Consider the following 68990-nt stretch of genomic DNA (forward strand, 5'->3'; position numbering starts at 1 on the left):
ATGAAAGGGACAGAAATCTCCCTCTGCACCCAAGAGGACCTCAGCACCGCAAGTAGTGCAGATGCAGCATGGAACCCGTGCCATACCCTACCCATCATGCCAGTAAACCGGCAATCCGGGATAGCAACCTCACATCTGCCGAGCTACCTCGGTGGACAAAAGAGAGGGCAGCCAGAAATCTGCCACAAAGCATACCTCCTTCGGCCACCACCCCCGGAATCCGAAAGGTGGCTTCCAGAGATACACCCGTCGCCCGAGACACACCCAAAGCCACCCTCCGGGATACCGGAGAGGGATGAGGACATCCCCAGGCAATCCAGATTCCATGGCAAACTACGCCACCGCCAAGAACCTCAATGGAATGGGATGGACCCCGGTACCCTTTCCCCTACCTAGGAACTAGCGTGCCTGTGGAAAAAAAAAAAAAAAAAAAGGAAGGGCAAAAGGGAGGGGTGGGGAGGAGGAGGAGGAGGAGGAGGAGGAGGAGGAAAGGAAAAAGGGGAGGATGGGGAGGATTGGATAGGGAACGGGGGATTGGGGGGTAATTAGGTTTGGTCTGAGGAAGTAGACAGACAGGTCTAATTCCTCAGACCAAGAGCCTCTTCACCACACCAAGGAGCCCCCCTGGAAGAAGATTTTATTTTATTATTTATTTGTTTTGATTAATTTTTAAAAATCAATTTTACTCTCCAAACACTTGAACTTTTTAGGTAGCTACCCCTTTGCACTTGCACCATGTACGCAGTCTTGGACGAGCCCCTGAACCCCTTGGACCGCGGGGCCCTAGGCAAATGCCTAGTTTGCCTATGTGGTAATCCAGCCCTGCCTCTACCCCCGTACTATCCCCTGCCCCGCTGTTTTCTGTAACCTACTGATCCCTCCTCCCTTCTGCCGCCCAGTACCCTCACTTCCTTCCCTACCCTGCAGCGCTGTATAGCCCTTGTGGCTTAGTGATTCTTTTTGATGATAATAATAATAATAGGGTTTTTAAACTAATCTTTAAAGTTTTTTTTTTTTTTTTTAACATTTTGCTGTTATGCTAGTGAGGTTCCTTGATCAGAGGAACTGGACTTTCCCTTTCCTAGCTGTGTGTGTGTGTGTGTGTGTGTGAGAGAGAGAGAGAGAGAGAGAGAGAGAGAGAGAGAGAGAGAGAGAGAGAGAGAGAGAGAGAGAGAGAGAGAGAGAGAGAGAGAGAGAGAGAGAGAGAGAGAGAGAGAGAGCGAGAGAGAGCGAGAGAGAGCGAGAGAGAGAGAGAGAGAGCGAGAGAGAGAGAGAGAGAGAGCGAGAGAGAGAGCGAGAGAGAGAGAGAGAGAGAGAGAGAGAGAGCGAGAGAGAGAGCGAGAGCGAGAGCGAGAGAGAGAGAGAGCGAGAGCGAGAGCGAGAGAGAGCGAGAGAGCGAGAGAGAGAGAGAGAGAGAGAGAGAGAGAGAGAGAGCGAGAGAGAATCCCATGCATATGCAGACGACTGTACACTGACATTCACTTGTCCAAGAGAAGAAATGCCAACTGCACTAAGCTACATCAATCACCAGCTAAGAGCTATATCAGCTTGGGGAAATAGATGGCAAGTAACATTTGCACCTGAGAAAATGCAAATGATGGTCTCTAGGCACCATGATGGTAATGCTGGTAATGATGGTAAGGATGAATGGGAGGGTGTTGGCACCTGGAGAAGTTGATATCCTTGGGGTGAAATTTGACTCCAAACTTACCATGAAGAACCATGTAAATCTTGCAAACAAGGCAGCCAGGAAGCTTACAACACTTCGCCGTATCTTGCATCTGCTTGACAGCAGGGCTTGCAAGATTCTGTACAAGGCACAAGTACGCTCACACCTTGAGTATGCTTCACTTTCTTGGTTTGCCTGCCCCCCCCCTTCCCTCTCATCTGCGACTGCTTGACAGTAGAGAACAGAGCAAGACATCTCATCTCTCGCCTGGACCCATCCTGGATAGACCTGTCATTTCAGCAGAGCCTTCAACACAGGAGGGATGTGGGTGGTCTTACAGTTATGTACAATGTCAATATTGTCAAAGTACCACACTTGGATCCACTTCGAGGACAGTGTGAAACAAGCTTTTATGCCACAAGACGGACAGAAAGCAGCAACTTCACAAGGGCTATACAGCATTGTGGGGTAGGGAAGGAAGCGAGGGTATTGGGCAGCAGAAGGGAGGAGGGATGATCAGTAGGTTAGAGAGAACAGCGGGGCAGGGGATAGTGTGGGGGTAGAGGGCAGCAAGAGATTGAGGTAGAAAGGGCTGAAGGTATCGGTTTGTGAAGTCAGTCAGTTGCTGTTGTTGTTAAAAAGTCAATGAGAGTCCAGATGAAAGGTGGGTCCATCAGCAAGAAGGGAAGGTAAAGAGAGCAGCGGAGCGAAGACTACGACGGAGGTAAATTCTGCGTGCTCGTTGATAAAGTTGGCAGTAACAGAATGTGGCTGACTGATAATGGAACCTGACAATTCTCACAGAGGAACAGGGCGACTCTCCACGAGATATCCATGAGTAAGAGGAGTATGGCCAATGCGAAGATGGGAGAGAGTAGTCTCCCAACCTCAACACTGGTGACAAGAAGACGGCCAGTAACCTATACTCGGTTTAATAGATTGAAGTTTGTTGCCGAGCAGAGTAGACCAACGTTGTTGCCAATGGATGTGAAGGTGGGTAGCTATTGCAGCAAAATAGTCCATAAATGAAACTGGTAGGTCATGTACTGCTGACCGCACAGCAGTGTCTACCTGTTCATTGCCCTGTACGTCAACATGACCAGGGACCCAACAAAAAACAATATCTTTATGCTTGGTAAAGATGCGGCGTAACCCAAGTTGGATATGGAGGACTAAGGGGTGAGGTGCATCAAATTTCTGTATAGCTTGTAAAGCACTAAGGGAGTCTGAGACAACCATAAATGATGACACAGGCATAGATGCAATACAGGTAAGTGCTGCAAGAATGGCATACAATTCAGCAGTAAAAATACTAGCCGCAGATAGTAAATGCCCTCGTACGACGCTGTCCGGAAACACTGCCGCGAATCCTACGCCGTCAGAGGACTTAGAGCCATCTGTGTACATTGCAATGGCATGAGAATGAGAGTGGAAGTGGTCAAGAAAAAGAGCAGGAAGCGACCGTAGACAGTTGGGCTTTCGAGCAAGGGAGAGAGAAAGAACAGACTCCAACAGCTGGAACTTCCCAGGGGGGTAGGGAAAAGTGAGATGCTACATGAACATAGAAAGGTGGTAATTGAAGAGAAGACAAGAGCGAATGTAGGCGAAGGGACGGAGCAAACAGGGGCGGCGAACAAAAAGAATGTCTACTAATATCAGTGACCATTCTATAAATGGAAGGATTTCGGAGATCATGAGAGCGTACATAGTAGCGCAGGCAATGGGCATCACGGCGATCGGATAAGGATGGAACGTTCGCTTCTGCATAGAGGCTCTCCACAGGGGAAGAGCAAAAAGCACCAAGGCATAAACGTAATCCTTGGTGATGAATGGGGTTAAGGCTAGAGTAGCAGGAGAGGCCGCTGAATAGATCTGGTCACCATAATCAAGTTTCGATAAAATGAGGGCGGAATGTAGGCGAAGGAGAGTTTGACGATCAGCTCCCCATGAAAGATGAGCAAGGGTTTTAAGAAGGTTCAGCCGGCTGCGACAAGTTGCCTTCAGAGAAGTAATGTGAGGTTTCCAGGATAACCTACGGCCAAAGAGGCCTAGAAACCTGACTATCACGTTCAGGGATACGGGAGCCATAGAGGTACAAAGGATGATCGGAGATAACAGTCTAGTGAAAGTAATTTGGCGAGTTTCAGTACTGGAAAATTTAAACCCATGCATGGGGGCCCAATTGGAAACACGGTCTACTGCATGCTGGAGAGAAACTAACAAGGTGACAGTCTGCACCTGCACAAGCAATAGCGAAGTCATCAACAGTGATCTGCCATCCAATATTTGGTCATAAGAGGCCAAATCATTTATAGCAAGGAGTGTGTTGTGCTCACAACACATCCCTGGGGGACACCTTCAGCTTGGACAAAGTCCAGGGAGAGCATATTAACCCAAACATAGAAATGTCTGTCAGTTAAGAAGTTCTTAAGGAAGGATGGTAGATTGCCTCTGAGGCCTAAGGAGTGGGCTTGGGCCAAAATATTATACCTCCAAGTTGTGTCATATGCCTTCTCAAGATCAAAAAATATGGCAGTAACCGAGTGGTTATTTGCAAAGGCATTACGAACATACGTATCCAAGCGTAGTAAGGGGTCTATGGTAGAACGGCCCTTACGAAAGCCATATTGACTAGTGGTGTGTGTCTCTAGATAACACATTAAACGTCGGTTTACCAGACGTTCTATCACTTTGCAAACTGCACTACTAGGAGCAATGGGACGATAGTGGGAGGCATCATGTCCTGTAGTACCCAATTTGTGGAAAGGGAGAACAATGGCGGATTTCCACAGCTTGGGAAGAACTCCTTGTGACCAAATAAGATTGAAGAGTTGTAAGAGGACTGTAAGGGCTGACTGATGTAAATGTTGTAACATCTGAACACGAATGCCATCAGGCCCAGCTGCTGATGATCGGCAAGCCAAGAGTGTCGCCTCCAGTTCCAGAAGTGTAAAAGGCACACAAGATTCTTTGAAAGAAAAGTAAGGGTGCTAACTCTGGCAGACTGAGGAAAGAAACGAGGGGCATAGATGGAGCCCCTGAGAAATATAGACCAGATGATTGTCAATGTCAATGGCAACATCAAGAGGGTTTGCTATATCAACACCGCCAACTTGCAGAACAGGAGTCGTCAGGAGAGTATTTACCACTGCTTCTGTACTTTTTTCCAGACTGCACTCAGAGGAAGCCGAGGTGATGGTAGAAAATCTCGGCAGCAAGTGCGTTTAGCGTAACGGATAACACAGCGAGCAACCGCTCACTTCTGCTTAAAATCAAGAAGTCTCTCTGTAGTTCTACTGTACTGGTACCTGCCCCACGCAGCGCGTTTCAAACGTACTGCCTGAGCACAAGCAGGAATCCATGTCGCGCACTTCTGAGAATGCCTTCCCAAGGTTTGGGGTATAGAATGAGAAGTTGCGGTTAAAATTGACATCCAGATGTAAAAGCTCATCAATGGAGGATGAAGGAACCTCACTAAAAGCAGCGAGTTGCGAGTAAAGGTCCCAATTTGCTCGATCAAATTGCCAGTGAGGGCTACGGAGAGGTGGTGAATATGAAGCGAGAATGATTGGAAAATGATTGCTTTCATGCAAGTCCAGTAGAACAGACCAGGCGAAGTCTAGTGCAGCGGAGGAAGAGTAGACCGAAAGATCGATGCAAGAGTATGAAAATGAGGATCAAATGAGTGGGAGTACCCATATTTAAAACAGGGGGGTGAGAAGCGAGAAAAGCCTCCAATTGAATGCCACACGAGTCACAATGAGACCCCCCCCTAGGAAATGGTGGGCATTAAAATCGCAAAGTAACAAATGGTGGTGGTAAGGATGAAACAAAAAGGCAAAATCTGGGATAGATAATGCCCGAGAAGAGAGATACAAAGAGCATATTGTAAACCACTTATTCAAGTGGATACGGACTGCAGTGTAATGCAGCGAGGTATGAACGAATAGTTGACGGTATGGAATATCATTGCATAGAAGTGCACTTTCATTAAAGGTCCCATCAGAAAAAGGATTCGAAGAATTCAATAAATTATTCCACTGTAAATAGGCCATGATTGGCAACGAGGAAAATATCAGGAATCCACAGGTAAGGGCACCTAGGAACTAGAGGGGTTAGAAAAATTATTCTTGGTGGCATCGGAAAACGTTCAAGCATCAAAGGAATGGCGTGTTGTGAAGAAAGGAGTTGTGGAGATGGAAAGGGAAGAGAAGGAACAGGAGGTGGATCAGTGTCCATTGAAGGTTTAGTCTGCAATATATTCTGAAATAGCTTCAAGTGTTTCTGAATTCAAAGACGTTGCATGGGAGACAATATTGGAGATAGGAGGGTGAGTAAAGATTGGGACAGTAATGGACTGTACCAAAGTAGAGGGGGGGGACAAAAGTGTAGGGAACTGGAGAAGTATGGGAGGGGACAGAAGAGGCAGAAACCTGGGAGGTGGCAGAAGAGGGAGAAACTTGGGAGGGGACAGGGGAGGAAGGCACAGTACAAGGAGGATGAACCTCCACACTTGTAAGAGCCAGCGAGAGGGAAAGAACCAGGCACAGACTGGAAAGGTAAAATGTGGAGGTGGAAGAAAGGGGCAAAGAGTTGAGCAATTTTTTTTTTTTTTTTTTTTTTTTTTTTTTTTTTTTTTTTTTTTGGACTTGAGAAGTAGAGGGGCGATTGGTAGAAGGTGTCGTACGAGGTCTTGTCGATACTGGGGCTTGCGAGGGAGAATGTGAAGATGTGAGAACAGACTGAGGTGTTTAAGTATGGACGTCTGAGCCCAGGACAGCAAAATTAGATACAGGAGTGACTAAGGGAGGGGCAACCACAAAAGAGGCTACAGAAGATGGGACCCCCAGAAGTGGGGGGGGAAGTTTTGAAACACGAGAATAAGAAACACTGGGTAGTCTCCCTTGGAGGTGGAGACGATAAACTGCCATAGCACAAGGGAGACCTGCAAGATGTATTAGAATGATCATCAGATTATTATTATAATCAAGGGGGAAGCGCTAAACCCGGAGGATTACACAGCCCATGGGGGGGATGAGGAAGGCATTCAGGCTTAATTCGGGGAACTGGAGCACAGATCCAATTCTCTAAATCAAGAGCCCCTCACCAACATCAAGGAACCTTCCTTGAGGGGAATGGTCATCAGAACCACAGACTGGGCATTCAGCTATAGATCTGCAATATTTCGCTGGGTGACCAAATCGCCAGCAATTCCTACACTGTTGTGGTGTAGGGACCACCTTTCAGACTTAACCGATGTCCTGCTACAAATAGGATGGGAGTTCACGGCTGTCCAAAGTTAATCGAGCCACATTGCAAGGGTATTGTCTCTGCCCGCGAGCAGGGAAAAAGTGTCTACCTTGATTATTATTATAATCAAAAAGAAGCGCTAAGCCACAAGGGCTATACAGTGCTGCAGGGTAGGGAAGGAAGCGAGGGTATTGGATGGCAGAAGGGAGGAGGGATGATCAGCAGGTTACAGAAAACAGCAGGGCAGGGGATAGTACGGGGGTAGAGGGTAGCAAGAGATTGAAGTAGAAAGGGCTGAAGGTATCAGAATTTGTGAAGTCAGACAGTTGTCAAAAAGTCAATGAGAGTGTCTGGATGAAAGGTGGGTCCATCAGCGAGAAGGGAAGGTAAAGAGAGAGTAGCAGAGCGAAGACGACGACAGAGGTAAATTCTGCGTGCTCGTTGATAAAGTGGGCAGTCCTACAGAATGTGGCTGACTGATAATGGAGCTTGGCAATTCTCACAGAGAGGAACAGGACGCCTCTCCATGAGATATCCATGAGTAAGACGAGTATGGCCAATGTGAAGATGGGAGAGAGTAGTCTCCCAACCTCGACACTGGTGATAAGAAGACGGCCAGTAACCTATACTCGGTTTAATAGATTGAAGTTTGTTGCCGAGCATAGTAGACCAACGTTGTTGCCAATGGGTGTGAAGGTGGGAAGATATTGCAGCAAAATAGTCGGTAAATGGAATACCTCTATAAGAAACTGGTAGGTCATGTACTGCTGACCGCGCAGCAGTGTCTGCCTGTTCATTGCCCTGTACGTCAACATGACCAGGGACCCAACAAAAAACAATATCTTTATGCTTGGTAAAGCTGCGGCGTAGCCAAAGTTGGATACGGAGGACTAAGGGGTGAGGTGTATCAAATTTTTGTATAGCCTGTAAAGCACTAAGGGAGTCTGAGGCAACCACAAATGATGACACAGGCATAGATACAATACGGATAAGTGCTGTAAGGATGGCATACAATTCAGCAGTAAAAATACTAGCCAAAGATAGTAAATGCCCTTGTACAATGCTGTCCGGAAACACTGCTGCGAATCCTACGCCGTCAGAAGACTTAGAGCCATCTGTGTACACGGCAATGGCATGAGAATGAGAGTGAAAGTGGTCAAGAAAAAGAGAGCGGGAAGCGACCGTAGACAGTTGGGCTTTCGAGCAAGGGAGGGAGAAAGAACAGACTCGAACAGCTGGAACTTCCCAGGGGGGTAGGGAAAAGTGAGATGCTACATGTACATAGAAAGGTGGTAGTTGAAAAGAAGACAAGAGCGAATGAAGGCGAAGAGAGAAGGGACGGAGTAAACAGGGGCAGCGAACAAATAAAGAATGTGTACTAATATCAGTGACCATTCTATAAATGGAAGGATTTCGGAGATCATGAGAGCGTACATAGTAGCGCAGGCAATGGGCATCACGGCGATCGGATAAGGATGGAACGTTCGCTTCTGCATAGAGGCTCTCGACAGGGAAAGAGCGAAAAGCACAAAGACAAACGTAATCCTTGGTGATGAATGGGGTTAAGGCTAGAGAGAGTAGCAGGAGATGCCGCTGAATAGATCTGGTCACCATAATCAAGTTTCGATAAAATAAGGGTGGAATGTAGGCAGAGGAGGGTTCGACGATCAGCTCCCCATGAAAGATGAGCAAGGATTTTAAGAAGGTTCAGCCGGCTGTGACAAGTTGCCTTCAGAGAGGTAATGTGAGGTTTCCAGGATAACCTACGATCAAAGAGGAGGCCCAGAAACTTGACTATCACGTTCAGGGATACGGGAGCCATACAGGTACAAAGGATGATCGGAGATGACAGAGCGTCTAGTGAAAGTAATTTGGTGGGTTTTAGTGCTGGAAAATTTAAACCCACGTGTGGTGACCCAATTGGAAACACGGTCGACTGCATGTTGGAGAGAAACTGTAATGAGGTGACAGTCAGCGCCTGCACAGGCAATAGCGAAGTCATCAACATAGAGTGATGACCAAATATTTGATGGAAGACTAGAGGCCAAATCATTAATAGCAAGGAGAAAAAGTGTTGTGCTCAGAACACATCCCTGGGGGACACCTTCAGTTTGGATAAAGTCCGGGGAGAGCACATTATTAACCCAAACACGGAAATGCCTGTCAGTTAAAAAGTTCTTAAGGAAGGATGGTAGATTGCCTCGAAGGCCTAAGGAGTGGGCTTGGGCTAAAATATTATACCTCCAAGTTGTGTCATATGCCTTCTCAAGGTCAAAAAATATGGCAATAACTGAGTGGTTATTCGCAAAGGCATTACGAACATACGTATCCAAGCGTAGTAAGGGGTCTATGGTAGAACGTCCCTTACGAAAGCCATATTGACGAGTGGAGAGACTGTTGTGTCTCTCTAAATACCACACTAAACGTCTATTTACTAGGCGTTCCATTACTTTGCAAACTGCACTGGTAAGAGCAATGGGACGATAATGGGAGGTTTCATGTCCCGTAGTGCCTGGTTTACGGAAAGGGAGAACAATGGCGGATTTCCACAGCTGTGGAAGAACTCCTTGTGACCAAATAAGATTGTAAAGGCGTAATAGGACTGCAAGGGCTGACTGATGTAAATGTTGTAGCATACGAATATGAATGTCGTCAGGCCCAGCTGCCGATGATCGGCAAGCTGAGAGTGTTGCCTCCAGTTCTTGAAGTGTAAAAGGCACATTATACTGTTCTTCTCTGAGAGAAGAAAAGTCCAAGGGTGCTAACTCTCTGGCAGACTTTGAGGAAAGAAATGAGGGGCATAGATGGAGTCCCTGAGAAATACAGACCAGATGATTGCCAATTTCATTGGCAACATCTAGTGGGTTTGCTATATCAACACCAGCAACCCGCAGAACAGGAGCCGGGTCAGGAGAATATTTACCACTCAGTTTTCCTACTTTTTTCCATACTGCACTCAGAGGAAGCAGAGGTGATGGTGGAGACAATCTCGCCAGCAAGTGCGTTTAGCGTCACGGATGACATGGCAAGCGATCGCATGCTTCTGTTTAAAATCAAGGAGTCTCTCTGTGGTTCAATTGTACCGGTACCTGCCCCATGCAGCGCGTTTCAAACGTACTGCACGAGCACAAGCAGGAGACCACCAAGGCACGCATTTCTGAGAATGCCTGCCCGAAGTTTGGGGTATAGAATGAGAAGCTGCAGTTAAAACGGAGGACGAGAAGAGGTGTAAAAGCTCATCGATGGAGGACGAAGAAGGAACCTCTCTAAAAACAGTTAGGTGTGAGTAAAGGTTCCAATTTGCCAGATCAAGTTGCCAGCGTGGGATGCGAAGAGGTGGTGAATATGAAGGGAAAGTAAGAATGATTGGGAAATGATCGCTGTCATGTAAGTCCGGGAGAACAGACCAAGTGAAGTCTAATGCGGTGGAGGAAGAGCAGACTGAGAGATCGATGCAAGAGAGAGTATGAGTCCGAGGATCAAAATGGGTGAGAGTACCCGTATTTAAAACATGGAGGGGGTGGGTGGCAAGAAAAGCCTCTAACTGAATTCCACGGGAATGACAGTGAGACCCCACCCCCCAGAGGAAATGGTGGGCATTAAAATCACCAAGTAACAGAATCGGTGGCGGTAATGACGAAACAAGAAAGGCAATATCCGGAATAGATAATGCCCGAGAAGGAGAGAGATAAAGAACAGAGCGTATACCACCTATGCAAGTGGATACGGGCTGCTGTGTAATGCAGCGAAGTATGAACAAATAGCTGATGGTACGGAATATCAGTGCGTAGAAGAAGGGCACTTTCATTAAAGGTCCCATCAGGAAAAGGATCTGAAGAATACAATAAATTATAGCCTGAGATGGGAGAGATAACAGCAGAGTGTAATTTTGGTTCCTGTAAGCAAACACCAACAGGGGCAAACTGGGAGAGTAACATCTGAAGCTCACCCAGATTACCCCTGAGGCCGCGTACATTCCACTGTAAATAGGCCATGATTGGCAATGATAAAGATACTTGAAATCCGCAGGTAAGGGTTCCTACGGACTAGAAGGGTTAGAAAAGTCCACATGCGGAGGCAGTGGAAAATGTTCAAGCAGCGAAGGAACGGTGCGCTATGAAGAAAGGAGTTGCGCAGATGGAGCAGAGGAGAGAGAAAGAGCGGAAGGTGGATCAGTGTCCATTGATGGTTTGGTCTCTGCAATATATTCAGAGATTGCTTCAAGTGTTTCAGAATTCAGAGATGTCATATGGGAGACAATATTGGGAATGGTAGGGGGAGGATGAGTAAAGATTGGAACTGTATTGGACTGTACCAAGGTAGGGGGGGGTGAAAGGGTGGAGGGAACTGGAGAAGCATGGCAGGGGACAGAAGACGCAGGAACCTGGGAGGTGGCAGAAGAGGAAGAAACTTGGGAGGGAACAGGGGAGGAAGGTACATTACGAGGAGGAGGGTGAACCTCTGCACTTGTAACTGAGCCAGTGAGAGGGGAAGAACTAGGGACAGACAGGGAGGGTAAAATGAGGAGGTGGAAGATGGGTAGGAGGTGTTACCGGACTTTTTTTTGACTTTTGAGAAGTAGAGGGACGATTGGGAGGTGTCGTACGAGGTCTCGTCGATACTGAGGCTTGTGAGAGAGAACTCGAAGAAGCGAGATTAGACCGAGGCATTGAAGTAGGGACGTCTGAGCCGAGGACAGCAAAAGGATTAGATACAGGAGTGATTATGGGAGAGGTAACCACAGAGGTGGGTGTAGAAGATGGGATACTAGAAGTGGGGGGACGTTTTGAAACACGGGAATAAGAAACACGTGGGAGTCTCCCTTGGAGGCGGAGATGAGAAACTGCCATGGCATAAGGGAGACCTTCTGTCTCTTTGAGGTAACGGATTTCCCGCTCGTTTAAATAGACCTGACAACGGCGAGAGTACGAAGGGTGAGCCTCATGACAGTTAAGGCAAGAGGGAGATCGATTGAAAGATGTATTAGAATGGTCATCGGCACCACAGACTGGGCATTCGGCGATAGATCTGCAATATTTCGCTGGATGGCCAAATCGCCAGCAATTTCTACACTGTTGTGGTGTAGGGATCACCTTTCGAACTTGTAACCGATGTCCTGCTATATAAACTGAGGATGGGAGTTCTCGGCTGTCAAAAGTTAAACAAGCCACATTGCTAGGGTATCGTCTCCGCCCACGGGCAGGAAGAACGTAAGTGTCTACCTTGAGGATTGCGAGATCTTGGAGTTCCAGCTGTTCTAGAATGTCGGTGCCACATGTCTGGAAATTTTGTTGAACTATGGTATGGGGCAGAATGACGGTACCACTACAAGAATTGAGGGAATGTTTTTCAAGAGTGACAGGAACAGTATCGATATGGGAAAGACGAGAGAGCTCATGAGCCTGGGTAGCATTCTGTACGGTAATGATGCGCGTACCGCTCTTAAGAGCATGAAAAGAAATATCTTTACCAACATGGCATAGGAGTGCCTTGCCAATACTATGGTCAGAAAGATAGGCAGTAGAGGAAGTTGGTCGTAAAGTGAAGAATTTAGTCCACTGTTCAGTCTGAAACTGAGCGTGGAAAGGTAGTGAAGGACGTGTCGATCGTTTCTGAGAAGAACGAGAAGGTGGAGAAGTATCATCAGCAGGTAATTGTCATTGACGTTTAGGCGTGGGACCAGAGTTGGTCCGACGTGGAACGGGTCGGCGATTTGAAAATTGCTGCACCGTAGAGGGAGAGGCCGGAAGCATAGTCAGAGGAGAGTGAAGGTCCGATAAATCGAAGGAGTCAGTCGAGGCCTCAGTACCTGAAGCGGGTGAGGAAACAGCACCGGCAATAGGTACAGAGGCATGAGGAATGTCTGAAGAGTGGTCCAAAGACGAGGCGGGGTCAGAACGGGGTGCGGTATCAAGAAGGGGCCCGGGGGTACCAGGTTCATGGACTAGGGCTGCCATGGTTAGGTTACTTTTTATTGTTTTTAAGAAAAAAAGAAAGAAAAAAAAAAAGAAAAAAAAGAAAAAAAAGGGGGGGACCGGGGAGGGATAGGTCCTAGGAGGAATGAAAGGACCAGAAATCTCCCTCCGCGCCCAAGAGGACCTCAGCACCGCAAGTAGCGCAGATGCAGCATGGAACCCATGCCATACCCTACCCATCATGCTAGTAAACTAACAATCCGGGATAGCAACCTCACATCTGCCGAGCTACCTCGGTGGACAAAAGAGAGGGCGGCCGGATATCCGCCACAAAGCATACCTCCTTCGGCCACCACCCCCGGAATCCGAAAGGTGGCTTCCAGAGATACACTCGTCGCCCGAAAGACACCCAAAGCTACTCCGGGATACCGGAGAGGGATCGGGACATCCCCAGGCGATCCAGATTCCACGGCAAACTACGCCACCGCTAAGAACCTCAACGGAATGGGATGGACCCCGGTATCCTTTCTCCTACCTAGGAACTAGCGTGCCTGTGGGAGAAATCCCAAAGGACAAAAAGAGGAAGGGCAAAAGGGAGGAGTGGGGAGGAGGAGGAGGAAAGGAAAAAGGGGAGGATGGGGAGGATGGGATAGGGGAGGGGAGATTGGGGGTAATTAGGTTCGGTCTGAGGAAGAAGACCGATAGGTCTAATTCCTCAGACCAAGAGCCTCTTCACCACGCCAAGGAGCCCCCCTTGAAGAGGTTACCATATCTGAGTAATTGAAATTTCTCATCGTTGAACTTAATATTGTTTTCTGCAGCCCACTGAAAGATTCGGTTGATGTCCGCCTGGAGCCTTGCAGTGTCTGCAATGGAAGACACTCGTGCAGATTCGGGTGTCATCTGCAAAGGAAGACACGGTGCTGTGGCTGACATCCTTGTGTATGTCAGATATGAGGATGAGGAACAAGATGGGAGCGAGTACTGTGCCTTGTGGAACAGCTTTTCACTGTAGCTGCCTCGGACTTTACTCTGTTGACTACTCTGTTCTGTTAGTGATGAAATTATAGATCCATCGACAGACTTTTCCTGTTATTCCTTTAGCACGCATTTTGAGCGCTATTACGCCATGGTCACTTATCGAAGGCTTTTGCAAAGTCTGTATATATTACATCTACATTCTTTTTGTCTTCTAGTGCATTTAGGACCTTGTAGTGATCCAATAGTCGAGACAGACAGGAGCGACCTGTTCTAAACCCATGTTGCCCTGGGTTATGTAACCGATGGGTTTCTAGATGGGTGGTGATCTTGCTTCTTAGGACCCTTTCAAAGATTATTATATGGGATAATAGTGCTATCGGTCTAGTTCTTTGCTGTTGCTTTACTGCCCCCCTTTGTGGAGTGGGGCTGTGTTGTTTTTAGTAACTGTGGGACGACCCCCGTGTCCATGCTCCCTCTCCATAGGATGGAAAAGGCTCGTGATAGGGGCTTCTTGCAGTTCTTGATGAACACGGAGTTCCACGAGTCTGGCCCTGGGGCAGAGTGCATGGGCATGTCATTTATCGCCAGTTCGAAGTCATTTGGCGTCAGGATAACATCGGATAGGCTTGTGTTAACCAAATTCTGTGGCTCTCAAAATAATTCATTTTGATCTTCGACTCAGTCTGGTTAGTGGTTTGCTAAAAACAGTGATATTGGGACTTTAGTAGCTCAGTCATTTCCTTGCTGTCACCTGTGTAGGACCCATCTTGTTTAAGTAGGGGCCCAATACTGGACGTTGTTCTCGACTGATTTGGCATAGAAGAAATACTTTGGGTTTCTTTCGATTTCATTTATGGCTTTTAGTTCTTCCTGCGATTCCTGACTCCTATAAGATTCCTTTAGCTTAAGTTCGATGCTTGCTATTTCTCTGACCAGTGTCTCCCTACGCATTTCAGATATATTTACCTCTTTCAGCCACTCTTATTCTTTTCCGTCGCCTGTAAAGGGAGCGCCTGTATTTTACATTACTACTTTTTCTTAGAGGAATAAGCCTTGTGCATACATCGAGTGCCACCAAGTTAATCTGTTCTAGGCATAAGTTGGGGTCTGTGTTGCTTAGTATATCTTCCCAGCTTATATCAGTTAGGACTTGGTTTACTTGGTCCCACTGTTTTTGTTATTGAAGTTGAATTTGGTCAATGCTCCCTTGTGACTAGTCTCATTATGTCGGTCTGGGGCTCCACACATACACGTCTGAACCTCAATTATGTTGTGATCTGAGTATATTGTTTTTGATATGGCGACATTTCTTATCAGATCATTGTTAGTGAAGATGAGGTGTAGTGTATTCTCCAGTCTTGTAGGCTCTATTTGCTGGTTTAAATTGAATTTTGTGCAGATTCAAAAGCTCGTGCGAGTGAGTTTTCATCAGAGCTGCCTCCTGGTGTTATTACTGCAACAATATTATTTGCTATATTCCTCCATTTTAGGTGCCTTAAGTTGAAATCCCCCAGGAGCAAGATGTTGGGTGCAGGAGCTGGAAGATTTTCCAGACAATGGTCAATTTTTAACAGCTGTTCCTGGAATTGCTGGGATGTTCCATCAGGAGGCTTGTAGACTACCACAATGACTAGGTTTTGGTTCTCGACCTTTACTGCTAAAACTTCCACTACATCATTTGAGGCATTTAGCAGTTCTGTGCAAACAAGTGACTCTGCAATGTACAGGCCAACCCCCCCTTTTGCCTGTTCACTCTGTCACATCTGTATAGGTTGTAACCTGGGATCCATATTTCGTTGTCCATGTGATCCTTTATGTGGGTCTCAGTGAAAGCCACGAACATTGCCTTTGCCTCTGCAAGCAGTCCACGGATGAAAGGTATTTTGTCGTTTGTTGCTGGCTTTAGACCCTATATATTTGCAGAGAATGTCATCGTACTGCTGGTATTGTTGGTACTGGGGGGGGGGATTTTTTTTCCGGCATTAGTATCTGTTGGTTTGGAGTGGAGGCCATCGACTGTGGTTCCACTCCAGGAATGACTGGATTTGGTGTACGATTTCTGCCAGTTTTTTTCCTTCCTGGCACTAAAAAACCTCTCCCTCTTGAGTGGCTGTGGCTACCCAGGTTTTCCCATGGCCTGGATGTTTTGTACCCTTTAGATGGTGTGCCTGGCAATTTAAGTTATAGCACAGTCTTTCCTGTACTGAAGAGGTACACATTTCAGGGTGAAAAAGCTTACAGGAAAGGAGTTTGCATTTTCCTGTTGTCATATGGGCATGGCATTTTCTAGGGTGGTCATAGTTGCACGTCCCATCTGTTTTTCCAGATTTCCCACGTCTGCAGATGCCAAGTGCATAGTATGTGCACAGGCTTGGTTTCCGTTTGCCTTGGGTTTTTGTGACTATTCCCTGTTGGTGCACGTTTCCCTGTCTTATTCCTATCCTCTCTAGCACCAACAATGGAGCTCCCACCAGTTTGTTTTGGCAATATATCCTCACTATTGCTAGTGGAGTCCTCTCATTTGCTATTTCCTGTGGTATTTCTAGTTTGCAATATTGGTTTTATCTTTGACTACACTTGTTTCCCCACTACGGCTCCTGTCCCCTATGAGGTCATTTATATGTATTCCTTCCTGCGTATAATTCCCGACTACCTGGACAAAATCTCCAGCTTCACCATTACTGTCTCCCAGGACAGCACTATCAGCCCCACATTTACTGAGTACCAGGACATCACCTCCAGCCTTACAGTTTCTGACTACATTGCCAGTATCAAGGGCAATACCATTCAGCCCAGACTTTTTGTTCCCATCTGTTGTAGAAAGCTTCCAGGTTGTCTATGAAAGCAGCTTTGATGTTATCCTCTTTTAATACCCTTGTAATTTTAGTCCACAGATTTTCCTCATTTGGGCATACCCAAAAACACTTCCCTGTTTTAATACTGCTTGTAGCTAGTTCTTGGATATCTGCACAAGGGGCGTGACACCAATTTCCACAAAAATGACAATTTATCCATGTGGAAGCCCGTTTGTTTGATTTATTGCAGACTACACAGCTTCATAATGATTTGAATGGTTGATTTACTGTAATTCTACTAGCAACCTCTTGAATACTCTTAATAACCTCCTTAAATGAAGCTCGAGCTATTTGCATTTCTATTTCTAACTGTACTTGTATATTGGACAGCTTACCGTGTACGTTCCCGATTTATATTTATCGTTTTGTTTGATAAGGGCGCCTACAACCCCATCTGTTTACAGTCTGCTTTATTGTCCAACGAATCCGTTTGAAACCAGTCAAAGGTTCGGACCATCAAGGGTTCGGACCAGTCGATCTGATCAGTGGGTCACTTATTTAAAACATACTGGTCGGTGATTTGGGCTAACACATTAAGGATCTACTTTAAATTATATACCCGAGTAATATGTGATTTGATTGATACAAAAGTTTAACTTGCGTGTTTAAGAACCGGTGATTTCTGGCAGCTCCTACAATGACGAACGGTCGAACCTCAACCTTTGTTACAGTTACAGTGTTCCTTTAAGTTCTTATGAGGCGAACATTCTATTAGTGGGATGGATTTGTGAAAGACCTGCCTAGTATGGGCCAACAGGCCTCCGGCAGTGTTCCTCTATTCTTATTTCCTTAAGAAGGAAACTTCTGCTTTATTTTGGGTTAGGTTTGTTGTGAAAAACTTTGACAAATTTACTTCATTGAGTCGTCCTGGGTTAAGTCTACATAACGTTCGTGTGCATGCTCAAGACCATTAAAATTTTACATTATATACCCAAAGTTAATAAAATGGCATGTTTACGTAAACCTTAATAGCAGGTACAGCTTAGGAACTTGGTTATGTTGGCCCGCTGTTATCCCAATTTGCCTTTATAGAAAATGCTAGTTAAAATTGTGCTATAATTCACGTGCCTCTTCCAATTGCCTTCACTCTTCAGCGCAGATAATTTTGAATTTAATCTAAAAGCCCTAAACTTGCTAGGGCTACACAGCCGATTTTCATAAGCCTCTCAAAATTTGCAGTAGAAACCAATTTTATAATATTGGTCCCTCTGATAATTCCTTTCCAGTTTTATTTCAAAGATTTTTCTTAATGGACGAACTAGTTTTGTGCATGTCCTAATTTGCCTTTATTGGAATTGTGGAAACTGATTAGTTACCACGTGAGAATTCAGAATTTCTAATTTACTTTCACCCCTCAAGGAAGGTTCCTTGATGTTGGGGAGGGGCTCTTGATTTAGGGAATTGGATCTGTGCTCCAGTTCCCCGAATTTAGCCTGAATGCCTTCCACATTTCCCCCCCCCCCAGGCGCTGTATAATCCTCCGGGTTTAGCGCTTCCCCCTTTATTATAATTTACTTTCAGAGATGTTCTTCCTGCGTTAGAAACCAACATTTTGCACTAGCATTTTCGCTTTTATTGACTAACGACAGTCATTTAGCAACGACTGAAACTTTCGTAACCCTCCTGAAAATACTGGCACAGTTTTAACTATATGAAGTTATATTTTTATATATTTTCCGGGAGATGGCACCAGGAGTTTGCAGTAGCAAATTGCTGCATGAAGCACTTCAGGGATGAATTTATGCCATCGAGGGGAGGGGGGATGGGAAAGTATCTACGCAATTTGTAACCCTTCCCCTTCAAGCATTTATCCCCTAAATGTTTAGTGCTCCCGTTTATTATACTTTAGTTTATAAAGACAAGACCTTTAAAAGACAATAGAAACAGAAGTTACAACGAAGTTTATTAACAGTAAAATTAATTTTTACACTAGCAGTTTGAGACTAGGTCCTTGAAGTTCACCACGGGCTAATCGACCTGCACTCGTTAGCAGGTGGGAGAGTAGCTCTGTGGGTACAGTATCAAGTTAACTACTGACATACATTAATGCAAGTATGCACATTTCATATTTATGTACAGTTATTTTTCCTCTAGAAAAAAAAAGTCTCACCTTGCTGACAGAGAACTCTGGCTGGTAGTAGTCGTACACCACCACTGTTCCCGTTTTTATGTTCTCTACTTCAACTTCACGTATTACACGGAAGTCTACGCAAGTTCTGGTTGCAGTCAACTCGTTCATGTAGACAGATACCAAGCTTCCAGCTTCCTCGTATCTTTTAACAGTTGGGTTCATCTTAAGCGCTTCGAGATCATTTTTCTCTGGTATGTAGCCCGACATCATCCTTATTTCCATGACTGCCATGTTTGAGGCGCCATCAGCAAGTATATAGGCTACACAGGCAATAATTCGCTTTGTAATGCATGCCACATCAGGCTCTGTCTTAGTCTCTACTGTCAAGCTAAAAGCTTGACCGGAGTCTGGAATAGGAATGTTGTATCTAAGGACAGCCTGTTAAGGAAAAAAAATACTTGGTAAAAAATGAGGTTTGCAATTACCTTAAGAAATACTTTACCACTTAAAAAAAATTCTTACCTGCACAACAACACAACCTTGACCTTTGATGTCTATGGAGACGTTGGTAGGGAGGTTCGTAAGCTTCACCAATTGCTGTAAGAGTTTATTCGACTCCATTACTCTGAAATTATGATTAAACCCAACAGCGGTCACAGTCAAATCTACATTTAAAGGTCCCTGGTACTGGAGTGTCTGGTACACCGACAAAGCTTGTAGAGCTACCACTGTATCCTGAGGTAAACAAGCAAAAGAAACAAGTTAGATGTAAATTACAACAAATCAGCTTTACACTATTTTATATTAATCCTCATAGTTAGTTATATGTATATTTAGTACATCTCCGTATTAACTTACTTGCGTTGAATAAAATCCGCCTTGGCCATTCCTTTCAGCGGTGACCCACTTCACAACTTTTCTTGCTAGAAGATCAGATCTGCTTGCATTACGCATCATCGCGAGAATTGCGTAACCGGCAGTTTCTACTGCTAAACCCAGGCTACTACCTGAAGTACCAATTCATTAAAGTAAATTGTCAAGATCATATTTCTAGTTCATGAAGTTTTATCTAGGTCCACAGTTTATAGTTTAGAGCTAAAAAAAATATCAAGCCAAGTATGCTCAAGTTACGCAGCAATTTCTAAAATATGAACAAAGGGGGGTGGGAATCATTCACAAACAAGTATTGCCACTGGTGGCAAAGATTTAAGGAAGTCCACCAGGGCGAAAAATCCCCAAATGCATCATGTAAGTTTACAGTGTACATGGTCATTAAACTTAACGTTGGTTCACTAAAAAGAAAATGGCTAATAGTGAAGCTTAGTTTATTTTACCCAATGTGGCAAAGTAACTAAAATTTATTGCAAATAAGCACATTCACTATGTACATACCGGATTTGGCTGGAAATTTCCAAAAAAGTGTATCAGTCTTCATTACAGCTTGGTTCAGCAACTGTTGCAGTACCTTTGGAGTGTCCTGGTGTCTGGCGAGAGCCAAGGCATAGGCCTCGAGTGCCAGGACGTAAGGGTCAAGGGTATAAGAGCTACTCAAGATACACTCTAGTGCTCCAGAAACTTCTGGTTCCGAGGGACTGGTGCCAGCCTCCAGCAGAGATATAATTACGTACGCCGTCAACGGCACAGAAGTGTCATTACCGCTAATTCCACCCTGTGAAAAATTGCATTCAACAAACAAAGGCAAGCCTCTTAAGAATTTAAAGAATGTGCTAGTGGAGATTTTACATTTAATACACGTTCACATTGCAACATGGCAGAGTTTAGTGATTGGTAAAGGTATTCTTACCGCCATGTCCTTGTGGATGACTTTCCCAACAGACCTGTAACAACCATCATGATTTTGTTGCATCTTCAGCCATGCACTAGTCTCATTCAGACGAACGTCGTCAACCTGACAATTTCATGGCAATATTAACCTTACTGTCAACCAACTAATTTCCATAATTAGTCTCCGCTTTACTAGTCTAAAAATATTTATTAATTCAATATCTCAATGCGTATGCAAGAGTCCATATTCGACCCGTCATTTTCTTCCACTACAAATTCAGTTCACATTACACAACCTTCTGGAAACATTAAATTATGTAATGCAGCTAGGTCGTTTACAACTCTTACTAGTATGTATTTGCGAGCCTGCGCAAAGGACTTTAGAACGAAAGCAGTCAGCCATGTTGAGCCAGAAGGATCAGCATTACCGAAGGCACTGTAAGATCCATCAGCACGTCGGTACAGAAGCTCGTGTTGGTAGCCTATGAAATAGACTAAATTTACTATCCAGGTTTCAATTTTAAATTTTAGTGTATACTTGCCACTACTACACTTGTCCTGATACACAGCGTAATCTGGAACTGACCTAAGTTTTGAACAAGGGTGACCGAGTGAATGCACTCTTCAAGGATAATTTCATGCTGGACACCTGTCCAGGTCATTGGCGTTCCTGGGCATGTCCCAATGTAGGATTTCATTCATTCCATTTTTATCTAACATTTCCATACCAATACATATATGTACATTTCAAGGAAAAAAAAAACCATTTCGCGAATGTAAAATTTTATCACACAGTATGAAGATTGTATTATGCATTTTATCGATTAAAAAAATACAAGTCCAAACTTAGGAAGCGTGTACATTGTGGGCAACTGCTCAAACTAAATCCTCGAGGTTGAAAGTGCTTTTTTATATTTTTGACAATCCCTATTTGGTAGTCTCATTCTTTGTGACCATAGCTTCCTCTTTCAACTCTGATATGCAGATGACCGGGACAATCATACAGGAGGAAAACGCCCTTCAAACTGTCAAACTATTTACTACAGTTTAATAGTGATTCCTGAACATTATTTCTTCAGAAGATCAGCAAAGTAAAATTCCTTGGATAAAAACCCCCGTGACGGTTTATACCCTGGTAGGGTGAAAACTTTGACGAAGTCAAACTTAAGCCAAAAAAATCCAATTAAGACTGGCACGCGTGCTTAGATTGTCAGCTACTACGTTCGCCACAATCATGTCAGGTATATACATTCCTTCACCTTCCTCCCCTTCCATTTAGTGGAGCTATTGCTAGAAAAAATGCAAGCTATGCAACAAATTTAGTTTTATGCCCTTCAGCTAACTTCACTGAAGCGTTAGCTGAAAGGCAGTTTGTAATCTGCCGATACATAAGGCTATCATTTCCAGCCTTTCATTTTCTTTTTACTATATGAAAGTTGGTTGTCAAGGCTTTGGAGGAAGAAGACTGTCTGCACTTCTGATAACCATGCTAAATGAAGAGGAACAGTAGTATTAATCTAACTCCCCACCCCCTTCGTAAATTTCCCATTTTGCATGTAGAAATGAAGCGAAGTTTCGATACAAAGGATAGTTTCGACAAGCAGTTAATTTAATGTTTATTATGCACCCACATGCCCATCCTGTGGGTGGTAGTCACCAGATTACAGAGGTACATAATGGGTCCAGGGACTGGAACCATGCAAATTCTATTTTTACAGTGAATGGTCTTTTGGCGCCAATTTTAATCTTCACTAGATATGGTTTCCGCTAACCATCCAGGTCAAGCTAAGTTTGCGAAATTGTGTATTAAAGTTTAATTACACTACAGACGAGTAGCACTTTCACTACAGACTAGTTCCGAAGGAATATTAAGCCAAGGATATCTTTACCTTAAGCTGTAGCTCAAGTCCAGCTTTCACAGGATTGTACCAACTGACCTATTCAGTTACACGACCAGGGGTAGCTAAAATGATCACAATTACCAGTTTGGCGGAATATTTACTTCACCAGTTAAAGCGAAATTAAAGGTAGTTGCGTTCATGCAGAAAAACTATTTAACTTGAATCACTATGGGTCACGTTTTAAGTGGCTAGTTTATGTTTAGCTTTAATTTTATACACCCAATACCTGAAACTGCTTGTTAAGCTTTAAAAGTTATTAATAAAAGGCTAATCTAAAGAGGTTCACATACCAGTATCCATAAACTGCAAAAGCTTCTGGCGTAGTTCAGGAGTAGTCTGTCTAGATGCGTCCAAGTATTCCAGGATGAAGATATTGGGGGCCAGGTTGATCATGTTCTGTTCTCCGCATCCATACGGCATGCGGATCAGCGAGCCAAGATTCTCCAGAAAAAAGTGTCAATCAGGAGCTTCACGGGCAGTCTTATTGTCACTAGTTTTAGACTTAAGCTATGGTATACTAAGCGGGGGTCAACTTTAGAGTCATCAGTTAGCCGAATTAGCTAAATTAGGAGAAAGTACGTAGTCAATTCAAAATATTAAATTGAGGGAAATTTAAATTAAATTAGATTAGAGTTGAACAGTACATTTATCACTCATTACTTTGAATAATCAAAAGGTTCAGCAAGCTTCAAACATTCAGTAGTTAAATTTACACTAACAATACAAACTTGACTAACGACAGTTACGATTTTAACATCACAACGCAAGAAAGATGCAAACACTTTACAATCTGTAATCCATATCTAAATCTTTCTACATCAGGAGCGTGAGTAAATTTACCAAGATTTCCAACCAATAATATATATAAAAAAAAAAGGGGGGGGGGGTCAAAGGCTAAGCTAAACCGCTCAAACTTCCACGGCATGACGACCACAGTATATGCTGTTTAGCTATTAAAGGATTCTGCCTTTTTGTTTTTCCATTTAACTAATGCCCCTCTGCACTAAATTTACTACGAGTAATGGGAAAGTAAAATATGAGAGGCCTGTATCTTTCCAAACTACAGGAAATTAAATGCATTTGCAGTTGCCAAGTGACTAGGTCGCCATTAACTGCCATAAGCAATAATCAGAAGGTCCGAGTTTAATTTTAAAATACCAAACTTATGGGCGTGTCTTCCCCTCCTGGCCTCTACTCAACCTATTAAAAATAGCCTTTTTAATTAATTAGAAAAATTCCTGCTAGAATGCCAACAGCTTAAGTATCTGGCAAAAAAGGCATCTTGCAAAGCCCTGTATGTAATTCAGAACACACAGCATGCATAGCTAGACTAGCAGCAGTCACTAGAATTCCATTATGCGTCTTTGCCAGACCACGAAGGAGCCAAGAAATTTCAACTTCAAACTACCACTAATGATTTTTAAGCCTTTTCCTTCAGATGGAAATCCTGGATGCACCATTGGCCAAGACATTTAAAGTGAAATCACACTAGCGCGACTCAGTCTCGTTACCCACCTAGTAACCATTAAAGGATCTATGGATAGTTTACCCCCCCTCCCCCGGAACAGTTTGTCGATCCCTGGAGACTAAAAAGGAAATCGAATTCTTACCCCCCCTCCCTCTTACATCCACACGTATACCTGAAGGTTTCGGGGGCGAGCGCCCCCGTTGTTACTGCTGGCTGCACGTAAACTGACATATTATAATCAAAAAGAAGCACTAAGCCACAAGGGCTATACAGCGCTGCAGGGTAGGGAAGGAAGCGAGGGTATTGGATGGCAGAAGGGAGGGGGGATGATCAGCAGGTTACAGAAAACAGCAGGACGGGGGTAGAGGGTAGCAAGAGATTGAAGTAGAAAGGGCTGAAGGTATCAAAATTTGTGAAGTCAGTTGTCAAAAAGTCAATGAGAGAGTCCAGATGAAAGGTGGGTCCATCAGCGAGAAGGGAAGGTAAAGAGTAGCGGAGCGACGACGACAGGTAAATTCTGCGTGCTCGTTGATAAAGCGGGTAGTCCAACAGAATGTGGCCGACTGATAATGGAGCTTGGCAATTCTCAGAGGAGCAGGGCGCCTCTCCATGAGATATCCACGAGCAAGACTAGTATGGCCAATGCGAAGACGGGAGAGAGTAGTCTCCCAACCTCGACACTGGTGATAAGAAGACTGCCAGTAACCTACACTCTGTTTAATAGATTGAAGTTTGTTGCCGAGCATAGTAGACCAACGTTGTTGCCAACGGGTGTAAAGGTGGGAAGATATTGTAGTAAAATAGTCCGTAAATGGAATACCTCTAAGAAACTGGTAGGTCATGTACTGCTGACCGCGCAGCAGTGTCTGCCTGTTCATTGCCCTGTACGTCAACATGACCAGGGACCCAACAAAAAACAATATCTATGCTTGGTAAAGATGCGGCGTAGCCAAAGTTGGATACGGAAGACTAAGGAGTGAGGTATCAAATTTTTGTATAGCCTGTAAAGCACTAAGGGAGTCTGAGACAACCACAAATGATGACAGGCATAGATGCAATACAGGTAAGTGCTGTAAGGATGGCATACAATTCATCAGTAAAAAATACTAGCCGAAGATAGTAAATGCCCTTGTATGATGCTGTCCGGAAACACTGCTGCGAATCCTACGCCATCAGAAGACAGAGCCATCTGTGTACACGGCAATGGCATGAGAGAGTGAAAGTGGTCAAGAGAAAGAGCGGGAAGTGACCATAGACAGTTGGGCTTTCGAGCAAGGGAGGGAGAAAGAACAGACTAACAGCTGGAACTTCCCAGGGGGGTAGGGAAAAGCGAAATGCTACATGTACATAGAAAGGTGGTAGTTGGAGAAGATGAGCGAATGAAGGCGAAGAGAGAAGGGACGGAGTAAACAAGGGCGGCGAACAAATAAACAATGTCTACTAATATAAATGGAAGGATTGCGGAGATCACAAGAGCGTACATAGTAGCGCAGGCAATGGGCATCACGGCGATCAGATAAGGATGGAACGTTCGCTTTTGTATAGAGGCTCTCGACAGGGGAAGAGCGAAAAGCACCAAGGCAAACGTAATCCTTGGTGATGAATGGGGTTAAGGCTAGAGAGTAGCAGATGCCGCTGAATAGATCTGGTCACCATAATCAAGTTTCAATAAAATAAGGGTGGAATGTAGGCGGAGGAGGGTTCGACGATCAGCTCCCCATGAAAGACGAGCAAGGGTTTTAAGAAGGTTCAGCCGGCTGCGACAAGTTGCCTTCAGAGAGGTAATGCGAGGTTTCCAGGATAACCTACGATCAAAGAGGAGGCCCAGAAACTTTACTGTATCACGTTCAGGGATACGGAAGCCATAGAGGTACAAAGGATGATCGGAGATGACAGAGCGTCTAGTGAAAGTAACTTGGTGGGTTTTAGTGCTGGAAAATTTAAACCCACGTGTGGTGGCCCCAATTGGAAACGCTGTCGACTGCATGTGGGAGAGAAACTGTAATGAGGTGACAGTCAGCGCCTGCACAAGCAATAGCGAAGTCATCAACAGAGTGATGACCAAATATTTGATGGAAGACTAGAGGCCAAATCATTAATAGCAAGAGAAAAAGCGTGCTCAGAACACATCCCTGGGGGACACCTTCAGCTTGGATAAAGTCCGGGGAGAGCACATTATTAACCCGAACACGGAAATGCCTGTCAGTTAAAAAGTTCTTAAGGAAGGATGGTAGATTGCCTCGAAGGCCTAAGGAGTGGGCTTGGGCTAAAATATTTTACCTCCAAGTTGTGTCATATGCCTTCTCAAGGTCAAAAAATATGGCAATAACCGAGTGGTTATTCGCAAAGGCATTACGAACATACGTATCCAAGCGTAGTAAGGGGTCTATGGTAGAACGTCCCTTACGAAAGCCATATTGACGAGTGGAGGGACTTAAGAGTCTAAATATCACACTAAACGTCTGTTTACTAGGCATTCCATTACTTTGCAAACTACACTGGTAAGAGCAATGGGACGATAGTGGGAGGTTTCATGTCCCGTAGTGCCTGGTTTGCGGATAGGGAGAACAATGGCGGATTTCCACAGCTGTGGAAGAACTCCTTGTGACCAAATAAGATTGTAAAGGCATAATAGGACTGCAAGGGCTGACTGATGTAAATGTTGTAGCATACGAATATGAATGTCGTCGGGCCCAGCTGCCGATGATCAGCAAGCTGAGAGTGTTGCCTCCAGTTCAAGTGTAAAAGGCACATTATACTGTTCTTCTCTGAGAGAAGAAAAGTCCAAGGGTGCTAACTCTGGCAGACTTTGAGGAAAGAAATCAGGGGCATAGATGGAGTCCCTGAGAAATACGGACCAGATGATTGCCAATTTCATTGGCAACATCTAGTGGGTTTGCTATATCAACACCAGCAACCCGACTGCACTCAGAGGAAGCAGAGGTGATGGTGGAGACAATCTCGCCAGCAAGTGCGTTTAGCGTCACGGATGACATGGCAAGCGATCGCACGCTTCTGTTTAAAATCAAGGAGTCTGGTTCTATTGTACCGGTACCTGCCCCATGCAGCGCGTTTCAAACGTACTGCACAAGCAGGAGACCACCAAGGCACGCATTTCTGAGAATGCCTGCTCGAAGTTTGGGGTACAGAATGAGAAGCTGCGGTTAAAACCGAGGACGAGGAGAGGTGTAAAAGCTCATCGATGGAGGACGAAGAAGGAACCTCTAAAAACAGTTAGGTGCGAGTAAAGGTTCCAATATGCCTGATCAAATTGCCAGCGTGGGATGCAAAGAGGTGGTGAAGTAAGAATGATTGGGAAATGATCGCTGTCATGCAAGTCCGGGAGAACAGACCAAGTGAAGTCTAATGCGGTGGAGGAAGAGCAGACAGATCGATGCAAGAGTACGAGTCCGAGGATCAAAATGGGTATGCGTACCTGTATTTAAAACATGGAGGGGGTGGGTGGCAAGAAAAGCCTTTAACTGAATTCCATGGGAATCACAATGAGACCCCCCCCCCCCAGAGGAAATGGTGGGCATTAAAATCACCAAGCAAGAGAATCGGTGGCGGTAATGACAAAACAAGAAAGTCAATATCCGGAATAGAAAATGCCCGAGAAGGAGAGAGATATAAAGAACAGAGCGTATACCACCTATGGAAGTGGATACTGGCTGCTGTGTAATGCAGCGAATTATGAATAAATAGCTGATGGTACGGAATATCAGTGCGTAGAAGAAGGGCACTTTCATTAAAGGTCCCATCAGGAAAAGGATCTGAAGAATACAATTATAGCCTGAGATGGGAGAGTTAACAGCAGAGTGTAATTTTGGTTCCTGTAAGCAAACACCAACAGGGGCAAACTGGGAGAGTAACATCTGAAGCTCACTCCGATTACCCGAGGCCGCGTATATTCCACTGCAAATAGGCCACGATTTGCAATGATAAAGATACTTGAAATCCGCAGGTAAGGGTTCCTACAGACTAGAGGGGTTAGAAAAGTCCACATGCGGAGGTAGTGGAAAACGTTCAAGCAGCGAAGGAACGGTGCGCTGTGAAGAAAGGAGTTGCGCAGATGGAGGAGAGGAGAGAGAAGGAACAGAGGGTGGATCAGTGTCCATTGATGGTTTGGTCTCTGCAATACATTCAGAGATTGCTTCAAGTGTTTCGGAATTCAGAGACGTTGTATGGGAGACAATATTGGAAATGGTAGGGGGAGGATGAGTAAAGATTGGAACTGTATTTGACTGTACCAAGGTAGGGGGGGGGGGACGAAAGGGTGGAGCGAACTGGAGAAGCATGGAAGGGGGACAGAAGAGGCAGAAACCTGGGAGGTGGCAGAAGAGGCAGAAACCTGGGAGGTGGCAGAAGAGGAAGAAACCTGGGAGCGAACAGGGGAGGAAGGTACAGTACGAGGAGGGTGAACCTCTACACTTGTAACAGAGCCAGTGAGGGGGGGAGAACCAGGGACAGATAGGGAGGGTAAAATGAGGAGGTGGAAGATGGGTAGGTGTTACAGACTTTTTTTGACTGAGAAGTCGAGGGACGATTGGGAGGTGGTGTCATACGAGATCTCGTCGTTACTGAGGCTTGCGAGAGAGAACACAAAGAAGTGAGATTAGACCGAGGCGTTGAAGTAGGGATGTCTGAGCCGAGGACAGCAAAAGGATTGGATACAGGAGTGACTATGGGAGAGGTATTATTATTATAATCAAAAAGAAGCGCTAAGCCACAAGGGCTATACAGCGCTGCAGGGTAGGGAAGGAAGCAAGGGAATTGGATGGCAGAAGGGAGGGGGGATGATCAGCAGGTTACAGAAAACAGCGGGGCAGGGGATAGTACGGGGGTAGAGGGTAGCAAGAGATACAAGTAGAAAGGGCTGAACGTATCAAAATTTGTGGAGTAAGTCAGTCGTTGTCAAAAAGTCAATGAGAGAGTCCGGATGAAAGGTGGGTCCATCAGCGAGAAGGGAAGGTAAAGAGAGAGCAGCGGGGCGAAGACGACGACAGAGGTAAATTCTGCGTGCTCGTTGATAAAGTGGGCAGTCCAACAGAATGTGGCTGACTGATAATGGAGCTTGGCAATTCTCACAGAGAGGAGCAAGACGCCTCTCCATGAGATATCCATGAGTAAGACGAGTATGGCCAATGCGAAGACGGGAGAGAGCAGTCTCCCAACCTCGACACTGGTGATAAGAAGACGGCCAGTAACCTATACTCGGTTTAATAGACTGAAGTTTGTTGCCGAGCATAGTAGACCAACGTTGTTGCCAACGGGTGTGAAGGTGGGAAGATATTACAGCAAAATAGTCCGTACATGGAATACCTCTATAAGAAACTGGTAGGTCATGTACTGCTGACCGCGCAGCAGTGTCTGCCTGTTCATTGCCCTGTACGTCAACATGACCAGGGACCCAACAAAAAACAATATCTTTATGCTTAGTAAAGATGCGGCGTAGCCAAAGTTGGATACGGAGGACTAAGGGGTGAGGTGTATCAAATTTTTGTATAGCCTGTAAAGCACTAAGGGAGTCTGAGACAACCACAAATGATGACACAGGCATAGATGCAATACGGATAAGTGCTGTAAGGATGGCATATAATTCAGCAGTAAAAATACTAGCTGAAGATAGTAAATGCCCTTGTACGACGCTGTCCGGAAACACTGCTGCGAATCCTACGCCGTCAGAAGACTTAGAGCCATCTGTGTACACAGCAATGGCATGAGAATGAGAGTGAAAGTGGTCAAGAAAAAGAGAGCGGGAAGCGACCGTAGACAGTTGGGCTTTCGAGCAAGGGAGGGAGAAAGAACAGACTCGAACAGCTGGAACTTCCCAGGGGGGTAGGGAAAAGTGAGATGCTACATGTACATAGAAAGGTGGTAGTTGAAGAGAAGACAAGAGCGAATGAAGGCGAAGAGAGAAGGGACGGAGTAAGCAGGGGCGGCGAACAAATAAAGAATGTCTACTAATATCAGTGACCATTCTATAAATGGAAGGATTGCGGAGATCATGAGAGCGTACATAGTAGCGCAAGCAATGGGCATCACGGCGATCGGATAAGGATGGAACGTTCGCTTCTGCATAGAGGCTTTCGACAGGGGAAGAGCGAAAAGCACCAAGACATAAACGTAATCCTTGGTGATGAATGGGGTTAAGGCTAGAGAGAGTAGCAGGAGATGCCGCTGAATAGATCTGGTCACCATAATCAAGTTTCGATAAAATAAGGGTGGAATGTAGGTGAAGGAGGGTTCGACGATCAGCTCCCCACGAAAGATGAGCAAGGGTTTTAAGAAGGTTCAGCCGGCTGTGACAAGTTGCCTTCAGAGAGGTAATGTGAGGTTTCCAGGATAACCTACGATCAAAGAGGAGGCCCAGAAACTTGACTGTATCACGTTCAGGGATACGTGAGCCATAGAGGTACAAAGGATGATCAGAGATGACAGAGCGTCTAGTGAAAGTGATTTGGTGGGTTTTAGTGCTGGAAAATTTAAACCCATGTGTGGTGGCCCAATTGGAAACACGGTCGACTGCATGCTGGAGAGAAACTGTAAGGAGGTGACAGTCAGCGCCTGCACAGGCAATAGCGAAGTCATCAACATAGAGTGATGACCAAATATTTGATGGAAGACTAGAGGCCAAATCATTAATAGCAAGGAGAAAAAGTGTTGTGCTCAGAACACATCCCTGGGGGACACCTTCAGCTTGGATAAAGTCCGGGGAGAGCACATTATTAACCCGAACACGGAAATGCCTGTCAGTTAAAAAGTTCTTAAGGAAGGATGGTAGATTGCCTCGAAGGCCTAAGGAGTGGGCTTGGGCTAAAATATTATACCTCCAAGTTGTGTCATATGCCTTCTCAAGATCAAAAAATATGGCAATAACTGAGTGGTTATTCGCAAAGGCATTACGAACATACGTATCCAAGCGCAGTAAGGGGTCTATGGTAGAACGTCCCTTACGAAAGCCATATTGACGAGTGGAGAGACTGTTGTGTGTCTCTAAATACCACACTAAACGTCTATTTACTAGACGTTCCATTACTTTGCAAACTGCACTGGTAAGAGCAATGGGACGATAGTGGGAGGTTTCATGTCCCGTAGTGCCTGGTTTGCGGAAAGGGAGAACAATGGCGGATTTCCACAGCTGTGGAAGAACTCCTTGTGACCAAATAAGATTGTAAAGGCGTAATAGGACTGCAAGGGCTGACTGATGTAAATGTTGTAGCATACGAATATGAATGTCGTCGGGCCCAGCTGCCGATGATCGACAAGCTGAGAGTGTTGCCTCCAGTTCTTGAAGTGTAAAAGGCACATTATACTGTTCTTCTCTGAGAGAAGAAAAGTCCAAAGGTGCTAACTCTCTGGCAGACTTTGAGGAAAGAAATGAGGGGCATAGATGGAGTCCCTGAGAAATACGGACCAGATGATTGCCAATTTCATTGGCAACATCTAGTGGGTTTGCTATATCAACACCGGCAACCCGCAGAACAGGAGCCGGGTCAGGAGAATATTTACCACTCAGTTTTCGTACTTTTTTCCAGACTGCACTCATAGAGGAAGCAGAGGTGATGGTGGAGACATAATCTCGCCAGCAAGTGCGTTTAGCGTCACGGATGACACGGCGAGCGATCGCACGCTTCTGTTTAAAATCAAGGAGTCGCTCTGTGGTTCTATTGTACCGGTACCTGCCCCATGCAGCGCGTTTCAAACGTACTGCACGAGCACAAGCAGGAGACCACCAAGGCACGCATTTCTGAGAATGCCTGCCCGAAGTTTGGGGTATAGAATGAGAAGCTGCGGTGAAAACGGAGGACGAGAAGAGGTGTAAAAGCTCATCGATGGAGGACGAAGAAGGAACCTCTTTAAAAACAGTCAGGTGTGAGTAAAGGTTCCAATTTGCCCGATTAAATTGCCAGCGTGGGGTGCGAAGAGGTGGCGAATATGAAGGGGAAGTAAGAATGATTGGGAAATGATCACTGTCATGTAAGTCCGGGAGAACAGACCAAGTAAAGTCTAATGCGGCGGAGGAAGAGCAAACTGAGAGATCTATGCAAGAGAGAGTATGAGTCCGAGGATCAAAATGGGTGTGAGTACCTGTATTTAAAACATGGAGGGGGTGGGTGGCAAGAAAAGCCTCTAACTGAATTCCACGGGAATCACAGTGAGACCCTCCCCAGAGGAAATGGTGGGCATTAAAATCACCAAGTAACAGAATCGGTGGCGGTAATGACGAAACAAGGAAGGCAAAATCCGGAATAGATAATGCCCGAGAAGGAGAGAGATATAAAGAACAGAGCGTATACCACCTATGTAAGTGGATACGGGCTGCTGTGTAATGCAGCGAAGTATGAATAAATAGCTGATGGTACGGAATATCAGTGCGGAGAAGAAGGGCACTTTCATTAAAGGTCCCATCAGGAAAAGGATCTGAAGAATACAATAAATTATAGCCTGAGATGTGAGAAATAACAGCAGAGTGTAATTTTGGTTCCTGTAAGCAAACACCAACAGGGGCAAACTGGGAGAGTAACATCTGAAGCTCACCCCGATTACCCCTGAGGCCGCGTATATTCCACTGTAAAAAGGCCATGATTGGCAATGATAAAGATACTTGAAATCCGCAGGTAAGGGTTCCTACGGACTAGAAGGGTTAGAAAAGTCCACATGCGGAGGCAGTGGAAAATGTTCAAGCAGCGAAGGAACGGTGCGCTGTGAAGAAAGGAGTTGCGCAGATGGAGCAGAGGAGAGAGAAAGAGCGGAAGGTGGATCAGTGTCCATTGATGGTTTGGTCTCTGCAATATATTCAGAGATTGCTTCAAGTGTTTCGGAATTCAAAGATGTCGTATGGGAGACAATATTGGGAATGGTAGGGGGAGGATGAGTAAAGATTGGAACTGTATTGGACTGTACCAAGGTAGGGGGGGGCGAAAGGGTGGAGGGAACTGGAGAAGCGTGGCAGGGGACAGAAGAGACAGGAACCTGGGAGGTGGCACAAGAGGAAGAAACTTGGGAGGGAACAGGGGAGGAAGGTACATTACGAGGAGGAGGGTGAACCTCTGCACTTGTAACTGAGCCAGTGAGAGGGGAAGAACTAGGGACAGAGACAGGGAGGGTAAAATGAGGAGGTGGAAGATGGGTAGGAGGTGTTACCGGACCTTTTTTTGACTTTTGAGAAGTAGAGGGACGATTGGGAAGAGGTGTCGTACGAGGTCTCGTCGATACTGAGGCTTGTAAGAGAGAACTCGAAGAAGCGAGATTAGACTGAGGCGTTGAAGTAGGGACGTCTGAGCCGAGGACAGCAAAAGGATTAGATACAGGAGTGATTATGGGAGAGGTAACCACAGAGGTGGGTGTAGAAGATGGGATACCAGAAGTGGGGGGACGTTTTGAAACACGGGAATAAGAAACACGTGGGAGTCTCCCTTGGAGGCGGAGATGAGAAACTGCCATGGCATAAGGGAGACCTTCTGTCTCTTTGAGGTAACGGATTTCCCGCTCGTTTAAATAGACCTGACAACGGCGAGAGTACGAAGGGTGAGCCTCATGACAGTTAAGGCAAGAGGGAGATCGATTGCAAGACGTATTAGAATGGTCATCGGCACCACAGACTGGGCATTCGGCGATAGATCTGCAATATTTCGCTGGATGGCCAAATCGCCAGCAATTTCTACACTGTTGTGGTGTAGGGATCACCTTTCGAACTTGTAACCGATGTCCTGCTATATAAACGGAGGATGGGAGTTCTCGGCTGTCAAAAGTTAAACGAGCCACATTGCTAGGGTATCGTCTCCGCCCACGGGCAGGAAGAACGTAAGTGTCTACCTTGAGGATTGGGAGATCTTGGAGTTCCAGCTGTTCTAGAATGTCGGTGCCACATGTCTGGAAATTTTGTTGAACTATGGTATGGGGCAGAATAACGGTACCACTACAAGAATTGAGGGAATGATGTTTTTCAAGGGTGACAGGAACAGTATCTATATGGGAAAGACGAGAGAGCTCACGAGCCTGGGTAGCATTCTGTACGGTAATGATGCGCGTACCGCTCTTAAGAGCATGAAAAGAAATATCTTTACCAACATGGCGTAGGAGTGCCTTGCCAATACTATGGTCAGAAAGATAGGCAGTAGAGGAAGTTGGTCGTAAAGTGAAGAATTTAGTCCACTGTTCAGTCTGAAACTGAGCGTGGAAAGGTAGTGAAGGACGTGTCGATCGTTTCTGAGAAGAACGAGAAGGTGAAGGTGGAGAAGTATCATCAGCAGGTAATTGTCGTTGACGTTTAGGCGTGGGACCAGAGTTGGTCCGACGTGGAACGGGTCGGCGATTTGAAAATTGCCGCACCGTAGAGGGAGAGGCCGGAAGCATAGTCAGAGGAGAGCGAAGGTCTGATAAATCGAAGGAGTCAGTCGAGGCCTCAGTACCTGAAGCGGGTGAGGAAACAGCACCGGCAATAGGTACAGAGGCATGAGGAATGTCTGAAGAGTGGTCCAAAGACGAGGCGGGGTCAGAACGGGGTGCGGTATCAAGAAGGGGCCCGGGGGTACCAGGTTCATGGACTAGGGCTGCCATGGTTAGGTTACTTCTTTCTTTTTGTTTTTAAGAAAAAAAAAGAAAGAAGAAAAGAAAATAAAAATAAAAAGAAAAAAAAAAGGGGGGACCGGGGAGGGATAGTTCCTAGGAGGAATGAAAGGGCCAGAAATCTCCCTCCGCGCCCAAGAGGACTCGACACCGCTAGTAGCGCAGATGCAGCATGGAACCCGTGCCATACCCTACCCTTCATGCCAGTAAACCAGCAATCTGGGATAGCAACCTCACATCTGCCGAGCGACCTCGGTGGACAAAAGAGAGGGCGGCCGGATATCCGCCACAAAGCATACCTCCTTCAGCCACCACCCCCGGAATCCGAAAGGTGGCTTCCAGAGATACACCCGTCGCCCAAAAGACACCCAAAGCTACTCCGGGATACCGGAGAGGGATCGGGACATCCCTAGGCAATCCAGATTCCACGGCAAACTACGCCACCGCCAAGAAACCTCAACGGAATGGGATCGACCCCGGTGTCCTTTCCTCTACCTAGGAACTAGCGTGCCTGTGGGAGAAATCCCAAAGGACAAAAAGAGGAAGGGCAAAAGGGAGGAGTGGGGAGGAGGAGGAGGAAAGGAAAAAGGGGAGGATGGGGAGGATGGGATAGGGGAGGGGAGATTGGGGGGTAATTAGGTTCGGTCTGAGGAAGAAGACCGATAGGTCTAATTCCTCAGACCAAGAGCCTCTTCACCACGCCAAGGAGCCCCCCTTGAAGAGGTATGGGAGAGGTAACCACAGAGGTGGGTGTAGAAGATGGGATACCAGAAGTGGGGGGGGGGGGACGTTTTGAAACATGGGAATAAGAAACACGTGGGAGTCTCCCTCGGAGGTGGAGATGAGAAACTGCCATGGCATAAGGGAGACCTTCTGTCTGAGGTAACGGATTTCCCGCTCGTTTAAATAGACTTGACAATGGCGAGAGTACGAAGGGTGAGCCTCATGACAGTTAAGGCAAGAGGGAGATCGATTGCAAGACGTATGAGAATGGTCATCGGCACCACAGACTGGGCATTCGGCGATATATCTGCAATATTTCGCTGGATGGCCAAATCGCCAGCAATTTCTACACTGTTGCAGTGTAGGGATCACCTTTCGGACTTGTAACCGATGTCCTGCTATATAAACTGATGGGAGTTCTCGGCTGTCAAAAGTTAAACGAGCCACATTGCTAGGGTATCGTCTCTGCCCACGGGCAGGAAGAACATAAGTGTCTACCTTGAGGATTGGAGATCTTGGAGTTCCAGCTGTTCAAGAATGTCAGTGCCACACGTCTGGAAATTTTGTTGAACTATGGTATGGGGCAGAATGACTACCACTACAAGAATTGAGGGAATGATGTTTTTCAAGAGTGACAGGAACAGTATCGATATGGGAAAGACTAGAGAGCTCATGAGCCTGGGTAGCATTCTGTACGGTGATGCGCGTACCGCTCTTAAGAGCATGAAAAGAAATATCTTTACCAACATGGCGTTACTGTGGTCAGAAAGATAGGCAGTAGAGGAAGTCTGTCGTAAAGTGAAGAATTTAGTCCATTGTTCAGTCTGAAACCGAGCGTGGAAAGGTAGTGAAGGACGTGTCGATCGTTTGAGAAGAACGAGAAGGTGGAGAAGTATCATCAGCAGGTAACTGTCGTTGGCATTTAGGCGTGGGACCAGAGTTGGTCCTACGTGGAATGGGTCGGCGATTTGAAAATTGCCGCACCGTAGAGGGAGAGGCCGGAAGCATAGTCAGAGGAGAGTGAAGGTCCAATAAATCGAAGGAGTCAGTCGAGGCCTCAGTACCTGAAGCAGGTGTGGAAACGGCACCGGCAAGAGGTACAGAGGCATGAGGAGTGTCTGAAGAGTGGTCCAAAGATGAGGCGGGGTCAGAACGGGGTGCGGTATCAAGAAGGGGCCCGGGGGTAGGAGGTTCATGGACTAGGGCTGCCATGGTTAGGTTACTTTCTTTTTTTTCTTAAAAACAAAAAGAAAATAAAGAAAAAAGGGGGGACCGGGGAGGGATAGTTCCTAGGAGGAATGAAAGGGCCAGAAATCTCCCTCCGCACCCAAGAGGACCTCAGTACCGCAAGTAGCGCAGATGCAGCATGGAACCCGTGCCATACCCTACCCATCATGCTAGTAAACTAACAATCCGGGATAGCAACCTCACATCTGCCGAGCTACCTCGGTGGACAAAAGAGGGCGGCCGGATATCCGCCACAAAGCATACCTCCTTCGGCCACCACCCCCGGAATCCGAAAGGTGGCTTCCAGAGATACACCAGTCGCCCGAAAGACACCCAAAGCTACTCCGGGATACCGGAGAGGGATCGGGACATCCCCAGGCGATCCAGATTCACGGCAAACTACGCCACCGCCAAGAACCTCGACGGAATGGGATGGACCCCGGTATCCTTTCCCCTACCTAGGAACTAGCGTGCCTGTGGGAGAAATCCCAAAGGCCGAAAAGAGGAAGGGCAAAAGGGAGGGGTGGGGGAGGAGGAGGAGGAAAGGGGAGGATGGGATAGGGGAGGCGAGATTGGGGGGTAATTAGGTTCGCTCTGAGGAAGAAGACCGACAGGTCTAATTCCTCAGACCAAGAGACTTCACCACGCCAAGGAGCCCCCCCTCGAAGAGGTAAACTGACCTATAAACCACAGCCAGGCTGATCAGGCATTTACTGTAGGTGCCTGGCCAGTGCCTTCTTGAAGACAGCCAAGAGTATGGTAATCCCCCTCGCGTATGCTGGGAGGCAGTTAGTCTTGGGGCCCCCGACACTTTTATGATCAGTGTACACGTGGCGCCCCCCCCCCCTCCCTCAGTTTTCCGTTAGGGAAATCTTGCATTTCCTGGCATCTTGCTTTAGTAAGAAGTGATTTCCGTGTACAAGTTTAGTACTCCTCCCTCTAGGATTTTCAAATATATTATGCATCTTTCTCGCTTGCGTTCCAGGGAATAAATCGACGGACTTCAACTTATCAGTAATTTAAGTTCTCTATCGTACTTGTGTACCGTGAAAATCCTCCAACTAGGAAACTAGCTCAAGAGATTGGCGGCACAATTTTTTTTTTTACCAGTAAGACTAACTATTTAAACTTTCGCCTTTGGTAAGGAGGGAAGAGTTAAACCCTTTGCGAGAAGTATTTATGAGCTTAACTCTCAAATACTTCATTTAAGTTACTATGAAAAATCTTTATACAGAAATAGTCACCTCTAGTGTTTGACCTAAGAGGTCTCCTACTACAGATACCCAGGCTCTTTCCGAACCTGGGACAGTAACTGATGGTGGAGCTATTTCCCACTGTTCTAGTGAATCTTCAGCGGCCAACTCTGGGGGAGGAAAAAAAAAAATAGGAATCACACTGAAGCAATGTTACTAGATATTTGGGAGAATAATTGAAGGAATTTGAAAATATCAGGGGGGGGAGGGGGAGAGAAATGAACCAACTACTATTGCCTGCCAAGTCACCCTTCGCCAGACACTAAGTTCTTCGGGTGACTTACCCCCGCCACCTCCCCACTAACAAGCTAAACCTATGAAGAATTTCTTTAACCACATTAACTATTAAAGCTGGTTAAAATACCACCAATAATCACCACCGCTGATCACCATTAATAAAAAAAAAGGGGGGGTGGAGGGGTAAACTTGCCCTAGTTCCACTATCTTGGCTCATGAGTCACAATTTGCACTTTCTACCCAGTTTAAGATCAAATTGAAGATTAAGATTTACTTTTTAGAAGATTTAAAAAAATTAAAGAGCCAGTAGTCTCACCAACCTTTTGGACAGGCGTATTTATTCCAAGTCTTTTCTTTTGGAAAGCCCTCTGCTTCTACTTTCATGGCCTTAATTAAAGCATCACTGGAAAAAAAAAAAATATATAGTTATCACGAGTTCAGCAAGTGTCAAATTTGCTTAAGTAGTATTATTCTCTCATTACCTTCTACTGGTGTTAAGTTGTCCTCCACAAGGCAGAACACTGGCGTGGTCTACAGAAGCAAACACGGTGATGTTTACATCACCTAGTACAAGGAAGTCTATCTTCACAGTGTTTACAACTTTATCCTTCGCCGCCACACAGGCAGTCACTCGTCCAGGTAATCCATAGTTAATTGGTTCCAGGATTTTGTAGTCTGAACTTTCCTGCAGTGTCACAGTCACCTAAAGATTATTATAAATCATACTGTAGACATTAAATTTTAACCATCACCAATGGCGTTTTGCAATTAAAATTTTTCACCGCTTAAACTTCGTATGGTTCATGCATTAGAGAGAACAAAAAAAAAAAAAAAAAAAAAAAAAAAAAAAAAAAAAAAAAAAAAAAAAAAAAAAAAAAAAAAAAAAAAAAAACACACACCCAAGTCGCCAGCAAATTTGGTAGCACGGATATTTACAAAAAATCAAGTATAGCTTAGGACAGGACTCTTACTAACATTTGTAACTAGGTTTACATCGGTCGTTGCACGAGCTGAAAGGTATCCCGTATTACCTAACACCAGTACCTTGTGCTTCAAGGAATTGTGAGGCACGAGTTTATAATGCATTTTTGAAACTAATGAAGTTTAAAAAGATTATACAGCTTGGATCCTATTCATAGTTGTCAAGCCAAAAACCATTACCATAAACTACGCAAGTACATTAAGCTTTAAGCTGCTGGGGAGTTTTACCGAGAAAAAAAAGCTTTGAAGGGTTGAAGGTAATCTCAGTAGACAAAATCTATTTTCTCCCAGTTGAGAGAGAGAAAAAAAAAAAAAACTTACAGGAAGCTGTGCTAGCTTAGTACACAACTTGCAAATTTTGCACACTGGTTTGTTGAGCACAACCTTTTAGGAGTCTAAGAACAGTTACTTTGATCAACGAAAATTACCAAATATTCAAATTAGACTTTAGACGCTATTTTGATTAATGGTACTAAATTTCTACAGCCAAGCCACTTTCCTTATAGAAAATAAACAGTAGTAAGTTTAAAGCTACCCAATACATTTTCCAGCTATTGCACAATACAACAAAATGTGCCGTAGCAGAAAACTGTATTCACTTCCTAAGAAAATTAACCATTTAGGTTTTATACAGTTTAAATTTTTTAATTAGAGGAAAGCGCTAAGACGTAGGGGATGGGGATAAGGTCAAACAGCGCCCGTGGCATAGGAGCCCTAATGGATTTAATGGGCAAAGCCAATTTTCTCAATTAGACCTCGAGGGATACTATCTAGCTCCTGTAGCTAACAATGCTAAGGATATCCTCTTTCAAAATTACAAGAGGACTAATCGGTATTAAAGCAAATTTTTTTGACTAGCCCCTTAACAGTATAAAGGTAAAAATAATGAAACGTGGTAAAGTACTAAAGTACTATAGCATTCAGACGGAAGGGAGGGGGGCCACCTATACCATTAAATATATCAACTAGGTGGATAAAAGTGTAAATTCTGAAGGCTATCAAAGCCCAGTCTCTACCCATCAACAATTTGAGAATGGTCTATATAGCAGTGTGCATAAGACACCTACGCATTCAAGTAGTACCACGAATCTTAAAGCCAATGAAATGAGAAAAGATGAGAAAATAAAGTAGTTTGACAGTTATGAAAACGAAGTTTCCCCCCCTCGTTAAACTAGTCAAAAGATAACTTACTTTATTCAAAGTACTTTACAATCTTAAATTTGCTTAAGATAAAGGAACATTTAGGTTTTGAAGATTAACAGAAGATGCGTTTCCTGAAGCTTTGAAATTTAAATTAACGGCATAAAGTAACATTTTAATAAAGGTCCAGCAATGGTACATACCAAGCTCAACAGCAAAGGCATGTATATTAATCAGACATGATTCAAAGTTAATTTCAGAATCTGTACCTGGTAATGTATGGGGCATTCTTATAGAACGAATCTAATTTTTTTTAAGCTACTGGAAAAATGCATCAAGTTGGACATGCAACCCACCGGCAGCAAGAACCTTTCATTCTTGCTGATACAGTGATGAAATTATGAAGTATCAGACTTTCTCCAGTTATGGCATGGATTCCAAAGTTCTTACCAAGATTTCCGCTCACCCAAAATAGGTAATATTCTGGACCCAAGATTCATCAGCCATTAAATACTGAAGCCTTTCAGAAAAAGTTTCATTTATGCACCTACACATTTGAATGACTTGCGAATGTTTCAACCTACTTCAGTGAGGACTTTGAAAGTTATCAGCAGTCCAAAATTGAAAGCTTTCAACAACTTGGGTCTTAGTGCACGTGAACATGCCGAGTGCTCCAGGAACTTAGACCTTGTTACTGCAAAAGTTTAAAATCTGTAGCCAACTGAACGAGCTATGATAAACTTCTGAAAGGGGTGGAAAAGTAAGGTACTTAAAAACGGTACCCCCTTTAGAGGTATGTAACAATTAACAAAACTAAAACTCTAAACATACTAAAATTATCAATTTAAAATAATTTAAAAAAAACTTACAATTACGGGAGAGCCTTAAAAGCTGGCAATTTTGGAAGGCATGGGAAAGCCACAGTTGATGGTTTTCTAAATTAGGCAAGCAAATTAAAAGTATCGGAAGGGAGAGGGGGGGGGCCATTCTCAAAGGAGGCCTCTATCCTTAGAGCATAGACTACAGTGTTAAAGGAAGAGTAGGGGGAAAGCATGGGCTACTGCCACTTCACGTGCTACAACTACCTCATTTAAGAGCCAGAGCGCAACGAACAAAATGCAAACTCTGGCATTGAGATTCAGCATAAACATACAGGCAAATGGCGATCCAGGTAATTGAAAAGCGATATCTTCACGGGGAGGATTTCTCCACGTTTGACTGAAGGCGGCAGTGTGAGGTCTAGGAAGAAAGGAGTGAAGGTGACTAGGGAAGAGTTTCGAGATATACCCACGCCTTTTTCAGGGTGAACACACACTGCCTTACCAACCCAGTCAGTTATGGTATCTGGTACTTTTAGATGCTGCTCAGTCACTCCCGACAACCTGTAATTATACCAGTTTTATACATTAGTGACCAACTTGTAACCAATGGAGTACTGAAATTTATGTAATGCAGAGAAACTTGGGGGAAGAGCAAAGATTGTATATATACTGACGGTTGCAAGATAAGGCTCCACAACCAGGTCTCTGGGAAGTTTGTTCTAGGAGTAACTGGGCCCTGGCTGCTCTCCTGGATGGACTTGCTAGTTTGTGCTAACAAGTTTGCTGCCACGTCGGGTCTAGCGTCTGCGAAGAACCTGATTGGCTGTCGCGCTATAGAAAATAAAAAATTAGGAAGTTACTCCAACTTAAATTGGGGTATTTAATCAGTTTCGAAGTATAGTTTCACATTTTCAAATTTCAACCAATAATTATCCTTGTGGGTGTAGTGCTTATTCATTAGTTATAATGCAATTACCAATAATCTGGATACATTTCAGGTCATGCATATCTGGTATTAATCTCGTGTGCTAGATATGATTTAGTCTAAGTTCCCTGAAAGGAGGTTCCTTTATTCTGGGGAAGGAGGGAAGAGCTTTAAATGAATATTTCATAGAACTATCTCCCATTCCCAGGATTGAGAACCTATAGGCTTAGCGATCATTTAATATTACCTATTTAAATTTAATGACAACCAATCACGATATTAAATTTAAAGAACCGACAATTTAATGTTTAGATTATAGATACAAGTTATTGCTTTAAATTTTAAATTGCTTCATAAATGTACTCTTCAAAGTTGGGAGCAGTTAAAAAGCATAAAGCTTTTTAGATAAATTTTTGAAATTTTTAAATATTTTGCAATCTACTTCGCCAACACGAAGTTAATGGTATGAATCATTAATGGAAAAAAGACATACCTTCCTTTTCACATGGTCTTGTTTCAATCTTCAAATCTGTGAAGACGTAGAGTCCAGATTCCTGAAATAAATTATGGTAATAACTTCAGTGACTGATGAGCCGATTATGCCTTTTTATATTAAACTTGAATCTTTAAATACTTACATCGAACATCTTAAGGGCATCCACATAATTTGTATAGTAGACTGGGAATGGAAACCGCGGAAATAAATTCTCTTCTCCATCTGGAAGAAATTTTCCCACTTATTGATGGGAAGCAACAAGGTACACAAAACATTTAATTCTTAGGTATTAGAACTAACATCTTTAGAATCTAGAACTTAAGATCAGTGATGCAAACCAAGCTAATCTGGCTCATTCTGTTACCAATGAACTTTTCTTTTTTACCAAACTTGCTCTGTAATCTAAGTTGGAATTTTTTTTTTTTATCAATACATTAACAAGCAAACGGGTACTAAAAATTAGAGATTAATTATTCATCAGAAAACTTTCTGCAAACAGCAGACTGTTGAGAGTCCTGACTGAAGATCTGTACATGACCTAGAATACAAGGCTCGTGAAAAAATTATAGTACATTATAGTGACAATCCACTAACTTTCTTTACTAGGTACTCAAGGTCTAGTCTTCATCCATTATCACTCTTTTGCCCTTTGTGTTTTATACATTAATTACTAGCTATTTCATTGTGCAAGCCCTCAAATTTAATACCAAAGGAAAAAAAATCCTTAAACATGCCAACACCCATAGTATTTACATAATCTATCAGTGAAAGATTCTGTATTCTCCAAAGCCACTAAATCTACCTCAGATTAGTTAAGGATTGTGTGAAAGTAGCGCACCAGCGACTTATCTATAGTTCGGGAGGGGGGCCTCTGCTCAAATAATTTTAGCCAGCATGATAGTTTATTTAAGCAAGACATGCCACACCTGTTTAAACCGACTAAAAATTACCTTTCGTAGGAAGGTAAGACGTTCCTTCCAATTGTTTCCTACAATATTCGTAGTCATTAACTTGGCTGTTGAGCCAAGGATATATTTTGAAGTTTTCAACGTAGCTAAATAATGTATCCAATGTGATGGGGTCTGGTGCATCCGACAGCAGTTCGGTGCTTTTGTCTACAACACCTGTAGAAAAAGCATTAAACCTTTTCACATGAAAACTTCATTTAGCTGAAAATAGTTAAAATTAAATTAGCAGCACGTAAACAATTTAATTAAATCTAGATATATTTTGGCTCACTAGTACTGTGTACATTAACTTAAAAGTTATATTGATGGGGCACCGAACTCACCCAGACTGCACAAAGAATTAGGTTCAGCGGATAGAGTAAACATTGTGAGGTCACCGGGTTGAACTTGTGGCACCTGCCAAGTCAGAGCGACAGGGTAAGCCAAACATTTTTCAATTTTGAGTTCCCGTGCGTCAGAAACCACTTCTCCGTCCATCCTTGTGTACCAAGCTATCACCTGCACAATTACAAAAGACAAGTCAACTTTCACTAGCTGCATTTGGTTTTAATCACAGTACCGTTAATACAACTAAAAAAATGGCGTGGAAGTTAAAGCCTGTCTATATGGATGTATCTTTCTAGTTAAGTAATCGCCATACTTGGATTTTTAGAAAATAGTTTAATGCTAGACCTTAGCACAAGGTGTACGTTATGAAGCTAATTTTTTTTTTTGGTAAAACGTTCAACTGCAAGAATTATGAATTTCACTAAACCATTAGTCTTATTTTTTTTTTCAGAGCAAAATTTAATACTAGTTAAGCGTGATAACTGGTTAGTTAGTTTAATGTTTATTATGCACCCCATACCCATCCTGTGGGCGGTAGTCAAAAGATTACAGAGGTACACAATTGGTCCAGGGACTGGACTCCAAAGTTTTGATAGCTGAGCAAGTTACAGAGGCAATGAACTCACAATTTACAAAGGTAATGAACTCCAGGTAAGTCTGGTCACAATCATGACAAGTTACAAAGGTATGAAGTGGTATTTGCAAATTTGAGGGAGATAAATTAATCCCGAATACCATGAACCTTCCAGTACACTAGCTCCATAATTTATGCAGACCTGAAGGGGCATTGTCCTATTATCAGACTGATCTTGTGTTGGCAGATTTATACATAAAGCCTTAACTTGAAAGATTAATCCATTAAAAAATGTAGTTCACACTGTTTAAGGGACAGGTAGAAGTTTCAGTAAAATATTTTAAGCTGATAGGAAAACATTCTTGGCTGTACCCATTGGGAATAAGAGTTACTGGTTCATGAATATTCTCACGGCCATGGTAAACAGTTTTGTACGATGGCTAACCATGGCAGTTGGAGAAACCATTGGAGGTAGATCAATAGCAATACTTAGGAAGCCTCTTATAATCTCGCTTGGGGGATGGGGAAGATCATCCACGAGGCTCTCCATTCTAACAGGCAGCTCCTCTTCCACTAGATGGTATTCTTTAACTTGCCAGTATTGGATCTGTCCACGCGATACCACCTGTCCACACAATCTTAATAAATACCATGGCTGGAAAAAGCTAATTATCTAGAAAAATAAAGCTATGGGTAATGGTCCATTATCTCTTAGTTCTATATCAAAAGCAGTAATAAATTGTGGATGTGTACCACTACATTCATAATTTAAAAATAAGGGGGGGGGGAGCCTTGCCTGTAGGTGGATTTCTGCTGTAGGCTGGGATGCAGAATACCACAGTGTGAGCATATGTTGCCTAGGATGACCATCAGCACAGGGCAATTGACCATCTGGTGCACTGATTAGAAGGGAAGAGTTCGAAGGAGAGTAGTAATGTTCAATGGCCTTGTAGAAGGTGCCTTCATCCATGCCGGCACGACAGTCCAAAGCTTTCATCTGGATAATTACATCGAGGGGTACGAGGTAAAACGTTAATAAAACTTTTGTGCAAGCTTTTCCAACGCCTGCACACCTTTCAGATCAATAACAATTAAGGCTACTAAAAAGTGATCGTTTAAAATAGGTACATTATAATCAAGGGGAAAGCGCTAAACCCGTAGGATTATACAGCGCCTGTAGAAGGTATTCAGGTTTAATTCAAGGAACTGGAGCACAGATCCAATTCCCTATATCAAGAGCCCCTCAGCAGCATCAAGGATGCTTCATTGAGGGGATATGTATATAGTTCTTTTGTAGGTCATCTAAATTCTTCAGTTTTAAGGGAGACGGAGCAGCATCAGTTAAATATTTGCCAAAGTACCTTTAAAAAAAGTTCAGTTCATTAAGATTTATTCAAAATATTTTTAGCTAAAAATACATTGCTCAACCTTAAAGGTTGAAATTTATTAATTAATCTCGGCACGGTTTTACGAAGGGGCGTTCGTCTTAGGAATTTATTTTCACCAAGGTATTTGAAGAGGTAAATCATGGTATTGAACGATAATGTATATGGACTTAAGGCTTTCTATAGTTCCACACAAGAGGCTCTTGGGGGAAACCAGAGGCACACGGAATAGAAATTTTTCCTGGGTAGAGGCACGGTTGACAAATAGGCAGCAGAGTTTGCATAAAGGGGAGAAATCAGAATGAGGGGAAGTCACAAGCGGTGTTCCTCAGGGGTCAGTGTTGGGCCCCTTGTTCACAATTTACATAAAAGACTAGGGGGGGGGGAATTTGCAGACACCAAAATAGACTTTCCAATTCATTCTAACGAGGACAGCACTCCAGGAGGATTTGAATAAACTGATGCAGTGGTGGGAGACGTGGCAGATGCAGTTTAATAGACAAATTCAAAGTTCTAAATGTTGGACAGGAAAATAACCATGCCAAACAATATAGATCTTAATATTAAGGATTGCGAAAGTAAGAGTGTTAGTAGTAATCTGAAACCAAGAGCGCAAAAGTGTTCGCAATAAAACTAAATCGTTGGCTTCATATAAGTATAAATAATAGAAGTCCGCAGGCCTCATTAGATTTTGCTGCACAGTTCTGGTCACCGTTACAGAATGGATATAAATGCACTGGAAAACTTATAAAGGAGGATGACAAAGTTGATCCTACGTATCAAATCTTCCCTATGATTATCGACCGAGGACCCTGAATATACACTCTAGAAAGGCGTAGAATTAGGGGGGATATGACTGGTGTATATAAATGGTGAACAGGAATTAATAAAGGCAGGTTCATGAGCTGTTCCGGGGTTTGTACAGAGGGGAGGATCTAAGGGAGTGTGAGGCAGCGTTACGGGTGATGGCTTTGGTTCGAGACTAAAGGAAGGTTAGGGTGAGGGTTTTACAAAGTGCGATGGGGAGGCTTGAGGCGCAGGTGGGGGGGGGGGGAGAGGAGCTCTACCCAATTTACGATTGGGCATCTATCTGGGAGAGGTTCAGGAGGTTGAGGTTGCAACCACGGGTGAGGGAGGTCATGTTTCCGTTTTTTTCGTCTGCGTACTTTAATTGTATACCATACCCCCGGCCGGGATTGAACCCGCGGTCATAGAGTCTCAAAACTCCAGCCCGTCGCGCTAACCACTAGACCAGCTAGCCACAATAAGATTCATCCAACTAGGTATATTTCTACACCATACATTCGGGGGAAGGGGGGGTTAGTTACTATCTGGGAGACTAGGAGTTTTAAAATGCTGTACTTACCGAGAGCCTTTTGGTCGAGTATGACGGGAGGACTATTGTTAACAAACCATCTTCAGGAACCACCATCACTGTACACTTGTTTGAAGCACACAGCTCCACTGCTACCCCTGAGGCAGCAGATTTGTCTGGTAGCTCTGCTCTTACCTGAAGAGATGAACTAAATACATTGTCTAAGCTTAAGTGTTACTTTCACTTTCAAAGATCTCGCAAAATTCGTACTTTATATAGTTTGGGAAAGCTCTCGAGATCAGCGGAGAATACAGCCTTCAATATTTTGGTTAATTAGAAGTGTTCAGCGGCCAGTTTTGTTTAAAGAAAAACTGATGACAAAGCGACTTGCCTGGACGGTGTATGGAAGGTAATGCTTCATGTATGTATCCTCATTCACAGATCTGAAAGTTACTTCAGTGTGGAAGACACTTATGACTGCCTCGCCTGAGAGCTCCACCCCAGTGCCTTCCTCAGTGACCCTGGCCACTGCTAGTAGAGTGTACACCTGGCAGTCTATTACTTGCAATTCAGCCGCACTGAACACGAAATCTTGGCACTCAAATATCTGTACCAGGTGAAACATTAAATTTATAGAGGCATACTCTTCCCCTCAATTTAACATTCGAGGGGAATGTTAAGTGTACAGTAAGCATGCATTTTAAATATGCTAATAGCTTCAATGTATTGAAGATTACAAGAGTGAATATCCATCAGCCTTTACATTCTGACCGGGGGGGGGGGGGATTTTGATGCACGTCTGGAAAAATAGACTAAAAGAGGTCCAATACAGTATGTTAAACAATTTACTATAATTTATGTAAACTAAGACTATTTAGATGGTACAATACTGCTAACTGCTGCGGTAGTTTTGCTGCAAGAAAGACTTGCGAGTTTCCTGGAATTTGAAGTGCAGCAATAGTGATTGCGAAGTATTCATACCTAAAACTGTTACTCGAAACTGGCACCACCTCTATAAAGGCAGATGTTACTCGGTAAGTAGCCCATCGCAAAAGAACCGTCGCTGACACTTAGTATCTGCAGTCATTAACTTAAACTCTTACAATGGAAGCAAGGAAGCCCAGTTTAGTTTTGGCTTAAATAGTTATGCATTTTAAAGAATTCCTCAATTTATGGCGATAGTTTAACTCCTCACGGAAAGAGCCACGTTTTAACCAGTTTTAGTTTGCTTGCTTTATTTGGGTAATGAAATTATGCTGTCTATACACTAGACCTGTATATTTTGGTGCATTTTCCCAAAACGAATTAAAAAAAAAGGGGGGGGGGGAGGTTAGAGTTAATTTACAAGGTATTAGTTTAAAATGGGAGTGTAAGGTAATTCAACTAGGGTTGCCAGTATACATTTTAAAATAAATTAAAAATGTTTCTGCATGTAAAAATGGGAAGACATTTTATGGTCAGACTAACAGTGTTTTCCTTGGTGACGTTTGATAAGCATTGTCTACTTTGCCCATTGTTCACCTCTATCCTCGCCGTGCCGTTCACTGGTTGACCAAACGTGTATCTGGGAAAAAAAAAAAAAAAGCCATGAGCGCCAGCTTTATTTATTAACACTGCATTAACTAAGTCAGTGTCCTACCTTGCACAGACGTTAATTGTAAAGTGGTTATCCGTGATCAGAACGTATTTTGTGGCCATCACCGTCACTTCAAAGCGTGGCAGAACGTACTGTTCTACTTTAAAAGTCATCGTCCTCTTGCTCTCGGTAGATTCTACGTGGATTGTGTATGTACCCTACAAAAGAGGTGGCAATTCACTTAATTTGTTTTAAGACTAATGCTAAAGATAATTTAGATTAATTAGACTAGGGTACTGTACCTGCTCAAGTTCATCAGCCAGTTGAAACGAGAGATGGACCAAACCATTACAATTGTCAACGTTGAGCCACTGTGCTACGCGGGTATCAGAGGTAGTAGTTATCCACACGAGAGAGTACTGCGGAAATGTTAGATTAAGATAATTTTGGTTTAATTTATTTTTCTCGGCAGAGCATTTAAACTAGTAGATTTTTCATCCTTTCCCCCTCCCCCTCACTGGTTAGTCATTGCTGCTTTTACACAAATAACCCGCACATAAAAGAGAAGCTTACGACGACGTTTCGGTCCGACTTGGACCATTGAGTGACTGTCAATGGTCCAAGTCGGACCGAAACGTCGTAAGCTTCTCTTATGTGCGGGGGGGGTGGGTGGGGGTGTGTGGGTGGGTGTGTGTGTGTGTGTGTGTGTGTGTGTGTGTGTGTGTGTGTGTGTGTGTGTGTGTGTGTGTGTGAGTGTGTGTGTGTATCGTTCCAGTCACGGTATTGTGCCTTTTTGTTATTTATTGCTGCTTTTAATCTGGTACTAAGGCAGCCAAAAATTAAATAACTACGCATACCGTGTCAGTGTAAAGTATTTAGACCGTGCCTTACCAGAAGGCAACGGAAGAGCACTGATGAGACTTGGATAATCTCAAAGTAAAAGAAAAATACCCTAACTGCAGTTTAAACTACCAAACTTGTACAAGTTTATGCCACGAGTCTTCCATATTGGTAGTGGTACCTGCAAAGTGGCGGCTTAAACATTGCTGATTAAACATCCTGATTAAATAGGGGGCGAACACGTCCAAAAAGTAGGATTTTTTCCGAAAAGCTAACCGTACACCTGCTACTGGACAGAAAAGGCACATCAGGCGAGCACCATGTACTCTTAGCCTCTATTTTAGTCCCTTTCCCCAGAAAGGCATTCATCCAAGAAAAAAAGATGGAATACTTTAACTAAAAATTTAAATTAAAAAAAAAATCAAAAATTATCGAAACTAGTGGAACTTTCACGTGAGTAAATACAATGAGACTTGTTGCTTGGGTAGTACTTAGTACCATTCATCTACAATAAAGTACTTATTCTGTTAGTGGGTTAGATTTGTGAAGGACCTGACTAGTATGGGCCAACAGGCGTACTGCAGCGTTTCTCCTTTAAGTTATCTTAGTGAAGTAGCAAAGCGAAAGTCACTGGAAAATTAAATTGTTCGTCAGCATCATATATACACAGGTAAAGGGCCTGGAGCACCTGGCAACAAGCGAATTGTGTGCCAGAGCCTCCAGCAACATTCGAAAAAGGATTTTTGATAAAGGGACGCAAGCCCATGGTCTGCCGGAAATACCAGGCTTTGACTTAAGAGGGAAGGGTGTGTAGGATATTTTCTGTATTGCAGACATTTGTGCAACATGGGAATCTTTATTGAAGAAACTTCTCGCCAATACAGATCGGAAAGTTGTATGGAGAAGAGCGAGGTACTCAGTCCTTCAGCCTGGAGTCTTCAGTCCAGTCTTGTAGGGTCAGCCATACAAAGGCTCCACGATTGCTCTTACATAATTAACTGCCGCCCGTGGTATGGTTTATTAACTGCAAGAGTCTTATTTGAAATGTTAGAAGCACTACTAGTATGGCACAGCTGTCAACTGAAAAGATGTCCAGCAGCTACCAGACATGTTACTAGGTGGTTTAAGTTCCACCTTTGGGGAATTACAGGTCACCTTAGTACTGCAAATAAGTTAATTGTTAGAGCTAAATACCGAGGTCATGCATTGTAGTCTCGTTTGTCTAAAAGGTCTAGCCTTTGGTAGGAAAAACTTATAGACATTGGGCCAAAAGCAAACATACGCAAATGGGGGGGGGGGAAGGGGGGAATTTTTTTTACCATGTAGGTCTAGTCAGTAAATCCAGTTTAAAGTTTCCCACGTCTAAGATGAGCTTTCCCAGATGATTGCACGACCCTTGTCTGTTTAGCACTTTTTATAATTTTCCCCAGAGGGAGGCTGGATAAAGTCAATCTTTCGCCCTTCACTAATGCACAAAGTACAAAGTGGATGGTATTTACTAAATTTAATAAAGGACAGGCAGAGCAGCAGAACATGTGGATCTGGTTAGCAATCAGATATTACAGTGGACAAAATATGATAATCTAAGATTTGCCACAATGGGCAAGATTCATAGTAAATATGAGAAAGAAAAAAATGCTAATCCTATAAAAACTAGTCATTCAGCAGTGAGCATTTAATGAATATATACGTAGACTAAAAGGCGGCCAGGATTCGAGGTGAAAGCTTACACTGGTCAAGGTAAATTTTTTTTTTTTGAATCCTGAATTCAAATTAAGAGGCTAGTCCAACATTTACGGACTTAAACAGAACCCTTAGGGAATGATTTAACCAATAAGGGAGAATATCAAACCTTAACCCGTAAACTGTCCAAACTTTTATATAAGTTTTTTCAACACTTGAAAACTTAAAGTAGATTTTTTTTACAGGTTAATCTTCGACTGCAGACTACTGCTGGACAATGGTGAGGAGAGGGTAATGCAGAACAGTGAAGCCTGAAGACTTAAATTTAAGACTAATGCAAATTAGTAGTGTATATAATTTGTGTTAAAGTTGGCGCTGTATGCACCACTATCCAGGCATTACAGACCTAGAGTACAAAACTTTCGCGGCACACAAGTACGATAATACACCTAAATTACTGGGAACTGTTGAAGGTCCTTTATCTGTATTCCCCGGAACGCAGGCGAAAGATACACTTTGAATGTCTTTGGGATGGGGGTAGTATTGGTACCAAACCTACACACGAAAATCTCCATGAAAGCGAAAGATGGCAGGAGATGAAACATTTTCCCGATGAAAAGCAGGGGCGCCACAAGCAAATAGAACACTAAGTGTCCGTGGCCACAAGACTTCAACCTCCTCCCAGCATACACAAGGGGGATTACCAATAGACCCCTGGCTGTTCAAGAAGGCACTAGACAGGCACCTAGTCGGTACCTGATCTACCGGGCTATGGTTCGTACGTCAGCTTGCGTGCGGCCAGTAGTAACAGCCTGGATGATCAGACCCTGATCCACCATGAGGCCTAGTCTCGGACCGAGCAGCGGGGGCGTCGACCCCCGAAACCCTCTCCAAATAAACTCCAGGTAAGTAACGTTAAATCTTTAATAGGCCAAGTCTTTTATACAAGTCTTAAAAAAATTAAGTTTTACTAAAATCAATTAGTGATAGGCATTAAGATAATTAATGCCTATCACTAATTGATAAAGGAACAAAAGTTATAATTTTTACAAAAAAAAAAAAAAAAAAAAAAAAAAAAAAAAGCAAAAGTTCCAGTCATTTCAGGGAACCCATTCATTAAATCTAAATTTAGACTTCCGGCCCTTCGTGCTCTTAAAACGGAAATTTGTACATTTACGATGGCGATACCAGTATCTGTAGTAGTCAAATGCAGTGATCACAAGTTAGATACGAGTTAGATATTAGTCAAAAAGTGAAAGCTTTTAAATAACAGCAATTTTCTGGTTTTGGCATTTTAATTAGAGAAAAATGCTATAAAATTCTAACAATAGGAAGTACACGTAGTGTTTACTTTCTTACCTTTTGGGTAGAGATGTGCATGTAAGGCCCGGACAGTGTGAGAATTCTGAACTGAACTATCTGGCCTGGTAGGTAGAGGGACTTGTCAGTTTGAATGAAAATCATCGGGGAAATGGGTCTAAGGCTGAGAGGGGCAGTGTGGTTGAAGTGTGTCCCGTGCAGTTGACCCGTCAGTTCCACTATGCCACTAGTGTACGTAGTTTTTGGCACAACTATTTCTTCACACCAAGCTCCTTTACCTGCAAAAGAGTAAAATTTTTCATGCTGGTCATAAACTGGATCGTAAACATTACTACAGACTAATGCGTATACTTGCTAATTAGATAACGGAGAGTGAAATTGAAGTGGCTATGTACCGTTTTGCCCACTTTAGGGGCGGAAAGTTAAACTGTCGAGTAATAAAATTTAAGACTAGTACTTTATTAAGGACTAATACTGCATGGGTAATTCAAGTAGGAGAAACTTTTAGAGGGTGTGGTAGGCAAGTTTGGGGTGCCAGGTGTAAATGATAATGGGAGCCCTTTGAACTTTGTATAGAAAGGTGTTTAGTTATAGGTAATACATTAAGAAAAAGAGGATAAGTATAAAAGATATGATGTAGGGCGAAATGACAGTAGTCTGTTGGATTATGTATTGGTAGATAAAAGACTTTAGTAGACTTCAGGATGTACATGTTGATATAGGGGCAACATATCAGACCACTTTCTAGTTGTAGCTACACAGTAAAAGGTAGATGGGATAAAAGGAGAATAGAAGCATCAGGGAAGGGAGGTGAAGGTTTATAAAATAAAGAGGAGGCAGTTAGGGTAAGATAAACAGCTACTGGAGGATAGATGGGCTAAAGAGCATAGGAAATGGGGTCGAAGAGGTATGGGATAGGTTTAAAAATGTCGTGTTAGAGTGTTCAGCAGAAGTTTGTGGTTACAGGAAAGTGGGTGCGGGAAGGAAGAGCGATTGGTGGAATGATGTAAAGAGTAGTAAGGGAGAAAAAGTTAGCATATGAAGTTTTTACAAAGAAGTGATGCAAGGAGGGAAGAGTATATGGAGAAAAAGGTTAAGAGTGAAGCAATGTAAAAAGAGCAAACGAGAAAGTGGGTGAGATAAACAAATTTTGTTGAAAATAAGGTTTTGGAGTGAGATTAACAAGTTAAGGAAGCCTAGAGATCAAATGGATTTGTCGGTTAAAAATAGGAGAGGAGAGTTATTAAATGGAGAGTTAGAGGTATTGGGAAGATGGAGGGAATATTTTGAGGAATTGTTAAATGTTGATGAAGATTGGGAAGGTGTGACCGTGTATAGGGCAAGGAGGAATAACATCTTTGAGTGAGGAAGAGCCAGTTGAGAGTGTGGGGGAAGTTCGTGAGGTAGTAGGTAAAATGAAAGGGGGTAAGGCAGCGGGGATTGATGGGATAAAGATAGAAATGTTAAAAGCAGGTGGGGATATAGTTTTGGAGTGGTTGGTGCAATTATTTAATAAATGTATGGAAAAGGGTAAGGTACCTAGGGATTGGCAGAGAGCATGCATAGTTCCTTTGTATAAAGGCAAAGGGGACAAAAAGAGTGCAAAAATTATAGGGGGATAAGTCTGTTGAGTATACCTGGTAAATTGTATGGTAGAGTTATTATTGAAAGAATTAAGAGTAAGACAGAATATGATAGCAGATGAACAAGGAGGCTTTAGAAAAGGGATGTGTGGACCAGGTGTTTACAGTGAAACATAAGTGAACAGTAGTATTTAGACAAGGCTAAAGGTCTTTGTGGCATTTATGGATTTGGAAAAGGCGTATGATAGGGTGGATAGGGGGGGGGGGCCAATGTGGCAGGTGTATGGTGTAGGAGGTAGGTTACTGAAAGCAGTGAAGAGCTTTTACGAGGATAGTGAGGCTCAAGTTAGAGTATGTAGGAAAGAGGGAAATTATTTCCCAGTAAAAGTAGGCCTTAGACAAGGATGTGTGATGTCACCGTGGTTGTTTAATATATTTATAGATGGGGTTGTAAGAGAAGTAAATGCGAGGGTCTTGGCAAGAGGCGAGAGTTAAAAGATAAAGAATCACAAAGTGGGAGATGTCACAGTTGCTCTTTGCTGATGAGACTGCTCTTGGGAGATTCTGAAGAGAAGCTGCAGAGGTTGGTGGATGAATTTGGTAGGGTGTGCAAAAGAAAATTAAAAGTGAATACAGGAAAGAGTAAGGTAATGAGGATAAAAAGATTAGGTGATGAAAGATTGGATATCAGATTGGAGGGAGAGAGTATGGAGAAGGTGAATGTATTCAGGTATTTGGGAGTGGAAGTGTCAGCGGATGGGTCGCTGAAAGACTAGGTGAATCAGAATTGATGAGGGGAAAAGGGCGAGTGGTGCACTTAGGAGTCTCTGGAGACAAAGAACTTTGTCCTTGGAGGACAAGAGGGGAATATATGAGAGTATAGTTTTACCAACGCTCTTATATGGGTGTGAAGCATGGGTGATGAATGTTGCAGCGAGGAGAAGGCTGGAGGCAGTGGAGATGTCATGTCTGAGGGCAATGTGTGGTGTGAATATAATGCAGAGAATTCGTAGTTTGGAAGTTAGGAGGAGGTGCGGGATTACCAAAACTGTTGTCCACAGGGCTGAGGAAGAGTTGAGGTGGTTCGGACAAGTAGAGAGAATGGAGCGAAACTGACTTCGAGAGTATCAGTCTGTAGTGGAAGGCAGGGTAGGGGTCGGCCTAGGAAAGGTTGGAGGGAGGGGGTAAATGAGGTTGTGCGCGAGAGGGGCTTTGACTTCCAGCAGGCATGCGCGAGCGTGTTTGATAGGAGTGAATGGAGACAAGTGGTTTTTAATACTTTACATGCTGTTGGAGTGTGAGCAAAGTAACATTTATGCAGGGGTTCAGGGAAACCGGCAGGCCGGACTAGTCCTGGAGATGGGAAGTACAGTGCCTGCACTCTGAAGGAGGGGTGTTAATGTTGCAGTTTAAAAACTGTAGTGTAAAGCACCCTTCTGGCAAGACAGTGATGGAGTGAATGATGGTGAAAGTTTTTTTCGGGCCACCCTGCCTTGGTGGGAATAAGCCTGTGTGATTAATTCATCTCATGGCCAGAATAGTTTCACTTTCGTGTTGTCAAATTTGTCAAGGCTATAAACAATTAGAATTTATCAATGGACTTTTTTTTCCAAAGAATTTTAAAATAAATTTTTGAATTGGTTAAAATTTCACCTGCCGAGTAACCTTCCTTAAAATATTGCATGGTGTGGTGCCCTAGTAGGGTTACCGTCATTGTGCGTTATCTAATGTCAGCTTTCATAATTTCAAAGCTGCTCATCCGATCAGTTTAAAATTTTGAACCGTGACCAGCTGTTGCTAGGGGAAGTGCCGAGGACAACTGACAGGTGCAGGTGCTATGCTCAGTTTTAGAGTACTCCCTAATTTTATTTTCACGAAAGATTAAAGTGATCATTTGACCTTCAAAATTTCAGGCTTCGGCTGATTTTACATTTCAGGATGGTGCGTTGATGGGAGCCGAGACTAAAGATTCATGCCCAAATATCCGTATGCGTGTTATTTAAGCAAGACTAGTGGATTGAACATTTAAATTAACTTTTACAATACATTCACATGCTGTTTTATAAGTATAAGTGCATGTGCATATTTACACTTTCATATTGTACGTAAATTTGTATGCGCGAGCAGGTTTACACCAAGGCGTGTGCCAGCATGAAGTTAATGTATACTTCATGCATGCATGCATGCATGTGTAATTATAGATACATACATTCCTAGGAATGAACGCGTACGCACAAACTTTACAAGTTTTGGTGCAATGGAATATTACGACTATCTTCCACTATGCAGTTTGGTGTATTGTGGGGGGGAAGGAGGAGAGACTGGGCTCTTGAATTAAGAGATCATTTTCCCCGGTTGCACAGTGATCCAAAATCAGTAATGCTTTAAAGAAATTAACTTTTAGGCCTACGTAATTATTTTTCATGCACAAACTAGAAAAATACTGCAGTTCTCCGTAAGGTTTTCCAGAAGTTCTACGGCTCGTGCAGTTTAAAAAGAGGGTTTATGGCCTGTGTACCAAGCACTAAGAACAGCCTACATTCAACTCTGGAATCGAGTTTCACAATATACTATATACCTTGTTTGGGTTTAATTTAAAACTGCCTACCTACAGATTTTGCCACTTACCTGCAGGGAAATTTAACAGAGCCTCAGTTATTTGTACATTTTCCTGGGTGAAGGGATAGTTGTAGCTCACGAGATTGACTTTGATAACTACTGGTACACGACTAGTGGTGAAGAGGCACACTTTATTAGGCTCCTCCGCAGTCCACTGCCGGGGCGTGGTGATCATGTAGCTTCTGCAGAAGCAAAATACTATTAAACTTCATAATTAAGTCTGCTTCTGCCAACCAGTTTAACGACATCGGTTAGGGAAAACTAGGGGTTTCCAGTACAGGTTATGATGGGAGCACTGAAAGACGTGCTTAAGTAAATTATCTGGTCGAGTGCCATTGGTGGGTCATAAGAGCGACCATTCGCTTATTTGTGGTAGAATCTATTCAGTACTTTAAGTAGTAATCCAAAGAATTTAGAAAATTTTTCTAGAACCCATGTAGTATTTTCAAGTGCCAGAAGTTTGACTTCAATATTTTTTTTTTTTTTTTCCAATGCGGCAATTTGGCAAGTGTTCGCTAGATAAACTGGACAGCCAGAGTATAAAGTCCTCAGGATCAGAATTAATAACTGGTTATTTTAGCAACAAAGTAGGTAACTGGGTAATTAAATTAAACTAATTAGATTATACTAAGAGAAAAGCATGATAAATTAAAGACTTAAGAAAGTGACCGCCTTTTTAACAAATCTCCAATATTAGGAGTTTGCTACATTCGTTTTCACCTCTTTCCAGTCCTTCATACCAGGAACCGAAACAAGAGGTAGTCTAACCATTTAGATTTTTCTTTAATAAAACTAAGGGATAAAATGTTTGGAACCCAAAATGGGTTGGTAGGGGCCTAGTCTGATCAAATTTAGAGAAAAGATGACCCAGCGTAGGAGATGGAATCATTTAATCCATAGGAGAGCGCCAAGAGAAAGATCAATTTAGAATAAAGAGCACCTCTTTCCTGGTTGAAGATACCGTCAAAGCATAAATGCTACCCCTACTCTTCCATCTTAAAGAGGAAGATGTCGGGGGGATGGGGGAGAGGGATCTATCCAAAGATAACAAGCTACCCTTTCTTTAATAAAACAGAGCATCTGGAAAATGTTGGGTTAACATTCTAATGGAGCAAGCACTTCCCAGTAGTGCTATATTTAAAGGCAGCAGGAAAACCGAATGCTATATCCCAAGTACTGTCATCTGCATCCAAATAACCGTGTACTTAGAGCCCCATTAGAGTATCAATTTATGGTACAAATTAGTTTCAGCCAGAACTTAAGTTTCATACTATTTATCAAATTTCTGCTACTTAAATCGCTATTTAAAAAAGTTAATTGCACAAGTCAAGATCCCGCTAGAAAGCATGCATATAAAAATTCGCAACACTAAGTCCAGGCAATTACAATACATCGTAAAAATTATCTGAAGAGGTGCTTATACCTGTAGGGATTCCACAGCGCCTGGAAGGGGGGGGGGTGGAATTTAAGGTATTCTGCCTGTTCAGGATCTGGAGTCCCTCACCAGCAGGTTAAATCACCACCACCAGATGTAGACCAAACGAAATGTAAACTTTGCCAGATGGATTATTGTCACGCCCTGCGTCATTATGTACTGGAGTGTGATAAAATGAATTTAGAAACAACTCACTCAGAAGTGTTCAAGAAATGGCTAAGTATTTTATCCACAGTGGTATATTGCAGACCATTCTGGAGAAATACCCTGACTTTGCTAGCTGTAAATAAAGCATTACCACATATGTGCATGTGTGTGTGTGTGTGTGTGTGTGTGTGTGTGTGTGTGTGTGTGTGTGTGTGTGTGTGTGTGTCTCAACAATCAATATTTGCACCAATAACTCACTACAGTTGTGACCGGGTGTGGAAGTGTGAATTGCTCATTGATTAATGTGTTTATGATTCATTACCTTTGCAATTATTCATGAGTGTGACCAGCTCTACCTGGAGCTCATTACCTTTGTAACTTGGTCATGATTATGACCAGATCTAGTTCATTACCTTTGTAACTTGCTCAGCTATCAAAACTTTGGAGTCCAGTCCCTGGACCCATTATGTACCTCTGTAATCTTTTGACTACCGCCCACTGGATGGGTATGGGGTGCATAATAAACATATTAAACTAACTAACCTCACCAGCGTCAAGGAACTTCACTAAGGAGACTGCTACATATAGGTTACTATAGAGATTTGGAGTTAACCAAAAGCGCTCTCTCTTATCAAGTGTGTGAACGTTAATATCTAAAATTACCCGATTACCAAGACAGTTATAATTACCGTCGTGTAGGTACGTGCAAGAAGTTAACTTTCATATCCCCCCCCCCCTTCCTGTAACTAATACCCTCGGAACTAAATGGCTAAAAGAAAAAAAAAAACTAAGCGAAGTTTCGTTTAAAAGAAAAGTTAAAAACAATGGAATGTTTCCCTTTCATTACATATACCTGAAGTTGTTTGAAGGTTATTTCACCTTTCTAAAAGTATGAACAAGACTACCGATCAGATTGATTTTTAACGCTCGTGTAATTTAATTAGGGAAAGGTAACAAAGCGAGAAAAAAGAAACTGGGAAAGTTCACCCAGTTTCTGTGCGATAACTACATTAGTTTAAAAATTTTCAATCTCTGATGCAGCTTCAAGCGAGTTTCTTGAAGTAATATAGGAAAGAGGGGAAGTCATCAAACTAGGCTGAATTGCTTCAAGCCTAGAGGGGATTTATACCCTGATGAAATGACAAGTTCAAACATTTCTTCTGGTCCTCTTCAAATTTAGTGTTAACGAGCGTCGACACTGAGCTAGGCAAGAGTCTTGGTTTTATTCACAAAGATTTTACCTTCCAGCAAATGGAGAGCCTAGTACAGCAATTCCATTCGCGCTCACGCTAATACATTGTAGTTTATTTTCTTGATCTTTATGCCTAAATTTGCCAACATACGCAGTTAAATTTTGCAGTTTTCGGGATCAAAGTACGATAACTGGAAAAGTCTTTCTGCTTCAAAATTTGAGGAAAATATGGAGTAAGTTAATTTTCCCAGTGTTAAATGATCACTGAAAAAAAAAGTTAAGATACTTATTAGGCAAGTCAAGTCAATTTAACAATTTAGTTGAAATTAAACATAACTAGTTAAAAATGAAAGTGTTCTAACGGGACAAGAGAATTTAAAGCTCACGTGATTAGTTTCCATGAAGGATTTTACAGCACAAGTTCCACACAGGTATTCATTTGCATGCACGCAAATTTTACTGCATTGTAAGTTCTATGATGGCTCTGCAGTTATCTTTAGTGTATTAAGATAGAGGGCTCTGGGCTACATTTTTGATCTCTCAGCTACCAGAACTGGTTAAATTAAAGTTTCATGCAGCTGTAGTCAGGTAGGTTTCAATGCAAGGATGCCAGAGCCATTGGGCATTTTTTCAAATCAGTTTTGTTCCGTAAAGAATTCAAATAACACAAGACAGGAGCAACTTGTACGGGCCTAGAGCACAGTGGTCAACAGCCTTCCTCTATAGCTAGTAAAAGAAGTCTACCACTTGGGTTATGTACAAAATTAAGTAGAAAGACGCAGGTTAGCCCATGAATTTTATCCAAAAATTTCAGGAGTGCCTATTTTAAAATGTAGAGTACAATAGACTATCTTAACTGAGCTACTTATATTTTCAATTTATTAACTAATACGAAGCTACTGTCAACATAAGGAAACTTATTTGGTAGCACTAGGATTTGCCATACAGTAACGGTGCTATTTCTGAAGTTTACACTATGAACTTCACTGCTGTTATAGTGTGCGTCTAAAGTAGCTCTATATATACATATAATCATAAGCCATGTTATACTTATGGCAAAAAACAGATGTCATTTCGACAATATTTACCCATAGCAAGATCCAATTATAGAGACTACACACGACACTTGGAGGAATAACACATGAAGTCGCTCCATGACAACAGACGGACACCAACTGATTGGTAGGTTACAGTTCTTGTTGGGAAGAAGGGTTGGTTCAGCGAGCTTGTTAATGGGGTCTAAAGCCTGTCAACTACACGAGGGTCATTAAGGCTGTATGTAATATGCTCACCACCAGACAAGAACACTAATCCCTAAGAAGGGGAGGGATGGGTCTGTTGGATCTCCGGAAAAGGGTTAAATGTGTTTTTATAAGGCGTGAGGTGTTGGGTAGGGGAATTCCGGGGGGGGGGGGGGGGAAGTTGGGAAAGGTTCATGAGCTGTTGCGGGGTTTGTACAGGATCTAAGGGAGTGTGAGGCAGCGTTACGGGTGATGGCTTTGGCTCGAGACGTAAGGAAGGTTAGGGTGAGGGTTTTACAAAGGGCGATGGGGAGGCTTGAGGCGCAGGTGGGGAAGGAGCTCTACCCAATTTACGATTGGGCATCTATCTGGGAGAGGTTCAGGAGGTTGAGGTTGCAACCACGGGTGAGGGAGGTCATGTTCCGATTTTTGCACAGGATTTTGCCTTCTAGTGTGGTTTTGCTAGATAGGAGGGGGGGGAGGTTCGTTGTGGGTTGTGTGGGAGGAGGACACGGCTCTCCATGCTGTTTTTGCACTGCTGGCCTTGCTACTGGCAAGTCACAGTCGCTCCTCAAGTAGTGTCCCTGCGATCCCCGTTGGGGAGGGGAACCTCTACCTCACCGATTACCCACATCAAGATCTCAAGATGAGTTACTCCAACAGAGTCAAGATTAAACCTACAAGTGGTTTGATCAACGACTCCACCAAGCTTGCCCTTGCTGTAACTGTCAGGGGCTTGAACATCAAGGTCAACACGATCCTTTCCCTCCAAGAATCCTTCATCATCGTCTGTGAGGACGATGTGGAGGCCGAGAAACTGCTGACTGGAACTGCCCTGACTACACTACAAGAACGTGGCTACAGAATCATGTCCTCTCCAGCCTTAAGGGCCTAGAGGACTGTCTTTCTGAAGCGCCTGGACAAGCTGATCACTTCTCAGACCATCGAAGACCTCAAACAATCTGTCGAAGACCAGAACCCTTGGGCCACCGTGGAAAACATTAACAAGATTCCCACGGCCTCTTCAATGCTCAAGATCACCTTTACTGACGTCACAATGGCTTCCCAAGCCATGGCTGAGGGACTAGCCATCTACTATTATTTTATCAACGCCTGCAACATTGAAGCTGAACGTTACCACCACGTCTCTCAATGCTGGACCTGTTTCTCTTACCTCCACTCAACAAAAGACTGCCCTACAAAAGACAAGAAATTCTGTTCCACCTGTGGTAATGAGGGCCACGACTCTAGGACATGCTCTTCCACCGCTACTCTCAAGTGTCTAAACTGCAAGAATAACCACCACACTCTCGCAGCAAAATGTCCTACCCGTCGTGATATCATCAAAAAGAACATAGAAGCAAATCAGAAGAAGTCTCCATTAAGATCACCCACGTATGCAGCTATCACAAAACTGCAGGCCGACACCACCAAACTCCTGAAATCATCCCAGCTCTCCACCACCAGTATCTCCACTCCAGCATGAGACTCAACAAAAATACAGTACTGCTTACTGTATGCTCACATGCACAACATGGCAGCACCAGGCTCCTTCAACACTACCATCAACGAACTCTTCAGACTAAATAACATGCCGGTATTCACCTTCCCAAACTCTCCACCTTCTGCTGACATAATCAAGCTCACCCAAGCACCAGTAAACATTACCACTCCAATAACCACAACACAAGATACAACGCAAGATACATCAACAACAACAACAAACTCCACCGCAGCCACCGACCAATCAGCAGCCTCACCTGATCTACCCGAGACCGCCGCCACCTCTGCCGACCTACCCATTCCATCGGAATGGGAAAAAGAACAAATAGAGCCCAGCCACCGTGGAGAGAAGACGTTGTCGTTCCTGCTCTTCAGTTGAGCAACTCTGAACACTGTTGCTTGAGATTTTTCTTGGGTTATCCTGAGTAGTTCTTCACCAGAGCTGAGAGGAAACTTGCTTGCAGTCACTTCGAGCCCCATCCCATCAAGAGGGTAAGGCGGTGACTTGCTTGCTTGTTCACCCCTCTCATTCCCATCCTCCCCTCACCCAAACATCAACACTGGCCCACACACTAACACACTACATACATTGCTATCCTTCTGACTTTCCTATCTTCTTCTTTTTCGGCAACTTCGCTTTGGCGAGTTAACACAAGGCATTTTGACCATCCGGTAGCCCGTGTGGTTTTTTTAAAATCCGGCCGATCTTTGCCTTAGGCCCTTTCCCCCTCACCACTCCAGGGTAGGCTATCTTAGGGGCTGACCTTCATAAGTCAGCTGAAATAGGATGCTAGAATAACATTAAGGAAAGATCCCTTTTTGTTAAGAAACTCCTCTGCCAGATGTTCCTTCCTAGACATCATGGCGAGGATACGAGTAAGATTACGTGTTGATGGAAACCAAAAGTCGATGAAAGAAATTCTAGCATGTATTTGCTCGAACTCATCTGTTGCTCCAGTGGATGTTTTTCAAACCCACGCTGGAGCAGTACTTCTCCTCTCTTCGGAAGAAGAGTTACTTCAACTGCTGAAGCATGATGTCCTCGAAAAACTGAAGACTTCTGGTGTTATCCCAGTTGCACCTGAGAGCTATCAAGCTCAGAGGACTGTGTTTGTTGCCAGAATTAACAGTTTCATGAGACATAGCACAGTGAATGAAATTGTTGAGGACTTTAATACAGAGAATTCTGAATTTAGGGCTGTCGAAGCACATAAATTCTCTGAACCTAACAACAACAAGGTAACCTTAAAGTTAATACTTGAGACATCTGATGAGGCCAAACTTGTGTGTCAAAACGGCTTCAAATGTTTTGGCACCAGATGTACACCTGACCAAATCTCTCTTGAACGATTTGTCAGTGTGACACAATGTTTTAAATGTTATGCCTTTGGTCATAACACCAACAAATGCAGTACTCAAGGGCAAATTTGTAGCATTTGCTCTGGCCAACATTCTTATCGAGATTGTAATAATAAAAATACACCCAAATGTGTCCTCTGCAACGGAAAACATCATGCTGTTTCTGCTATTTGTCCTGAAAGGAAAAAGGAAATGCAGAAAATTATTGAAGCCAAGAAACTGTCCACTTCTAAGAAGACCACTCCCCAGGCACCGCCAACGATGTCCCAAACTTCCTTCCCAGCTCTGCCTGGATCAAGTGGGACTCCTCAGGTCTCTACCAATGGTTCCAATGTTTGGAATTCTGCCCCTCTTGGAGCGCCCCAATCTAACCCTCACCTACAACATACACAAACGCAACAAGAAGGTTCAGTCTCATCTCCTATGTCTCAGGTATCCACAGCCGGGGATATGACGAGAGCACAACTAATGTATGTGATGGCCAAAGACATAGCAGGTGGTGACATTCAACTCTGCTCTCAGGTTTTAAATGATCTGTTAATGGCTAATGGGATCACTCTCATCACTATCCCAGAAAATGTGAAGGCTATTATGACCCAGCCTTCTCATAACAAGAAGTATGTACCCTACTCTACATCTAAAAATAAGCCTAAGTCATCCCTAGCCCAGGGATCGCCCACCTCGCATACCCAGGTTGTCAACACCCCTCAACCCGATAAGTCAACACCTGAACATAACAATGCCCCAGAAATTGGTGCCTACTCTCCCGCTATTGAAGCTGATCCTGTTGAACAGGAACTTTCTCAGGGTAACTCACCTTGCCTACCTAATTTTCCCTTGGAGCCTCCACAGTCTCCCATTAACTCTCACGAGCCTCTGCTTCCTGTAACTGGGAATATCATACCTCAGTTTTCTGATGATTACTCTAACAATTCTAATGAGTCTTAATATTACCCGTAGTGATACTGCTCCTGTGGGGAGCAGCAGCAGGGTAATACTGCACCACCTCTCGGGGCCCTTAACTACAACAACAGTTTGGTGTGTGTCATGGGCGCCAACACATGGTGTGTGATTCTCTTCTCTTCTATCCCTATATTAGTGATGCAGATTACATGGTGAGTTTAAATATGTGGCCTGTAGTTATAACTTTTCTCTTGACATATGCAAGACATCACCATCCCTGTAGAAGCCGTTATTAGATGTACTAGTCATTATATTTTGTTGTTGCAGAAGTACTATGAAGATTCTATGTTCAATAAAGCCTAGAGATAAGGCCTGTGTTTCTATCACAACATTACCACCTCTAGTGAAGATGATGGTATTTTTAATACACAAGCAATTACGCAGAAGTTCCCTCCTCCCCTTGACGAGTCCAGCAGGGATAGTGTGGATACCAAACATGACATTACTTGCAGGCGTTCAGACCGCAGTACACGAGCGAAGTGCAAGAAATAATGGGGATTACAATTTTCCAACTTAATGTTCAACATTTCTTTAATAACCGTTACCTCCTTGAGGTTGAACTACATAATTACAATCCCGATGTTATACTCTTGAACGAGACAACTGCAAGAGTTGATCAACATATTAAATTACGTGGTTACTCTACTGTGGAGAAATCGAGAGGACCCTTTAGTGGTGTAGCCATCTTAGTTAAATTAGGCTATACATTTAAAAATATTCATGTTGATGAAGATAACATTCTTGCAATAGAAATGACAACTTCTCATGGACAACTAGTGATAGGAACTGGATATTTTCCCCCGAGACAACAATATATAGAGTCAATTCCTCTACATAGGATATTAAGCAGAAATATTCCAACAATTCTAACGGGAGATTTTAATGCTCATCACCCTGCCCTCTTCAACTGTGGAGCTGGTATTCCACTGGGTGACTTAAAAGGAAAACAACTATTTAATATGACAGCTAGAAACTTGTCATTTCAAGGCCCATTCTTTAAATCGTACATTGGACCTCATCCAGGGACACCAGATATAGTACTGACAAACAGAGACTGTGACATCTTTCACTGTCGTATATCTCCTGGTGGAAACGTAGGATCTGACCATATCCCTGTTATAATACAACTACAAACTTCTCCATTTAGAATACCTGTAACTCCTAAACCTAATCTTAACACCCTAGGATTTGACCCCTTCAGGGCATATCTGGGTGAGGATGAAATTGTCATTGGAAAATCTACCTTCCACTGCAATTGATGATGCAATCAGGTCCCTGCATAATCGAATAATTGAAGCTACTAATGCAACTTGTCAATTAGCTTTCACAAAGATATACCAACAATATAAACCTACTAGGGAAATTAGAGACAATTTAAGAAATTATCAAGCAGAATGTCGAAGGCATCTTCAAACGCGACAACCACCAGTAGCTACACTGCAGCGATTAAGGCAAGAATTAATTAACATGATTAGTCATCACAAACGGGACTTATGGAAATTGTTAGTTCTTCAAGCTAATCAATATAAACGTGAACCAGCAAAATTTTGGAGTAAGATCCCACAACTTTTAGGGGTAAAGCACAAGGCTCCTAACTACCTAGTTCATACCGTCACTGATGAGGATGATGAAAATGTTGTACATTCGTCTCTCGACCTGCGGGGAGAGAGGACGCTTCTACAGGTTCTCTTGCACGCCACCTGGTGAGGAAACATAGCATTAGCACCAAGATGGCGGACCGACTGTACCGGCGCATAAATACTGTCTGCATTGAGCTGGTTAGAGGATCTTTAAGCAACGCCACGATGAACGTTCTCCTGCCAAACATTATCAGGGACTGTTATGGCATCCCCAATGAAGAGCTGTATGGTGTGGCACTGAATGGTATGTCAAGGGTCTTCGTGAAGTTCATGAGGGCTGACTTCTATTCTACCATCGTCGACGAATTTCAAGAAAGGCGGATGAGTATCAATACGGCAGTGGAAGTATGCTTGCATGATGTGTCTAAGTATTTTACTTGGGTGAAGGTAAGGAATATACCTTTTGAGGCAACAGCCTACAGCCTACAAGATGTGTTCAGTGGTTATGGGACTGTACGATGGAAATAAATGGTATAAAATACCGACACAGTGGAAATATAAACACAAATGCAGTATAATGTGATCCTTTATTGACAACGTTTCACCCACACAGTGGGCTTTTTCAAGTCACACACGGATCCGTGTGTGACTTGAAAAAGCCCACTGTGTGGGTGAAACGTTGTCAATAAAGGATCACATTATACTGCATTTGTGTTTATATTTCCAATGGGACTGTACACTCGACGAGCATGGGAATGTGGAGGGACGGCCCTTATGAGGGGATGCCGGAAGGATCCTTCACACTGAAAATGACCCTGAGAAGGCCGATACCATCATATGTTACATTGCATAACCATAGAACACAGGTTTTTGTACACTATGCGGGGCAGAGGAAGACGTGCCGTTTATGTGACTCTTATGAGCACATGGTGGCACAATGCCCCAGGAGACAGGGCCCTAGGCGTCAGGAGACAGCTTCTGTGGATACGCCATTAGAAGCCGCGGACGTTATGACGGGTGAAGTGGAAAGCCGGGGTACAGGCCTATGGAGTGAGGAGGTCGACAGGGCAGGTGGTTTTGGAGACGTGTGTTACACTACCAGTGGAAACGGGGGGAGAGGGAATATCGTTGTCAGACAGACCGTTAGATAATGCAGAGTCAGCTCAGGACGGGATTTTGGAGGCTGTGCTGAAGGATTTTTTGGAAGAGTCGGAGCATGGTGTGGAAAGTGATGTGAGGTCAGGTGATGACAAGGTGATGGATGAACAGAAGCAGGGTAAGGAAGACTTGAGTGAGGTTTGAAAGGAGAGCAATGTGGTGGTGGAGGTCCATCAAGAAGATGTGGTTGCAGAAGAAATGTGTGTAGAGGGTAGCTCCCGCAAGAGATCAGCGGGGGCATCAGACATGGACGAAGTTCTCACACCAGCGCAGAGGCCTGGGAAGAAGATGTGGGCAGCTGTGGTAGCAAAGGCAAGTCCGGGAGGAGGGGGGGGGGCAATGGGAAGCTAGGTGGGAAGGGACAGGGAGGGGTTGGAGGGCAGGAACGAGGGATTGATAGAGAAGAACCGAGACCTATGAAAGGAGGACCAAGTAAGCCTCAGCGGCACAGGGGTAAGCCGCCATTCTTGTAAAATTCAGGTGTGTAACTTTCAATGTAAACGGTCTTAAAACCGAGGTCAAGAGGGTATGGTTAGAGTGGGTTTTGAGGAGATTTAGTATTGATGTCTGTTTTTTGCAGAAACATAACCATAGGTTAGGATGTGAGTTGTTGAAAGGTTATAGGTTGTTTACATGTGATGCTTTGAGGTTGAAAGGAGGTGTGGCTGTGGCGGTAAAGACCAGTCCTTTGCATATCCTGGGTTGGGAGGAGGGGAGGGTGGGAGTGTTGTCAGGGTGGATGGGTTTTGGGGGGCCAGGAGGGTTAGTTTTGTAGGTGTGTACATGCCAGCAACTAGTAACACTAAAGTGAAGATGGATTTTGTACGCGAGGTTCTGGTATATCACTTGAGAGGTTTACCTGCTTTTACGGTGATTGGTGGGGATTGGAATTGTGTCATTAGGAAGGGTGATGTGGTTCCAAGGGGGGCGGGTTGTGTTTTGGGGGTTCTGCGGGATGTTTTGCGAGATGTTGGAGTGGTAGATGTGGTGGGAAGTAGGGGGATATGGAGTGGAGCACACTTTTATTCGTAGGGAATATGAGGCACGGTTAGATAGGATTTATGTTCGGCAGGGCATAGGTGTGGAGAGGGTGAGGACTATCGATGTGGGTTTTTCTGATCATCGTGCTGTTATAGCAGATTTGAGGGTAGATGGCATAGTGAGAGTTTATGCAGGATACTGGAAATTAAATGTGAGGCTACTTAGGGACGAGGGTGACCCTACGAGGTTTGAAGATTTGTGGAAGTCCTTTTGGGAGACTAGGAATATGGAAATGGATTTGCTGGATTGGTGGGAAATGAGGGCTAAAGTTGAAATTGCAAAATTTTTTAAAGTACGGGGTAAGGAGATGGCTAGGTGGAGCTATGGCCTACAAAATTATCTTGAGGGTCAGTTAAATGACTGTTATGCAGAGGAACGGGTGGGGCGGAGTGAGGACATGGAACGTTTGCGAAATAGGTTGGCGGAAATTCACAATGAAAAGTTTGAGGCAATTCGAGTTAGGGCAGGGTTGGAGGATGTCTTAAGGGGAGATAGGCCATCGGGTTTTGTATTAAGGAGGTTTAAGGAACGGCAGGCGAAGACCACCTTGGCGTATATTGAGGCAGGTACAGGGGGGGGGTGGCTTTGAGGAGGGTCAAGGCCTATCCACCACGGAAAATATTAGTTTGTATGCAGATTTTTGGTTTAGGGAGAAGTGGAGGTGGGTTGGAGGGGGAGTGGGTGAGGGACGGTTTGGGGTTGAAGGGTTTAATAGGGTATTAAGTGAGCAGGACAGTGACAGAATCGAGGGTAGTATTAATGTAGAGGAGGTGGAGGAGGCAGTTTTTGGGATGTGCCAGGGTAAAACCCCAGGCATAGACAGAATACCAAACGATTTTTATAGGTATCATTGGGGGAGTGTACGGCATTGTCTGGTGGGGGTTTTGAGTTGTATGTTAAGTAGTGGGAGG

The 68990-nt window shown here is 43.7% G+C and overlaps 1 protein-coding gene across 1 annotated transcript; it reads right to left on the bottom strand.

Moving 5' to 3' along the window:
• Positions 1-18560: 18560 nt before the first annotated feature.
• Positions 18561-60481, bottom strand: LOC128691218 (alpha-1-inhibitor 3-like). The gene is made up of 27 exons (XM_053780087.2): positions 60323-60481; positions 56470-56642; positions 52298-52536; positions 48718-48834; positions 48479-48633; positions 48307-48403; positions 47231-47446; positions 46891-47034; positions 44936-45136; positions 44585-44764; positions 43562-43736; positions 43221-43394; positions 42413-42492; positions 42268-42328; positions 41524-41680; positions 41182-41410; positions 38390-38610; positions 38228-38310; positions 37662-37780; positions 22718-22868; positions 20875-21008; positions 20546-20650; positions 20134-20410; positions 19600-19748; positions 19264-19476; positions 18781-19179; positions 18561-18677 (listed from the first exon to the last, which is right to left on the bottom strand). The coding sequence occupies exons 1-27, from the start codon at positions 60388-60390 to the stop codon at positions 18657-18659; spliced, it is 4338 nt and encodes a 1445-aa protein (XP_053636062.2). The 5' UTR covers positions 60391-60481; the 3' UTR covers positions 18561-18656.
• Positions 60482-68990: the final 8509 nt, after the last annotated feature.

The sequence above is a fragment of the Cherax quadricarinatus genome, chromosome 27 (genome assembly GCF_038502225.1).
Source record: "Cherax quadricarinatus isolate ZL_2023a chromosome 27, ASM3850222v1, whole genome shotgun sequence".
NCBI lineage: Eukaryota > Metazoa > Arthropoda > Malacostraca > Decapoda > Parastacidae > Cherax > Cherax quadricarinatus.

Bases quoted from the DNA above. Each gene is read 5' to 3' on its own strand.
- LOC128691218 (XM_053780087.2), bottom strand. From the start codon at position 60,390: ATGGAGCGACTTCATGTGTTATTCCTCCAAGTGTCGTGTGTAGTCTCT. The intron at 52,537-56,469 runs GTAAGTGGCAAA...ACTCTTTTGCAG, and splicing joins TCTGTTAAATTTCCCTGCAG to GTAAAGGAGCTTGGTGTGAA. The intron at 21,009-22,717 runs GTATGTGAACCT...TCTATTTCATAG, and splicing joins TTTGCAGTTTATGGATACTG to GCTACCAACACGAGCTTCTG.